General features: G+C 44.4%; 3 protein-coding genes across 4 annotated transcripts in view; 2 read left to right on the forward strand and 1 right to left on the reverse strand.

Annotated features, from left to right (window-relative positions):
• Nucleotides 1-1919: 1919 nt before the first annotated feature.
• On the reverse strand, nt 1920-10496 carry SOCS4 (suppressor of cytokine signaling 4). 2 transcript variants are annotated; one of them, XM_030452196.1, is made up of 3 exons: nt 10295-10496; nt 4220-4302; nt 1920-3775 (listed from the first exon to the last, which is right to left on the reverse strand). In XM_030452196.1, the coding sequence occupies exon 3, from the start codon at nt 3668-3670 to the stop codon at nt 2360-2362; it is 1311 nt and encodes a 436-aa protein (XP_030308056.1). In that variant the 5' UTR covers nt 3671-3775; nt 4220-4302; nt 10295-10496; the 3' UTR covers nt 1920-2359. The 2 variants fall into 2 exon arrangements, with proteins under 2 accessions (XP_030308056.1, XP_030308055.1); XM_030452195.1 differs by lacking the exon at nt 4220-4302.
• A 785-nt stretch (nt 10497-11281) lies between these two features.
• On the forward strand, nt 11282-50536 carry WDHD1 (WD repeat and HMG-box DNA binding protein 1). Its single transcript, XM_030452180.1, has 25 exons — nt 11282-11358; nt 14568-14679; nt 19674-19825; nt 22714-22825; nt 23979-24029; nt 26326-26421; nt 28264-28356; nt 29250-29356; nt 31482-31617; nt 31784-31979; nt 32165-32361; nt 33820-34004; nt 35075-35316; nt 35754-35891; nt 37456-37612; nt 39409-39523; nt 40948-41079; nt 41518-41735; nt 44472-44602; nt 46270-46326; nt 47183-47226; nt 47364-47519; nt 47910-48043; nt 49211-49346; nt 49932-50536. Exons 1-25 carry the CDS (start codon nt 11282-11284, stop codon nt 50139-50141), a joined length of 3384 nt encoding a protein of 1127 aa, XP_030308040.1. The 3' UTR covers nt 50142-50536.
• Nucleotides 50537-61381: 10845 nt separating this feature from the next.
• The window catches only part of GCH1 (GTP cyclohydrolase 1), a 22509-nt gene continuing 13688 nt past the window's right edge, over nt 61382-70202 (forward strand). Inside the window, exon 1 of the mRNA XM_008501074.2 lies at nt 61382-61790. Coding sequence (XP_008499296.2) covers nt 61481-61790 — 310 coding nt within the window. The 5' untranslated portion in view covers nt 61382-61480. The remainder of the gene's footprint in view (nt 61791-70202) is intronic.

Here is a 70202-nt window from a genome sequence, read left to right on the forward strand (position 1 = left end):
GGTGATCAGGCATTGGAATGGGCTGCCCAGGGAAGTAGTGGATTCTCCGTGTCTGGAGATCTTTCCAAAGAGCCTGGATGTGGCACTGAGTGCCATGGGCTGGGAACTGCAGTGGGAGTGGATCAAGGGTTGGACTTGATGATCTCTGAGGTCCCTTCCAACCCAGCCAATTCTATGATTCCATGAAAAAGACCTTTAAGAGTTTTTGAGTCCAACCATAACCAAACTCCACCAACCAAAGGCAGAAAGCAATGGTGATTGAACAGATGCAGCAGGAGGAAAAGAAGAGAGAGAAAAAAAGGGCAATTTTTCTGCCATCAGTCAGACAATTATCATTTGCATATGGAGGAGGGAGAATCTCAGCTGGTAGGAGCTCTTAGAAATGTATCAATAAAGCCAGGCTGATTTATAGCAGCTGAGAGCTTGTCCTGCAGTGTGTTCATCCACGGGCGATGCAATAGATTGATGCGTTCCCATTTTCTCCCTGGAGACTTTGGTTCAGAACCTATTTAAAACTCAGTGAAAACAAACAGCCTGGTCTCTAAGCAGATGTCCCTGGAAATCTGTTTACATCATCACAGTGACAGCAATTGAGTGGAAAGGGGATTCTCTGTAGGGGACAGGAGGCTAAGGGAAGGGCAGCAGGTCCCCAGTGGAGCTGCGTGGCAAAACTTCCTTGGTAACTCCTGGAGTACCCAGCTCAAAGATTGGACCTGATGTCCACAAATCCATAGGATTCTGTGCAAAGTGAAATGGAAAGATTCAAGTAGAAGTATTTCTTAGTCTCAGGCTGCAAGCTGGAAGCCAGACTCTATGGCACTGTACAGCCTCCACACCTAGAAAACCTCAGGCAGAGGGGTAACAGCTGATTTTTGATAAGATCTTTTGCATGCATGAAATTAAACACATTTGTAATTCTGCAGGCTGGCAGTTTCAGAAGATACAAAAGCTCCTTGTGATCAAAGGAGAGGAAGCAGCAGGGTGGTTGTAGCTACAATTACATCATCTCACACAGCTTGGGCAGAGCAGCTCTGAGCCCAGATTTGCCAGAGGAGAATAAAACACCAAGAGAAGACAACAGCACTGCAGGTCACACCTGGAGCTGCACCCCCAGGCCAGCCTGGAAAGCAAAAGAGTTTCTTGCCTGGACCCAGATCCACTGAATCTCACTGGGATTTCTCCACTAATTCAGATCTGCCTATCCATGTAATGTAAGTAATGCTTTTAGGAGCATTATCCATGCGTGGTTTTCCCGGACATGGAATTTGGCAGGAGGCCACTCCACCAAATGCTTCACATTGCAAGAAAAATCTTCAGGCTTCTTTTAACTATACTTATTAAAAAAACCCAAAACAAACCCTCCTGCTAAGAAAGCAAGAAAGTTATTATCAAGTCAGGATCAACTGTGCAAGATAAGAAAGTTTAATATGCAGATTTTAAAGGAAATCTCTTCCTTAATCTCTTCCCTCCCACCCCATGCTCTCTCATTTCAGCAGCAGTGGAGTGAAAACTGGGTTTATTTCTTATAATGAAACAGTAACATAGAAATTGATTTACCAAGTCCAAGCCCCATCTATCATTAGTAACTATATCATTAGCCCTTCCAGACACTGATCAAATCCCAGTTTATGAGCTGTTTGCTTTTTACTGCTATTATAGAAAATGAAAAGCTGCTCATGAACACCCTTCCTCTTTTCCAGCCAAAATCTTTTCACAACCAGTTTGGACACGTTTGTTCCTGTACTGAGTGTTGTCCTGAACTTGAATTGTTTTTCACCTCCCTGGTGTTTAGTCCCCTGCTGTATTTATAGCAAGATCATATCCTCTTTCAAGCTTCATTTTGCTAGGAATAGTGATGTTAGAAATAGATGGATTAATTTACTGTATTAGATAAGGATGGACATACATAAACACACAGAGAGAGGCCAGAGCACTTGTTTTAAAAGAAATGCAGAAAATACAGATGAGTCAACCTTTAGTTAACAGTGCATAATTTCAAAGATGTCAGCAACATATGCAAATTACAATACAAAAGACAGATCAAGTTCAAAACTGATTTTCAGGAGTTTTTAGAACTAAAGACTACCCACTTACAGAAATACCAGAAAGCCTACCTTAAATTCCCTAAAACTCTAAGTCTGGGAACAGTACCAAAAGCCCACAATGAATTTAACTTTTAAAAAAGAGAGCTGGGAAGACTCAGTACAATTTGGTAAAAAAGTCTTAGAAGTTAGTTTGGGTGGGAAATAACCTGCAGAATAATTTAAAAAAACAACAACAACAACAAACTAGACGGAAGGAAAAGACTGAATATTCTATTTGTCTCTTTAGAGGCTATTTCATTTCATAAAAATATTCCCTAGCTTTGCTGCTCTGGTACATCAATCCTGAGTACTCTAACTTTTGATTTGTAGTGATATTCCTTCAGATACAGCTTCACTGATGGAGGGATGGGAAGGGCATCGATGCCATCGTAAGTTGTGCAGTTGCAAATAACTGTTCTACAGATGTGCTGGAGAGAAAAAGGAAAAGTCCTGTTCAGTGGAGTGGATAAAAGTGGTTCAAAGAACATACAGGAACTTGGATCTTTGTAGTGCTCCAGGAGTCCAGTGATGTCAGGAGAATGGAAGACACAAGGATCGTGGGCATCAAAGCTGAAGTTGTGGTTCCACTGCTCTATCCGGGCGTGGAGGGAGCGACTGTAGCGCCTGAAGCTCACAGAAAACAAATAATCCTCCTGGGCAGAATCTCGTAATAAAAATGTTCCCTCTGGCTTTCCTTCTAGCAGTGCCTCAGCTGCATATTTATCCATGACTCCCCAGTAGCAGGGGTTGTTATTGATCTGTAGGAGGTCTGGGACCAGGCAGTGGACATAATCGATCTGCGTGTGGTATTTCGGAGGTGTTTCCATCCGTAGCAGCTCATCATCCGTTTCCCATTTGGGTTTATTCCTTTTCCTAGAACTTGTGCAGAGTGTTATAGCCTCGTCGTCAGAGTCCATATCGCTCTCATCTTTGCTGCTCCTTACCACCTTACCCGTGACCAACTCAGACCTCAGGTCACCCCTTGAGGAGCTGCTGTCAGTGAAGTCACTGGACTGGGAGGGAGAGTCCATTCCCCCGTTGGCAATCTCATCGTCTGGCAGCTGATCCTCCTTTTCCTCCTGCTGGGATAAGTCAGTAATCATCCACTCCTCTGCTTTGGGACTTAGAGGGGCTGTGTGGCGTTTGATCAAGTGCCACCGAAAAGCCAGCTCTGAGCGTGGGGGGAAAGGACACTTGTCCAGCATTAACTCACTGAGGTGAATTTTCCTTTTGGATGGCATTCCCGAGGCATGCCGGCTGCCACAGTTCTTGATGGGGAAGCACTGGCCCACAGCATCCTGCAGCTTCTGCTTCAGAGACCGCCCCAAAAACCTATGGCCACAGGAACGGTCGAGATCCAGCTCAATAGATGAGCAGCTGTACTTCCTCTCTTGGCTCCTTAAATGAGTCCCTGATCTTCCCACATCACTTGCTGGCTCAGTGTCAGAACAGTGCTCGCTCTTTTTAGACCAGGAGAGCTTCTTTCCACTCCAGACATACCCATCCTTTCTGTCTGCACTTCTGCTCCGGCTGCTTTTGGGTCTCACGTCACTGTTTTTTGTGTTGCCTTCCTTATTTTCTGCCATTTTTGACAGCTTGGCTTCCCAAGTTGCCAGAAAACAAACACACTGGCTTGCTTGTAGGGATTTTCTACAGTAGGGAAAGTTCCTCGAGGCACTTTCTGGAAATCTCTAAGGAAAAAGAGAACACAGCTGAGTTAACAGGTACACGTGCACACAAGACCAGGTGGACACAGGGCAACAGCAACAATTAGTTGCTAACCTAATCTAAAAATAATCCAAAAATAATATGATTGAGCTGAATTCACTAGGTCACCCCACAAATCTGAGCCCATGGAACATGCTCTTAACCTTTCATTGGGAAAAGCATCCTCCAGAATAAACCATTTTGAGGTGTTTTCAGTGTATCCCTTCTGACCAGGCAGCAGAGCAGAGAGTTTTAGGTGCTGGCAATCTATTTTGCCCAGGTCCACTCTAACCAGAAGCACTTCCCATGGCAGGTGATACTGCTTTAGCTGTTTACTGAGCAAATTCTGCATCTCTTCCAAATAACCTTTCAAGAAGGAACAAGCCAGAACAGAAACAACTAGGTCAGGGTACAAAGAGCTACTGTACCTAGATGATATGCCTGTTTGCTACTAATCCACAGGGTGGGATGCCAGAGATCTTGTTCTTAACTGACACTTTTGGGTCACTTTCTGGATAGGGAAAAAAAAAAATAAATTTAAATTATATCAGTCACAGATCCCATCAATTTCTGAAAGCTGTTTTCCTTTGCCTTTTCAAACAGAGCTTGAAAATATTGAGCCCCTAAGGGATTGAAATATCTGGGGCTTTACATACTGAAAAGGATTAAAACAAATCCAGTCCCTTACTAAAAGCAATTTTAAAAGGCTGTGAAAGATGGAACTGCTTATTACTCATTAGAGAAGAAAGTTTACATTATTAAAATCAGTGTTGCTCTGAGAACCACGGTTGCTGATTCCATTCTCTTTTGTTTCCAAGAGTGTATTGAACTCTCAGACAGATAAGAGGGTTCCTTTTGACTGCTGCACTTGGAAAAAGAAAGAAAGAACAAAAATCCTCTTTTGATTACTCGGTTGAAAGTAGAGCAGGATTTTTTTTTTCAAGGTAGACAGACAGCAATATGTTGTGGATGCTGTACACTCCCCAAGGCACAGCAGAACACAGGTATATCTCTCCCATCACAATCCATGATGCTCTTGCACCAAAGTGATGTGCAGCTCCTCTCTTCCATTGAGTTTTCCTGGCTGCTGTGCTGGTTTTTTTTTTGTTTTGGTTTAAAAAAAAACCAACCCAAAACACTAATTGACATGGTAAATACTAGGCAGGAAAAGAAAAGGGCATCCACTTCCTCTCTCCATTCAATCCATTCTCATCACCAGGATTAGCCAGCATGACACAACCTCTCTGCACTCCCCTGGGGCTGCACAGGCTGAGTTTTAGTCTCTGCTCTCAGTAAAAGAATAAGAGTGATGTGCCAAGAGGCTTAGATGCAATCTGTGGGCCAAATGCAGCCCAGATGTAACTTTCACCCAGGAATTTTTTGACATTACATTCCTTACTTACAGCTCACTAACCTGAGAGCTGCAGGGGAAAGGGGAAGGGAAGGGAAAGGAGGAGATACTAAATGTAGAATGAGGGTGAGAGAGGTTAAATATTGCAAAAAAGCTGAAAAAAAATGGCATTAGAGCAAGCTAGGTGAACAGTACCTCACTGGTACCAAGTGGAATCACAGAATTGGGTCCATGTTCCAGGGATTACAAATCAAGGTTGCAATAAAGATTTCTTTTTCTCCTCTCAGGAGTTTGCAAACTACTTTTCAGTGAAAACACTGCAGGTAGGACAAAGGCAACATTTGGATATAGCACCCAAACCACCTTTATTTAGACCAAAATACATAGATTACTTTTGTAACACTGTTATTTTTCACCCAGAAACTGTGGAGCACTGAATCTTCTTAGAATAGAGGTAAAAAAGCAATCTCATTTACCCTCCTGGTGATAATCTGAAATAACTGGAGAAAAAAAAGTTATTCTGGATTCAGCCAGTGATAAAATACACAGAATCTCTATATATGGGATTTTTAATTGGGCAGAGAGATACCACTGAGGTTGCAAAGTCAAGTACTTAAAAATTAGGATAGGACAGTTTGTAATTGCTTTTGAAGCCTTCAATTATCTCAGTCTGTGCATCCAGCCCATAAAAGGAACAAGAATAGGCAGGACGTGGGCTTTTAATTAAAAACTGCAAAACCTACAAAAGCCCAGAAATGCTGAAAAGGCCCATTATCTCCTGACTTCAGCCTTGCAACTGAAATAAGCTCAGAGGTTTGTGTCATTTCTGGGTCGTTTGTTGTATTTAACTGTAAAACCACCTTCTACTTTGTACCTTTTTTTTTTTTTCTTTTTCTCTTTTCCTTTTTTTTTTTTCTTTTTTCTTCTTCCTTTTTTTTCTTTCTTTCTTTTCTATGGCAATTCATTCGTGGTACCTGAACCCTGAAAACTTCCAAGAGGAGAAAGAGCACGTGATGCTGCAGGACATGGACCATTAGCCAGCAGCAGGGAAAGCTGTTTCCCTGGGGTTTGGAGGCTGCTGGAACCAAGGCACCAATTCTGCCACGTCAGAGCAGTAATTGCTAATCAGACAGAACACTGGACCTGTGAAAAGAACATGGGATAAATGAAGGAAAAAAAAAAAAAGAAAAAGAAAAGGGATGGCATCCTACCAAAGCCAGGTTTGAACTTGACCTTGCAAAGGAAGAGTAAAGGATGGTTCGGTGGTCAGGCTGAGACTCAGAAGACAAAACCTTGGTTCCTAAATCTGCTACAAAGGTCCAAAAGCTGGCAGGCAAGCTGCCTGCTGAGACAAGCACCTGTATGCAGATGCCCAAATCCCATTGCTTGGCATTAAAACATGAGGTGATGCCTTCATACCTTTCCAAATCCATGATTCACAGCCCCACCGGTACAAACGAGGACGGAAAATAATTTGGATGCTGGAAAAGGCAGTGAGGCACTCAGTGCACTTGGGGCTATCCACCTAAACCTGCTATTACTTTCTCTCCAGATGTCCAAGGGAAATGCTGTGTACATCCACTAATGGCTCCAGCACAAGGGAAAGAGCAGGAGAGGTGGGCAAGGATAAAAGAAAGAGACAACGGAGCCTGCTTTTCCCTACAGGGTAAGGTTCAAGGGAGGAGTGCAGCTCTGTGCAGCTTACACGCATCAGTTCCCAGATCTTTTTTGGGAAATAAAATTAGTCTCCTACCTCCAAAAGCCTTCTTCTTTCTATGTGGGGACACCCCAGGCATCTTGAAAGCAGGCAGACTTGACAAAACCCTTACACTTGAAACGCGTCCTCTGAAGCAAACAGCAAGAGAAAGCAACGTGCAGGGGGGAGCAGAGTTCACTTGGGGCCATGGGATCTGGCTTGTAGTTCAAGGTTATCCAACACTGCCACAGCTTCCAGTCCCTGAGGACAAGCAGAGTGCTGGGTGGGTTCTGTTGTTGTTTTTTGTTGCTCCCTCCTTCAGGGGCACCTCTCCTGCAGAGAGGGGTGAGGGGGACAAGCACAGCTGCATAAGATGCTTTTTTTTTTGTTGTTCAAGCACTGATGCCCCAACACAAAGACTTCAAGCCCAAACTAAAAGCAGTATCTAGCAGCTATTTGGAGGCAGGAAGAGTATTACCCCCTAGCAGAGGTAGGCTGCTATCAACAACTGTGATAAGACAGTCACAGCCTCACCCTATGTCTCATTAAATCAGCAGCAAATACCCAATACCTCCAACAGAACAACCAAAACCATAAGAATAGACTTTCTTTTTAATTTATTTAATAAATACTGAATTGCTTTACCTAGATATTTCTATTCTGAGACACCAGACCCTTCCCCATAGCCCACTACCTCCAAGTCCTCTTCATCAAGCTGCTTCCCTTTTGGTGTAATGAAGAAGCAAATGGGGGAGGTTTCCAGCCCACCCTCCTGCTCAGAGATGGTCTTTCCATGTCCTGAAAATTCCATAGATGGAGATCCCACCATCTCTTTGGTGCTTCTATGGTATATGACCCTTCTAGTGAAGGAAAAATATGGAAAGTTTTCTGTCCAAGTATCCAAAAGCCAAAGTGTGGCTGTACTGTGCCTCTGTTAAACAGGGAGACTCACACACAAAGGAAGAATAAATAATTTGGGGCTTCCTCTGGAAGCTGGTATTCTTCTAGAGCTGATGGAATTCTGAGAGAGAAAAGTGAGTAGTAATCAACTGGAATAGTTTCCTTTTTTTCTTTCAACATACATAGAAGTTATTGAAAAAAATTCTCACCACTCACATGCTGTTTTCATTAATTTTGCCCATTTAGTATTTGGCCACAAGACCACATCTCAAAACCTGAACTTCCCCTGAATTTGAGCTGTTATTGACTTATTCTGGAAAAAAGCCCAACCTATTAAGGATAACATTAAGTCTCAATTCCCCTGCCTTAACTTATTTTTCTTCAGTTTTGACTATGTTTCTTTTGAGTTATGATACCATCCAAAAATACCCCAGCTGGACTCCAGAGGCCTTCCCAAGCAAATCAAAGCAACAATCACATGCACAAGAAAGAAACTAAGGATACCAATGATAACCTACAACACCTTTAACTTGGAAACACCCTTGATTTCCAACACCCTTGATTCATCTTGGCTCTGCAGACCCCAGGACTGGAGGAGGAGTAAGCCCAGGACTGTTTTATCCACAGCAGGAAGGTTGATGAGATCTAGGAGGGCTGCTCACACCTCCAGCTTTAATGAAAAGCTGCTCAGGAGCTGAAGGAGAGGCAGGCAGTGCTTGGCAGCCCCACAGGAGCCTGGCTGGAGCACTAAATCAGGAAAAGCTTTATGGTCCATGACCCACACTTGGTGCTCCACCCAGAAACTGAATGGGAGAGCAGCAGCGATTCCAGGCTCCCCCCCTGAGGCCACTCACACCTACTCATCAAGTCAGCAGCAGGCTGAGCTCCTTGCCATGATTTAAAGAATTAAATTTGATGCCACACAACTTCGGATGTGAAAGCCACGGGGTCCCCCTGTGGCCAAGGGATTCCCCTGACCCCCCCAAAAAAAACCACCTTTTTCCCCATGATGTTCAAAGAGTTATCCCAGCTGGCTGCTCCTCCAGGCAATGAATGCATGGGATTGAACTTAAAATGGCATTTGGATGGGGAAATATTTTAGGTGTACGAGGGCTTCTGGAAATTAAAATAACCAAGGAAAATAAATACAGTTGACAAGCACTTGTCTCTAGCTCAGGCAGCAGCTTGCAGTAAGAATAGCTTGGTCTTCCCACTCATCTCAGAAGTGGTTCAGCTGGAATAATTTTTTTTGCTAGAACACATTCTTCTCCCCAGAAATCACGATTTACTGAAACGTGTCAGGATACACCCATGGAAAACATGTCTCTAGACAACTTCCACGAGGTTTAATAATGAAATCTGGGCATTTATTTATTTATTTACTTCCTAAAAAAGCAGCCTGCCTGCTCTGTAATCCTGTCACTTAGTCATTCATGAAAGTACCAACAATGTGACTGTTTCAGAGAGCCCAGCCACATTCCCAATACAAATAAATCACTCTGCTCACCCCAACCACCGATAACTCTGCTGCAGACCAAAACTGAAGATAAAAGGGCTTTGCCTGGAAGCAATTTTTCTTAGAAGCAGGAATAAACTGAGCCAGATCATTAAAGCAACATAAAGGGAAAACAGCACTCTGGTTTTTAATCCATATTTCAAGTCTGTCGAGCTCCAGAATATTTTTTTGTGCTTTGAGAACCAATCCAGGCTGCTTTCCTCATATTTTTCCACAATGATTTTTTTCTTTTTACATTGCAATCGTTACCTGCTTAACTACAACCACTCTCAGCTGTATCTAGCACAGGCATGGATGCTTTCCTCCTATTTTTCCACAATTATTTTCTTTTTTTTTTGCATTGCATTGCAATCGCTACCTGCCTAACTACAACCACTCTCAGCTGTATCTAGCACAGGCATGGGGATGGCTGTAATTAAAGTAATCCTATAATTACCATAACGATCTCCAACTGGGTTTGATCCCACATCCTTTGCTGGGCCAAGAGCCCTCCCCACTCTCCTCGAAACGCTTTGGGGGTTCGGGCTAAATGGGGAGCAAGGGGACCAGCCCCTCATTTGGGCTTTTCCTGCCATTCCTGTGCCTCCTGGGAGACGGGTGGATTATTTACACTGGGTACAAGGGAGAAATAGTTTGGTGTGAGGGTGCTGAGCCCCTGTGCCAGGTTTCCCAGAGAAGCTGTGGCTGCCCCATCCCTGGCAGTGTCTCAGCCCAGGTTGGATGGGGCTTGGAGCAACCTGGGCTGGTGGGAGGTGTCCCTGACCATGGCAGGGGGTGGCAATGGAGGAGCTTTAAGGTCCCTTCCAACTCACCCTCTTGGGTACGATTCCATGCGGGATTGCCACCAAACCAGAGGTAGATACAGAGATACACATACACACGCACCCCGTACATCGGGGGCCGCGCATCCACCCACCCACCCACTCGGGATTTTCGCAGGAAAAGCGAACACCCAGCCAGGGCCGAGCCCTCCCGGCTCCACGGGGGCACAGACCCCGCCTGACCCCTCCAGACCCGGCTCTTCCCGACCCCCAACTTACCGAAGGGAGCGGCCGATGGCTCCCGCTGCCCTCCCCGGGGAAGCCGCTCCCCGCCCCAGTCGCTCCCTCAGCCGGGCAGGGCGGCCTGACCCGCGGCTCCGGCAGCAGCAGGAAGGTCGCCGGTACCTCGGTGCGGGTTACCGGAGAGAGCGGCGACAGCTCCGGATCCTCTCAGCCTGCGGAGCGGAGCAGCTCTGAAGCATCCCCGGCCGCTCCTATCGCCGCCATCCCAGCTCCTTTCCTCCCTTCCTTCCTTCCTTCCCACCTCCTTTCCTCTCCCGCCCGGTACCGGAGCAGCCTCAGCTCCGCCTGCGCGCAGCCCCGCCCCGGGTTCTGACGGGACAAGCCCGGCCCCGGGGGCGGGCTGGGCGCTGGGGCCGAGCGCGGGAAAGGCTGGAAGGGTGGCGGGGCCGGTACGGTGAGCGGGAGGGAGGGAAGGAAGGTGGCGGGGAGCCCCGGTTCCCCTCATCCCGGCGGGCGAGGTGGGGGGAACCGCAGCCTCTGATGGGGCAGGGTCGGGGGGGGGGGGGATGTCCCGGTCCATTCCCGACTGGGCTGAGCCGGTCCCGTTGGGCCTGCCTGGGGTGTCTGTGGCTCCCCGGCAGCTGGGAGTTTATTTTTTCCCCATTTTTCTGTCGCATTCCGCTTCCCCAGCCAGGCCATATCCAGGTGGGGAGGTGGATCCCGCACCTGCCCGCCCATAACCCGCTGAGGTCCAGCGGGGCCCGGCCCTCTCCTGACGGTGGGGATTGTTCCAGCGGTTCTGGCCCTCCCCTGAGGCTCTTCCCAAAGCTTTTCCTTTTAATTTAACTTAACTTCATTACCCAACCTGGTTGGGTGGGATGTGTCTGTGTGTGTGTGTGTCATGGTAAAGGGGGGGGGGGGCTGGGGTTCGGTGGTCTTGAAGGCGCTTTCCAACCCATTCCGTGATTCCCTTGGTTTTATTGCTCCGCTTTTTGTTCTCCCTTAAATAGGTGAAGGAGGAAGATGCCCTCTGTGCAGAAGCCCATGCGGTACGGCCACACCGAGGGCCACACGGATGTCTGCTTCGATGACACCGGGAGGTAATGGCTTCATTCCTGGGGACCCCTCTGAGGTGTGGGCTGGGACAGGGGGGTTCTTCTTCTCATGATTTTCTGGACCAGCCACAGCTCCCTGAGGTACTGGGATGGGTTTATGTCCTGGTTTTGCCTGGCAAATCCTTTGGGTTTTTTTGCCTGTGTTGAGAACTGGCTGTATGACATGTGGTTTGAAGCCCAGAGTTCTGAAGTTACTGATTTACAACTTAAATGTAAACATATATATGTATATATAGCATCTATGTGTATATATAGTCTATGTGGGTATATATAAAACATCTTCATGCACTTTTTATAAGAGTGATTCACAGAATCCAGCAGAAATCTGGGTAGTGTGGGAGTAAGTATGTTCACATAAGCCCTAGAAAATGAAAGATCTAGTTAGATAGATTCAAAATTAGGCTTGTTATCTTTTCTTGTAATCCTTGTGATAGTTCCTGAATGTATAAACTAAATCTTTGCCCTTCCCATATTGGTTAAAAATAGATGCTAAACCAGAAAACAAGCCCTCTCAAAATGACCTTGAGGGCTAAGTTGTGTACTGAGTAGAGTTTAATTCCATTTTCTTAATGATTCCTTCCCTTAGTTTATTAGCCTTGGTACAAACAGGACTGCTAATAACAATTCCTTGTGGTCACAAAAAGTCTTATTTGCTATTAAACTGCAATTTTTTTTAAAAAAGAAATAGACATCTCTGCTGCAGACCACTGGTCCTCTGCTGCTGAATTCTCCATCATCAGAATATTCAATATTAACCCAGTGTTCTGCTGCTGTCAAAGCCCTTACAGAACTAAGAGCAATATCACAGCCTCACCACTGGCTTTGAAGCACTCTGCTGTTTAATTTGTTTTTTTTGAGGACTGCAGACAGATTTAGGAAAAAAAAAAAAAAAGAATTCAAAGCTTGATTGCAAATTTGTGATGTCTTTCATTAAAAATGTTACTAAAACTTCTGTATGTTTGCTCTGTGACTTCAGGTTGTTGTTTGCTTCATTAAAACTGTGAATTTCCAGCAAACATGATTCCTATATTAACTATTTTTTGAGGCTTCTTTAGGCCTGGAATGTGTTAAGCTTGTTAAACTTCAGTCAAGTATGCATTAACACTCTTAGTTTTGCCCTCAACTTTGTACTTGGATGAAAGGCAAGTTTTCAGAGTCTTAAGAAGCAATTAAATGCCCAGGCCTTTGAGAAACTGCTAATGAAGTCCTTTGAGAAATAAGTGCTAATGAAGTCCTTTGAAAAATTCACTTTAGGTCCTGGAAAAAAAAAAATAAATGGATTGACAGGTAACATCTACAGGTTAGTTCAGATGAGTGCCAGGTCTAGCTGGTTACCAGAGGCTTGAGGTACTGCTACAACCTGTGATTTCCCTCCCTCCCCATGTTTAATAAGCTACTGCCACATAATCAATGCAGGTAATCACTGTATCACATAATGTTTATTGTATTTCAATTAAAAAAAACCCCCATGAACCAAAACCTTCAGTTAGCCCCAGAAGTAGTCAAGATAGATGAGGAGTTTGACATGGTAGATGAGGATTGGGTTAGGGATCAGCTGAGTAATCTGGACATCCATAAGTCGATGGGTCCAGATGGAATGCATCCAAGGGTGCTGAGGGAGCTGGCATAGGTCATTGCTAGGCCACTCTCCATCATCTTCAGTAAGTCATGGGTAACAGGAGAGGTGCCTGAGGACTGGAGAATAGCAAATGTCACTCCAGTCTACAAGAAGGGCAAGAAGGAAGACCCGGGTAACTATAGACCGGTCAGCCTCACCTCCATCCCTGGAAAGGTGGTGGAACAACTTGTTCTTGTCACTATCTCCAGGCATATCAAGGACATGGGGGTCATCAAGAGCAGTCAGCATGGTTTTATCAAGGGTAAATCATGTTTGACTAACCTCATAGCCTTCTATGAGGAAATTACTAGGTGGATAGATGATGGAAGAGCGGTAGATGTGGTTTATCTTGATTTCAGTAAAGCATTTGACACCGTCTCTCACAGCATCCTTGTAGATAAGTTGATCAAGTATGGGTTTGGTGATCAGGTAGTGAGGTGGATCAGGAACTGGTTGAAAGGAAGGAGTCAGAGAGTTGTAGTCAATGGGGCAGAATCTGGTTGGAGGTGTGTGACTAGTGGAGTCCCTCAGGGGTCGGTACTGGGACCAGTGTTGTTCAATATCTTCATCAACGACTTGGATGAGGGTATAGAGTGTACCTTCAGCAAGTTTGCTGATGACACTAAGCTGGGAGGAGTGGCTGACACACCAGAAGGCTGTGCTGCCATTCAGAGAGACTTAGACAGGCTGGAGAGTTGGGCAGAGAGAAACATGATGAAATTCAACAAGGGGAAGTGTAGAGTTTTGCATTTGGGGAAGAACAACACGATGTCCCAGTATAGGTTGGGGGCTGACCTGCTGGAGAGCAGTGTAGGTGAAAGAGACCTGGGGATCCTGGTAGACAAGAGGATGACCATGAGCCAGCAATGTGCCCTTGTGGCCAAGAAGGCCAATGGCATCCTGGGGGTGCATTAGAAAGGGTGTGGTTAGTAGGTCAAGAGAGGTTCTCCTCCCCCTCTATTCTGCATTGGTGAGGCCGCACCTGGAGTATTGTGTCCAGTTCTGGGCCCCTCAGTTCAAGAAGGACAGGGAAGTGCTTGAAAGAGTCCAGCGCAGAGCTACTAAGATGATTAAGGGAGTGGAACATCTCCCTTATGAGGAAAGGCTGAGGGAGCTGGGTCTCTTTAGTTTGGAGAAAAGGAGACTGAGGGGTGACCTCATCAATGTTTTCAAATATGTAAGGGGTGAGTGTCAGGGAGATGGAGTTAGGCTCTTCTCAGTGGTGACCAGTGATAGGACAAGGGGTAATGGGTGTAAATTGGAGCACAGGAGGTTCAAGTTGAATATCCGGAAAAATGTTTTTCCTGTAAGGGTGACAGAGCCCTGGAACAGGCTGCCCAGGGGGGTCGTGGAGTCTCCTTCACTGGAGACATTCAAAACCCGCCTGGACACGTTCCTATGCGAAGTGCTCTAGGTGGCCCTGCTCTGGCAGGGGGGGTTGGACTAGATGATCTTTCGAGGTCCCTTCCAACCCCAAGGATTCTATGATTCTATGATTCTATGATTCTATGATCTTGGTATCCAAAGTCCTTTCTGTGTCCCAGTGTTCACAAGTCCCTTGTCTTTCTTTCCCCAGCTGCATCGTCACTTGTGGTGGTGATGGAGATGTGAGGATTTGGGCAAACCTGGATGATGATGATCCCAAATCCATCAATGTGGGAGAAAAGGCCTACTCATGTGCTCTGAAGGTATCTGTGTTAACAGGATTTCTCTAAGTTGTGTCACTCTGGTGTTCATCCCTGACTGTGCAGGTCCTGGGTTTTCAAGCTTGGAGATGCTGCTTGTGTGGGTAACATTAAATATGTGCTAGGGTAATGTACAGATAATGTTAGCAGGTTTCAGTTTGTATGTTAAATATGTAGATTTTCCATCTTTTTTCTTTTTTTTTCATCTTTTTTCTTTTTTTTTCGTCTTTTTTCTTTTTTTTTCCATCTTTTTTCTTTTTTTTTCCATCTTTTTTCTTTTTTTTTCATCTTTTTTTCTTTTTTTCCATCTTTTTTCTTTTTTTTTTCCATCTTTTTCTCTTTTCCATCTTTTTTCTTTCTTTTCCATATTTTTTCCTTTTCCATCGTTTTTTTTCCTTCTTTTTTCCTTCTTTTTTCCTTCTTTTTTCCTTCTTTTTTTCCTTCTTTTTTCCTTCTTTTTTCCTTCTTTTTTCCTTCTTTTTTCCTTCTTTTTTCCTTCTTTTTTCCTTCTTTTTCCTTCTTTTTTCCTTCTTTTTCCTTCTTTTTTCCTTCTTTTTTCCTTCTTTTTTTCCTTCTTTTTTCCTTCTTTTTTCCTTCTTTTTCCTTCTTTTTTCCTTCTTTTTTCCTTCTTTTTCCCCTTCTTTTTCCCTTCTTTTTCCCCTTCTTTTTCCCCTTCTTTTCCCCTTCTTTTTCCCCTTCTTTTTCCCTTCTTTTCCCCTTCTTTTTCCCCCTTTCCCCTTCTTTTCCCCTTCTTTTTCCCCTTCTTTTTCCCCTTCTTTTTCCCCTTCTTTTTCCCCTTCTTTTTCCCCTTCTTTTTCCCCTTCTTTTTCCCCTTCTTTTTCCCCTTCTTTTTCCCCTTCTTTTTCCCCTTCTTTTTCCCCTTCTTTTTCCCCTTCTTTTTCCCCTTCTTTTTCCCCTTCTTTTTCCCCTTCTTTTCCCCTTCTTTTTCCCCTTCTTTTTCCCCTTCTTTTTCCCCTTCTTTTTCCCCTTCTTTTTCCCCTTCTTTTTCCCCTTCTTTTTCCCCTTCTTTTTCCCCTTCTTTTTCCCCTTCTTTTTCCCCTTCTTTTTCCCCTTCTTTTTCCCCTTCTTTTTCCCCTTCTTTTCCCCTTCTTTTTCCCCTTCTTTTTCCCCTTCTTTTTCCCCTTCTTTTCCCCTTCTTTTTCCCCTTCTTTTTCCCCTTCTTTTTCCCCTTCTTTTTCCCCTCTTTTTCCTTCTTTTTTTCCTTCTTTTTTTCCTTCTTTTTTTCCTTCTTTTTTTCCTTCTTTTTTTCCTTCTTTTTTCCTTCTTTTTTTCCATCCTTTTTCCCCCCATCCTTTTTCCCCCCATCCTTTTTCCCCCCATCCTTTTTCCCCCCATCCTTTTTCCCCCATCCTTTTTCCCCCCATCCTTTTTCCCCCCATCCTTCTTTTCCCCCCATCCTTTTTCCCCCCATCTTTTTTCCCCCCATCTTTTTTTTTCCCATTTAGGTTTTCCATTTTTCTTTCCATCAGTGTATGGAAATCAATTGAATTCTGCCTAATGAGTGGCAGGTATTTAAGTTCAAGCCCATGAACATATTTTACCTTTGTGCCTAAATGAAAACGTTAAAGCAGTAGAGAAAGCAGAATTTTCTAATACCTCTGAGTGCAGATCTGTATTTTTGTACAAAGTTTGTACAAATAGAAACTTGTATTTTCTGAAAACAAAAATTTAATTAATTAAATGTGCCTATAAACTTGAATATTATCACCAAATCAAACATTTTATCTAAATGAAGAGTACTTCTGACAATTAATTTTACTTCATACAGGACTGTGGAGGAATTAATCCTTATACTAAACTTGTGTAGATTTTCTTTGCCTTCACATTGTTATACCCATTTTTGGCTTTGATCACATTCTAAGAAACAAACCCATCTGGTTAAACTGATGATGCAGTCAACTTTTGAAGTTGTTTCAAGTGTTATCATACATTGTGAGCTGCCAAGTTTCCCAGCACAAGATGTGGTCACTGAGTACTGGGGAAAAACACAACTGAGGTTGGGGGCCAGGGAATTATAATCTGTATTAATCAAAAATCACTTTCCCAAAGTCAGTGCCTGGTAATGCTTTGGTAACTTTTTTTTTTTTAATAACTGGTTGATATTTTGCTCCCAAATTGTCATTTAGCCCAGGGGTGCTGCTGACCCATCATCCCCAAAATCAGAACAGGATTCTTATGTGCTGAGTTGTAACAATTTGTGGAAATGCTGACCAGAGGCAGCTCTGCTGTCTGACTGGCAATAGAAACAGAACCTGCTCTGTGAGCTTTAATCTTAATGCCTTTATTATATCTTACAAGAGTCATTGCTTGTAAATAACAAGGCAGACTAATTACCTGTATCAATTTGTGTGATAGCAAAGAATGCATCTTCCTGTGTTTAGCTTGGAAATTCTCACAGTTTTTCCTTTGTGTAGTTATTCTTATCACAGAATCATAGAATTGGCTGGGTTGGAAGGGACCTCAGAGATCATCAAGTCCAACCCTTGATCCACTCCCACTGCAGTTCCCAGCCCATGGCACTCAGTGCCACATGCAGGCTCTTTGGAAAGATCTCCAGACACGGAGAATCCACTACTTCCCTGGGCAGCCCATTCCAATGTCTGATCACCCTCTCCAGAAAGAAATTCTTTCTCATCTCCAACCTAAACCTCTCCTGGCACAACTTGAGACCCTGCCCTCTTGTCTTGCTGAGAGTTGCCTGGGAAAAGAGCCCAACCCCCCCCTGGCTCCAACCTCCTTTCAGGGAGTTGGAGAGAGTGATGAGGTCTCCCCTGAGCCTCCTCTTCTCCAGCCTCAACACCCCCAGCTCCCTCAGCCCTTCCTCACAGGACTTGTGCTGGATCCCTTCACAGCCTCCTTGCTCTTCTCTGGACCTGCTCCAGCACCTCAATCTCCTTCCTGAGGGGCTGAGGGGCCCAGAACTGGACACAGGACTCAAGCTGTGGCCTCCCCAGGGCTGAGCACAGGGGCAGAATCCCTTCCCTGGACCTGCTGGCCACGCTGTTCCTGGGCCAGCCCAGGATGCCATTGGCCTTCTTGGCCACCTGGGCACACTGCTGGCTCCTCTTCAGCTTCCTGGCAATCCAGACTCCCAGGTCCCTTTCTGCCACTCTGTGCCTAGCCTGGAGCTCCCCATGGGGTTGTTGTGGCCAAAGTGCAGGACCCGGCACTTGGCCTTGTTGAACCTCATCCCATTGGAATCAGCCCAGCTCTCCAGTCTGTCCAGGTCCCTCTGCAGAACCCTCCTGCCTTCCAGCTGATCCACACTCCCTCCCAGCTTGGTGTCATCTGCAAATTTGCTGATGATGGACTCAATCCCCTCATCTAAATCATCAATAAAGATATTGAACAGAAGTGGGCCCAACACTGATCCCTGGGGGGATGTCTTGCATTAGTTGCTAACAGAAGGTCTGAAATGTTGGGTTTGTGGCAGTTGTAGAAGAGAGGAATTCCAGAAGTCTACACCAGGTCTTCAGATATTGTGTGGTTAACACTGTAGTGATAAAGGAACATTTTAAAATTGTTTTTTGACTATTGGCTGTTTTGGAGAGCAATAAGAAAGAGGAAATAAATTGAAATCAACATATCTGTGTGATATTTTAAGAAAATAATAATAATTTGAAACCTCACTGGGAACTCCTGCCTCATGTGAAGCTTCTTATATCTCTTTAAACATACTTCAGATATGTGTTCCTCAGTATCTCAATAATCTATTTTCATAATTGATTTTTAGGGTATTTTGTTACTGATTTTCATCCCATTACTTCTTGCAAAGCAAGTGAGGTGACTTGAATGAGTTCTCCTAGCAAATCAGTGGCAGAGCCAGAAATTGCTAAAGCTTTTAGTTCAACAGAGGAGGAAAAAATCCTGGTTTTAAGTTTTGACACTAGTAGGAAAAATTCTCTCCTACTGATTTCTTGTAAGGTGCTTTTAATTAGAGGGATTTTTTTGTTTGTTTTTAAACAGTCAGATTAATAACATTTTGTGTGACTTCAGGAAGTCTTATTTCAAAAATTATTCTTCAGTAATGAAAATATCATGAACTGATCTGAGATGTTGATGCAATGTAGGTAATAAATCTCAGCTCTTGTTTAGTACTGGCTTCTGCTTTATGTATCTTCAGGATTTCTACTGGAACTTCAGACAATTAAAAAAAAAAAAAAGGCAACACTTCCCAACCCCAAACAAAATGAGGAAATGAGGCATTTCTTTATATATTTTAGAAAACTCACTGTATATAACTAAGAAATAGTGTTGTTACTTGAAGAAAAGCTATTACCTTTCCAAATACAGGATAATTATTTCATTCATTGTGTTTCTTTTGATCTTGGTTCATTTTTGGTCATCACCTTCTTCCTCTTTTCTGCAAAGAGCTAAGCTACACTTCAGGAACTTCTCATCTTTCCCTGGTGGCATTTTACTGAGAAATTTGGTCCAAGGGTGCCCTCTCCTGATGCTCCTGCATACAAATCAAGGGGATGCTGGAGTCTTCCTTTTCCAAGAGCTTTCTTGCCCATGTAAAAGGAGTGAATTTTCCATCCACCAGAAAAAGATCAGACATTTCTGTTTGAAATTCATGAGTGACTTTAAGTACACCTTATTTTGGTAAAGATAAATGTATTTTTGGTAAAGATAAATATCTTGATGCACTAAATAAATTGCCATAGTGGATTTTAAAGTCAACTGAAGCAACTGGAGTTTCAATATTAAATCCAGGAACATGTTTCTACAAGTCTGAAATAAGAGCATAATTTTTCTAGTTTCCAATGGTAGTTTAAGTGATTCAGACTGTGCTTGTCTGTGGGTTTTTTGGAAGAAATGAAAGCTAAAGAATATTTCTCTTTTATTTATATTTTATATAGATGTATTTATATATTTTTCAGCTTATGTTTGGAACATCAGAATGATTTTTTTTTTGGCTCCATGGGCATAAATGTCTTTTAGCTAAACAATTCTGTTGTGGATTTTGTTTTTAGAATGGAAAGCTGATCACAGCAGTGTCAAACAATACTGTCCAGATCCATACATTCCCTGAAGGAGTTCCAGATGGCATCCTTACTCGTTTTACCACAAATGCAAACCATGTCATCTTCAACAGTGATGGCTCCAAAGTTGCTGCTGGATCAAGGTAATCTGTGCCCAGTAAGGAAAAGCACTCTTATCATTCAAAAAAAAAATCTGGCATCTCCCTTGTCTGCTGATTTTTACCAATGAAATCATGAATCCCAGGGTTTTAAAGTATTGGGAAATCCCTTCTGGGGCTGGAGGGCAGGAAAAGAATGCAAAGGACTTCAGGAAACAATTCAGAGAGATACTTGACCCACAGAATAGTTTGAACTGGAATTTTGGTGTTGTGAAATAATTCCTTTTCTTTGGGGAAACTTGAGTGCTTTCAGCTTGCTTTCTTATGATGAATAAACAGAATTGTTCACCCAGATGGATCTCGTTGCAGCATCAAGGATTTTAGTACTGTGTGCTGAAGATAATGCTCAGGATCATGGCCCTGCAGATGTGGCTGCACATGCAAAAGTTGGAGGGGTTTTGAGTTGCCTGAGTGCTTTGAGTTATTCTCTGGCATGAGCATCACCCCCATTCTGCCAAATGATAACAGAGGACAGTTGCAAGACTTGCCTGAAGGGATTTAAATGCATAGTTTAGTTAATTTTTTTAGGGCAGCATGTTTGCTTTTCCATAATATACATCAGTCCTTTAACATAGATGTAGCTGACAATTTATATTTTTTTCATTTATTTAAGGCCCAGGTGATTGGATTTGGTGAAGTCTTTGGGCAGCTGTAGCTAACCCAGGCTCTCTGCTGGAATTTTTCCTCCACAGCAGAGTGTTGGATCTGCTCCCTGGTTCCTCTTAAGTATTAATTGGACTAGAAAGCAATTTGGATAAATATGGTGGAGTGTCAGCTCTGGCAGGTGAGGAGCAGACACACCAGCTCCATCACAACTGGGAGGCTGGGGAGCTGGGGGCAGTAACCAGGGTAATCTGAATCTGACAGAGATTGAGAGTTTGGGCCCAATGCCAGTGCCTGTTCAACAGGATCTGATGAGGATTAGAGAGATCAGGCAGATGCTGAACTCCTGTTTCTAAAACTTCTGTAAAAACCCAGGACTTCTGCAGCCTGGTCAGGGAAAAAGATCTCATAAAAGAGTGAGGCAACCCCTCCAAGAGGTCTTTTATAACATACTGAAGGAGAAGGCAACAGCCATGAAATGGAGGAGCCTAGCAAAGAAAAATTACTTGAATAATCTGTTGACACAGATTTCTCCATTTTTTTAGATAAAGTCTGCAGACTTCAGTTTTATGTAAGTTTTAACATCCAGCTGGCTGGCAAAATTCACATGAGCTATTTGAAAAATAGGTGTGTGGCTTCTTAAATAAACTAATAAAAAAAAATCCTGTTGCCTGGTGGTTTTGTTTTGTTTTTTTTCTTTAAAGTTGTCTTGCATTGTTTAGGAGAGCTAATATAATAATAGAATCATAGAATCATAGAATAGGCTGGGTTGGAAGGGACCTCAGAGATCATCGAGTCCAACCCTTGATCAACTACCGCCACAGTCACTAGATCATGGCACTGAGTGCCATATCGAGTCGCTTTTTAAATGTCTCCAGGGACGAAGAGTCCACCACCTCCCCAGGCAGCCCGTTCCAATGTCTGATCACCCTTTCCGTGAAAAAATTCTTTCTAATATCCAATCTGAACTTCCCCAGGCACAATTTAAGACCCTGCCCTCTTGTCTTGCTGAGAGTTGCCTGGGAAAAGAGCCCAACCCCCGCCTGGCTCCATCCTCCTTTCAGGGAGTTGTAGAGAGCGATGAGGTCTCCCCTGAGCCTCCTCTTCCTCAGGCTGAACAGCCCCAGCTCCCTCAGCCTCTCCTCATAGGATCTGTGTTCGAGTCCCTTCACCAGCTTGGTTGCCTCCTTTGGACCTGTTCAAGGACCTCAATATCCTTCTTGAACTGAGGGGCCCAGAACTGAACACAGTACTCAAGGTGTGGCCTTACCAGGGCTGAGTATAGGGGCAGAATCACCTCCTTGGACCTGCTGGCCACGCTGTTCCTGATCCAGGCCAGGATGCCATTGGCCTTCTTGGCCACCTGGGCACACTGCTGGCTCATGTTCAGCTTCCTGGCAATCCAGACTCCCAGGTCCCTTTCTGCCTGGCTGCTCTCCAACCACTCTGTCCCCAGCTTGTAGCGCTGCATGGGGTTGTTGTGGCCAAAGTGGAGGACCCGGCACTTGGCCTTGTTGAAGCTCATCCCAATTTTAGTTGTTGCAGTGTAGCTTCACAGACTTCCTTTATGACTCAATATGGATAAACTAAATATGGATAAACTAATGCTTAACCCTGTTGAGTTAGGTCCTGAAATCCAATTTCTCTCTGTGGGTGTTGCAGTGAAGTATTGAGAGAGAGTGATACTGAAAAGCTGTCGCAGGAGCTCTTTGGTTAGGAAATGAGCCAATGTTTTGGGTCAAACTGCAGTAATATTTGTAATTTTGGAGGAGGGAATAAAGTTGTAAAAACCCTGTTAATTCATGTTACACTAAAATGGTCCTTAAAATCCTGTTACAAAATAACAAACTATTGGCTCTCTCTATTTTTTCTTAATTTTATTTTTAACTACATGGCCAAAGAATTACAGCCACGAGTATCAGTCCCATTCAGCAGATCTTTATCCAGCCCTTTGATATCTCAGCAGAGTTTTTTATTAGGTCATAGAGAGTATTATATTAAAGAGGTATAGGATCTGTGTGTACAAAATACCCTCTTCAAAGAGCAGCCACACTTCTGAGCTTTGCAATAAACAATAATAATTTTCTGATAAAAATAGCCTGGCCTTGCTCCTGCTGTATGTAGGGAACATCAAGATTCTCATTTTCCCCTAGTGGAAAGCCATGGCTTCCCCAAAAGATAGTGCCTGATTTTTCTTGCCATAAACCCATAACTTATTGTTAATAATATTGTTTTTAATACTGTTCTGTCTGTGCTGTTGTGATCTGCAGTGACTTCATGGTCAAGGTTGTGGAGGTGACTGACAGCAGCAAGCAGAAAACCTTCCGAGGACATGATGCTCCTGTTCTAAGCCTTTCTTTTGATCCCAAGGATGTTTACCTGGTAAAAACACTTCCTTGTTTACTTTCTGCTTTGGACATCTGGAACACTGTATTTAGTTTTGGGTTCCCCAGGTCAAGAGAGACAGGGATCTGCTGGGGAGAGTCCACTGGGGAGCTATGAGGATGAGGAAGGGACTTGAGCATCTCTGCTGGGAAGAAAGACTGAGAGCCCTGGGGCTGTTCAGCCTGAAGAAGAGAAGGCTGAGAGGAGATCTTATAATTATTAATATCTGATCTATCTATCAATATCTGTTCACTGCCAGAAATGAGGCAACAGCTGGCAGCAGGCCATGAAGGATGAAAATTTGGGACCTTAATTAAGATAAATATCTGAGGGGTGGGTGTCAAGAGGAAAGGGCCAGTTTCCTTTCAGTGGTGCTCAGTAATAGGACAAGGAATAATGGGGTGAAGCTAGAACAGGGAGTTCCAGTTCAAGATGAGGAGAAACTTCTTTCCTGTGAGGGTGAGGGAGCACAGGATGCCCAGAGAGGTTGTGGAGTCTCCTTCTCTGGAGCCTTTCCAACCCTCCCGGGATGTGTTCTGTGTGTCCTGCCCTGGGGGATCCTGCTGGGGCAGGGCTGGCACTGGGTGAGCTCCAGAGGTCCCTTCCAACCCTTCACATTCTATGATTCTATGATCTCCTTTTCCCTGGAAAAGAAATTTATACTTTTTTTTTTTAAAAAAAAGAACAAGCAGTGACTGTTGGTGTTGAGACTCTTCCATTTCAGCTGACTTGGCTGATGATGGAGTGTGTCACAGCACAACAACTTGTTACCTCCCAGGAGAACTCAGTCTTTGCTTTACTAACTCAGTTACTGTCTGTGCTCTTCTGGAATCTAATGGTCACCTAATTTTAGAGGGGAAAAATGGCTAAAGAAATATAATACTAATTTTCAGTCTTTTTTTGTGAATAGGCAGCTCACTTGAAGCATGAGGGTTTGTAATTTCAACAGCTTGGAGTCAAGTACAGTTATCAACATGAGAATATTAGAAAGTTTTAAGACTTAATATGGTTTAAACAGGGAAGTTTTTTTTTTTAAAAGCTGCTTATGTAGTGTATGTCTGTAGCAGTGGTTATAGTTTGTTTTTCTGAAATGTTGTAGCATTGATTTCTCTTTTAATTATTACTTTGTTTCCAAAAATCTTTTGCATAGGCATCAGCGAGCTGTGATGGTTCTGTCAGAGTCTGGAAAATTGCAGATCAGGTAAAATTCCTGTGTTCCAAGTACAGGATTTCCTAAAAAATCCAGCATTTCCCAGCCAGTGAGAAGAGCTACTTTGAAATATCCCTACTGGAAGAGGGTTTTCTTTTTGGGAAGTCATCTAACTATACTTTACAGAATACTTTTATCCTTTTCTGGGAAAAACTCCAAAGAGTGATTATGAAATATCTCCTGGGTAGCTGTGGGTTGTTCTTCCTCTCTGTGGAATCCCTGATTTCTTCTTTTCATCTTCATTGGGCAACACTGTGTGGTTTGTCCTTAAAAGATTCATAAGTAACATGATAAAAGATGGCACTTGACATCAGATTCCTTATTTCAGAATTTTATCTTAGTGCTTGGAGGGTTAAGGAAGGATTTTAATTCTAATTAATAAAAATACACCTAAATGGTTATTTTTTTTAATTATTAGTTTATTTTTACCAAGCTTTCTATGAAATAATAACTTTCAGGATAGTGGACTGACTAATGAGGGTGAAATAATGCTCTGAGATGCTGCACAGTGTTATCTTTTATAAATTTATATATCTATTTTTATATATTTTCTTCATTTTCTAAAGACTTGAGGTACAACTTGGTGTGTTTCAGCCTTCTAGATTTGAATGAGGGTTTTGACAAAGGGTTTGCTATTTCACTCTGTTTGTTCCAAGTGTCACAAGAGTTGACAGAAGGATATAAATTTTGGTTTGAAAGACACAGTTATTAGAAATACAGAATTAGTCTTTGGGCTCAGCTTGGCAATATTTGCTAAAAAAATAGTTCAGGACCTGTATGAACCCCATGCAGCACTACAGGCTGGGGACAGAGTGGCTGAGAGCAGCCAGGCAGAAAGGGACCTGGGAGTCTGGATTGACAGGAAGCTGAACAGGAGCCAGCAGTGTGCCCAGGTGGCCAAGAAGGCCAATGGCATCCTGGGCTGGCTCAGGAACAGCGTGGCCAGCAGGTCCAGGGAAGGGATTCTGCCCCTGTGCTCAGCCCTGGGGAGGCCACAGCTTGAGTCCTGTGTCCAGTTCTGGGCCCCTCAGCTCAGGAAGGAGCTTGAGGTGCTGGAGCAGGTCCAGAGAAGAGCAAGGAGGCTGTGAAGGGATCCAGCACAAGTGCTGTGAGGAAGGGCTGAGGGAGCTGGGGGTGTTGAGGCTGGAGAAGAGGAGGCTCAGGGGAGACCTCATCACTCCAACTCCCTGAAAGGAGGTTGGAGCCAGGGGGGGGTTGGGCTCTTTTCCCAGGCAACTCTCAGCAAGACAAGAGGGCAGGGTCTCAAGTTGTGCCAGGGGAGGTTTAGGTTGGAGATGAGAAAGAATTTCTTTCTGGAGAGGGTGATCAGGCATTGGAATGGGCTGCCCAGGGAAGTAGTGGATTCTCCGTGTCTGGAGATCTTTCCAAAGAGCCTGGATGTGGCACTGAGTGCCATGGGCTGGGAACTGCAGTGGGAGTGGATCAAGGGTTGGACTTGATGATCTCTGAGGTCCCTTCCAACCCAGCCAATTCCATGATTCTATGAAAATCAGCTTTAGTGAGAGAATCAGATTTAGCCTCTGCTCTTGGAACTCTAAAGATCTTCAGAATTTGAAGTGGATATTTTGATAAGGTAATTCTGCGTATCTCTGTGGGATTTTCTTTGGCTAAATGCCATTGACTGGAATAGAATCCACGTGGATTTATTCCTGGAAGTACCATTAAAAATATAGCCCTGCACTTGTGAATTGCTGCTTTTTTTAAACCAAAAGTTACTTTTAATATGAATTCCCATGTTCCAGGCTGTCAGCCTGTGCCTTTTGGGGCAAGAACACTTAGCAGTGTCCTGGGATTCTGACAGCATGATGTATGTATCTCTGCTGTAATTTGGGAATATAATAATTTATTCTTTACCCTGCTGTAGTGAGATTCAAGCTGATGTTTGTCACCTTGCTGCAGCTGATCTGGGTTTGACCAATGGATTTAGCCAGATGTCTCTATAACCTACGAATATGTGAGCTCATTTGTTCTGTACTTGGTTATAAATGCTTTTTCTGTGGTTTTATTTCTATTACAAGTAGCTGTATTGTCATTAAAATAGTTTTAGGTCTGTGTTGGCAAGGTATTCTTTTCAGTTTGGGTTGTTTGCTTTTTTTTTAAGGCCACATGTGCCATATTCATATGAAATTACCTCAGTTCCAAAAATGCCATCTCTTTTTTTCCCTTTTAATTTTTCCCCACACTTTTCCTTTAAGAATTTATATTACACAGGAGATTTTCACAGGAGCTAGAAACATCTTTTTTTTTTTTAATATTTTGTTTCCAGACATGCACAACAAGCTGGCCACTGCTGCAGAAATGTAATGATGTTATAAATGCCAAATCAATATGCAGGCTTGGCTGGCAACCTGGCAGTGGGGAGGTGAGTGACATTGTTTTACCACATCTTAATCCTTATTTTCTTTGAGAGTCCAGCAACAAAATTGATTTTGGGCAAGCCTAAGTGGTAGCTCCTGATACTAAGAAAAATATGTGGGGTGAAATTCACTTTTAGGAAAAATAAAAGCCTGGACTACATAGGAAAAAGCATTATCCAGGAGGAAAACAAACATATTGCTCACAAAAGAACATCCAAGGGGGTTCAGGCTTTCTCTTCTTGAGGTAAATATTGCCATATTGGTCATCTGGCTCTGTAAATATTTCCTGAGTAAGTTGTTCCCTTTCTTTTCACCTGGAGAAAATGTGTATTGCTGCAATTGTGCTGGGTGTGGAGCACTGATCCAAAGGGGTTGGGGAGTAAGTGTAGGGGGGTGGTGTCTGCAGCATCTGGTGATGCAAAGGGGAGAGGAAGGAGCAGATAAATGTAAAGGACTGGGAACTGAGAGCAAGTTGGCCATTTGGAAAAGTTATTTTATGTCTTCTGTCCTTGCCTGTGATAATAGTCTGGCAGAACCATTTCATTCCTTATGGACATTCCATTTCCTAGTGTTTTCTGCCAGTTCTTACCTGTGTGATCTTGTTTCCCCAACTTAGACTTGGTGTCTGTCTACCTGTGTTTACTCTTTAAAATCCCTGTGGTGGAAGAGAGAATGTCACCTGCAGTACAAATTGTTTAAGTATCCATAATGCATAAGAACAAAGTGGAAATACTTTTAATTTCTAGGTTAATTCTTCACACACACACACACACACACACACACTTGAACTGTAAGTAGCTGTCTGGCTTCTCTTACAAAGCAAATTGTTAGAAGTCTTTAAAAAACCCAAATACTAAAAAAAAAATTGTGACACTTATGCAGTTTTGTGAAAGGTTAAATGAGCTATTTCAGGAATTAGTTAATCATAAAAGATTATTGAGAAATTGTAACTTGATCAAAAGAGATTTGTAAAGGGACTAAAAAGGGGACTGTAAATCAGAGAAACAGATGACACCCCACCTGGAGTACTGGGAGCCCTCAGGTCTGGGGTCCCCAAGGCCAGAAGGAGATGGAGGTGTTGGAGTGAGTCCAGAGGAGGCCCTGGAGCTGCTGGGAGGGCTGGAGCAGCTCTGCTCTGGAGCCAGGCTGAGAGAGTTGGGGGTGTTGAGGCTGGAGAAGAGAAGGCTGCAATGGGGAGACCTTAGAGCACCTTCCAGTGCCTGAAGGGGCTCCAGGAAAGCTGGGGAGGGACTGGGGACAAGGGCAGGGAGGGATGGGACCAGGGGGAAGGGTTTCCAGATGGAAGACTGTGGATTTAGGTTAGACAGTAGGAAGGAATTCTTTGTTGTGAGGGTGCTGAGCCCCTGTGCCAGGTTTCCCAGAGAAGCTGTGGCTGCCCCATCCCTGGCAGTGTCTCAGCCCAGGTTGGATGGGGCTTGGAGCAACCTGGGCTGGTGGGAGGTGTCCCTGACCATGGCAGGGGGTGGCAATGGAGGAGCTTTAAGGTCCCACCCCAACCCAAACCAGCCTGGGATTCTATGAAAACTATTTATATGTGTGTTAGCTGTTTCCTAAATAAGATCTGCTAATCTTATGGTGCAGCTGTCATTATCTTCAGCTTTCTGCCAGAAAGAAATTAAGATTAAAATGAAACCAGACATGCTTTGCTGTTTTGCACGTGGAAAGCATTAAAGAACCTTGTGGGTCAAGTTGCTTCAACTTTCTTTACTTTCTCAGTTGGCATTGCTAGGATTCTAGGGAACTGTTAAATACTGAGGCAGTGTTGGAATGTTCTGTTTGAAAAATACCTTGTTTTAAACTTCCTGATTTTTGTTTCCTTTGAACAGTTGCTGGCAATTCCTGTAGATAAAATTGTTAAACTATACAAAAGAGAAACCTGGGAGAGTCAATTTGATCTATCAGACACATTCATCACACTGGTAGGTACATAAATCAGGTGCTTGCTGAGTCTTTCCTAATTCCTATGTTCTTGTGCTTGAAATGATGAAATCTTCTGGACATTCTTTTTTATTTGTTTGGTTTTTTCCTCCTCTTCTTGGTAACGATTGCTCACATTTTCTGTTTCATTTCTGACACTTTATGTTGGAAAACAAGGTGAGAGATACTAAATAGGTGTCAAGTGTGTCTTCATGTGCCTCTGGTTCTCCTCTTTCATTTATAGTAACCCACTAAATTTCTAAGGTCTGCTGGTGAGTCACCAACTGCAGCTCAAGAGCATCTGTTTCCACAAATTGCTCTAAATTTTTCAAGGAAAATGCCAAGATGGTTATTTCTGTACAGAGCAGGAATATCAGCTGGCCACTTTATATTTTATCAAGCTGAAATTAAGCTACACAGTAGCCCTAGCTGTCCCATCCTCTTTCTTTTGGCCTTATTATGTATTTGGAAACCTTTAGGTTGAGTAGGACCATTTTTCTCATGGTATGAAGGTACAGAACACACACTTCTGGATTTAAATTTATGGAACAGTATTAAGTTCAAAACAAATAGAGCTATGTCTAGTGCTGAGCCTGCAAAATACTGTGTTTCTATCTTGCCTGTCCAGAATCAGGTTTTCTTTGACCTTATGGCAGTGTTTAGTGACAGAAAATGGATATTCCCCCCCCAGAAATGTGAACTATCCATAAAGAATGTTTTTTGCAGGAATCTGCCTCAAGCCAGCTCTCATTCAGAAAGCTGGATGTGATTTGCTACAGATCATTATTATTTTTAATTTCTGGAATATCTGTCATTTTTAAGCTCCTGAATATAAATGCTGCGTGTGCACTGGTAATAAATTTGTTTTTTTTTAATTTTTCTTTTTTTTCCTTAGCCTTTGAATGTTGTGACCTGGTCTCCCTGTGGGCACTACCTGGCAGCTGGAAGTGTGGATGGGAGTATAGTGGTGTGGAATGTGGAAACCCAGGAGTGCATTGAGAGGTATTCAGTGCTGTTCCCTAAACACCTGTGTAGCTGGTTTTTTTCTTGACATAGGATTTTTGTTATCTTTTCTGTCAAACATATTTGTTCAACTGTAGAACTCTGCTTCTTGAAAAGCCTTAACAGGGCCATTCTTTAAGTTTCCTTTTGATGTTGCAGTTAAAAAAATCCACCCTAGGAGACACCATATGAGGGCTCAGATTGAAGAATACCTTTTACTTGGCCTCATGGATCATAGAATCATAGAATTGTCTGGGTTGGAAGGGACCTCAGAGATCATCAAGTCCAACCCTTGATCCACTCCCACTGCAGTTCCCAGCCCATGGCACTCAGTGCCACATCCAGGCTCTTTGGAAAGATCTCCAGACACGGAGAATCCAGTGGGATTCTGGAATCCCAGAATTCTGGAATTCCCAGTGGGAATCTGGGAGGGGCCCAGAACTGGACACAGGACTCAAGCTGTGGCCTCACCAGGGCTGAGTTCTCCCAGCTGGTGATGGGGCTGGGAGTGCATATGCCAGAGGGAGAGCAAAAGCCCAGGTCAAAGGAGTAGTGTCAGATCTTGGTGGTGTAGACAAAAAGGGAGCAAGAAGAGAGCTCATCTCTTGTGCAGTCTGAGGGAGGTGGATCCAAGGGCTGCTGTATCATTTCTGTGTTCTACAAGGAAGCACCTTCCACCAGAAGGTGCTTCCAGTCTTAAACTCACTACAAGTAGGACATGGAGGGGCTGGAGTGTGTCCAGAGAAGGGAATGGAGCTGGGGAAGAGTCTGGAGCAGAAGTCTGCCCAGGAGCAGCTGAGGGAGCTGGGGGTGTTGATCCTGGAGCAGAGGAGGCTGAGGGGAGACCTTCTGGCTCTCTGCAACCCCCTGAGAGGAGGTTGGAGCCAGGGGGGGTTGGGCTCTGCTCCCAAGGAACAAGGGATGGGACAAGAAGAAATGGTGTCAAGTTGCTCCAGGGGAAGTTTAGACTGGATATTAGCATAATGGATTTACTGAAAGACTGGGAAATGTTGGAATGGGCTGCCCAGGGCAGTGGTGGAGTTACCATCCCTGAAGGTTCCATGAAGACATGGAATTTTGGGATATGGTTTAGTTGGGCTTAACAGTTAGACTTGATGATCTTAGAGATCTTTTCCAGCCTGATTCCATGATTCTAGGTAGAAATGTGGCATTGTTTTGCCTTCCCTTCCCACACCCAATAGGCACAGAAGTGTGTTCTGATTCACCTGACACACTTGTCCTTCCTGCATTGTGAGAAGCCAATGGAAACTTCACATCCTTAGAAACAGAATAGGGAAGGGGAACCCTGAAGTGGATTTTGTTCAAATGCCATAATCTAGTTCTCTGTGTGCAAACATTTTTTTTACTTTCTAATCTAATAGTTGATGGGAACACATTTTCCACATCCCAATCCCCAAGGTCATTGGCAGGAAGATTTATTTTCCAAAGGGAGAGGGAAATGCAGATACATCAGTCAGCCATCCTCACCTGTAGGAAAAGAAGGACAAACTGATAAATTGCTCTTTGTCTTGGTTGGTTAAAGCATCTCTCAGGGAAAAAAAAAATTAAAAAAAGAGTATGATTAAGTGAGGTAGAGAAGAAGAGAAGGGGTAATTTATCTCTCAGTATATTTTGGGTAAGAAGCATGGTTGTTACTGTTAGTGCCTGTGGTAAGAATTAAAGACAGATTATGTAAATACTTGAAGGATTTTTTGTGAGAATAGGAGGTGGAAAAGATAGAGGATTAACTAGTTGGTTGGGTACAGGAGAAACAACTGAATGTTCTTTTTATAACTGGATGATTCTGGAACATAAGACTAATGGGGAATTACTTTGTCTTTTCTACATATATTAAGAAGCTGTTGTTTTAAGGGTATGATTCTGTTTGATCTTTAAAGCTTAAATGATTTCCTCCATAGAAAAGAAAGACCTGCTGTATTTTTTTATAGTAGCTGTTTATGCTAAAGGTAACCTATTAATTATTTTATTGGTGTAATATCACTGTAGCATCACTTCCTAATACAAGTAAATATTGCAACTTTCTACATTAACTCTTGTGAATCTTTATTCCCTGAGAAGCATGCTAAAAATCCCTTATTCTTATTTATTTTCAATTTTTTTTTAGAATGAAACATGAGAAAAATTACACTATTTGTGGACTGGCATGGCACCCCAAATATAAGCACATTGCTTATACAGATACTGAAGGAAATCTGGGCTTGTTGGAAAATATTGGTGATGGAAGGAAAGCAGATGACAAGGTGATGAGTATTGATGACAATTTTGATTTCCTTTAATGAACAGGATTGTTTAGGTTACCAAATGATACTGAACATTCTGTAATGTCAGTTCCCTCCTGTGTGTTGATTCATTTCTTGATTTCTGTACCCAGAAGAAGTTTTATGATGTTTATTGACTTGGTTTTAGGTTGCCAGTGAGGTGACAAAAGACTACGATGGTCTCTTTGATGGAGATGATGATGATGATGATTATTTGAATGGAGATATGATTGAACCACAGTCCTCCCCAAAAGCTGGAGCTAATGAAGATGATGATGATGACCTCATGCCAACTTCAGGCCCTCTGAGACGGGCAGTAATTGATGATGATGATAACTCATTAGGTACAGAATTAATTTTCCAGTGCTTTTTAATGCTGCTACTGGGGTAGTCTCTTAGCATCCTCTTCTCAGATATATTCTGCCTTATTTTTTCAAAGAAATCTTGACAGTTTAAAATTTTTAACCTATATTCTGTCACCATAATCTGGGTAAGATGTAATTCTTTCTTATTTTTTTAAAACTTCTAGACATTGGGGTGATAAAAGCTAGTTCCAGCCTTCTTGAAAAGGAAGATGATGATGACGATGATGATCAGACTGGTGGCTTTCCAGCTTTACCCCCATCCTCAACACAACAGCCTTTTTATGATGGGCCAATGCCAACCCCCAAGCAAAGGCCCTTCCAGTCTGGCTCCACTCCTGCACACCTCATGCATCGTTTCATGGTGAGCCTTGATGCTCTCTGTGTAGGTCCACTTGCTTTGTTAATATTGTCCAGTTCTTGCTGTGTCTTAATCTAATCTTTTCCAAGATTTTGATTTTGATTTCAGTAATTTTCCCTGCGAAGCCAAAGGGTGGAAACCAGCTTTGTGTTAATGCAAAAATTGATTGCATAATAGCATGATTTACACTTCAGGTTTGGGTTTTTTTGTTATAGAAATAAATACTTGGTTTTAAGACAAAAGGAAGCTATAGGATTTGTATCTAGAATCCCAGAATGGTTCAGGTTTAAGGAGGCCTTTGAAAGTCATCTAGTCTTTCTTATTTGACCAGAACTTGTTGGTGGTTTTGAGCTGTTGAGACTTGTGTGTGAATCATCCATTATTTCTCTCCAACTGCAAATTCCTCACAATTGATTTTGCAAGGAGAAGGATGGCTCAGCAATGGGAATGAAACTAATTTATGCCAAATTCAACTGTTTTAGCAACAAATCATAGAATCATAGAATTGGCAGGGTTGGAAGGGACCTCAGAGATCATCAAGTCCAACCCTTGATCCACTCCCACTGCAGTTCCCAGCCCATGGCACTCAGTGCCACATCCAGGCTCTTTGGAAATATCTCCAGACACGGAGAATCCACTACTTCCCTGGGCAGCCCATTCCAATGCCTGATCACCCTCTCCAGAAAGAAATTCTTTCTCATCTCCAACCTAAACCTCCCCTGGCACAACTTGAGACCCTGCCCTCTTGTCTTGCTGAGAGTTGCCTGGGAAAAGAGCCCAACCCCCCCCTGGCTCCAACCTCCTTTCAGGGAGTTGTAGAGAGTGATGAGGTCTCCCCTGAGCCTCCTCTTCTCCAGCCTCAACACCCCCAGCTCCCTCAGCCCTTCCTCACAGCACTTGTGCTGGATCCCTTCACAGCCTCCTTGCTCTTCTCTGGACCTGCTCCAGCACCTCAATCTCCTTCCTGAGCTGAGGGGCCCAGAACTGGACACAGGACTCAAGCTGTGGCCTCCCCAGGGCTGAGCACAGGGGCAGAATCCCTTCCCTGGACCTGCTGGCCACGCTGTTCCTGAGCCAGCCCAGGATGCCATTGGCCTTCTTGGCCACCTGGGCACACTGCTGGCTCCTGTTCAGCTTCCTGGCAATCCAGACTCTCAGGTCCCTTTCTGCCACTCTGTGCCCAGCCTGGAGCTCCCCATGGGGTTGTTGTGGCCAAAGTGCAGGTCCCGGCACTTGGCCGTGTTGAACCTCATCCCATTGGGATCATCCCAACTCTCCAGTCTGTCCAGGTCCCTCTGTAGAGCCCTCCAATCCTGATCACCTCCAAGTCCTGATCACACAAGTCTTCAGTCTTCCTCTAGCCTCCCATTTACTAGTGTTTCAGATGAGAAGGTTAGAGCAGGCTGGTTTAGTAGGTTTAATTTGGTTATTGGGTGTTTTTTGGGGTGTTCTTTTTAACAGGTGTGGAATTCTGTTGGTATCATTCGCTGCTACAATGATGAACAAGACAATGCTATAGATATTGAATTTCATGATACCTCCATACATCATGCAACACACCTCCCAAACTCTCTGAATCACACCATGGCTGATCTCTCTGCTGAAGCTGTTCTCCTGGCCTGTGAGAGTACACAGGAACTGGCAAGGTAAGACATGGCCTTGCTTTGCAAGACCTAGAGCTTGTCTCAGCCCTGCAGAACACTACACTGGGCTGGTTTTAAATATTTCAGCTTTTGATTTCAGCTTTAAATCACTTTTTTGGCTTTTGGTCATACTATAGGGGCCACTTTCAAGGAGAATTTTCACACCCACCTACTTGAAGACTCAAGAATATTGAAAAGTGTATTTTGTTTCCTGAATTTTGTTTTGTTTTGTTTTGTTTTTTTTAACCCCTTTCTCACATTGTATATACACTTCATACATTGCTAGCTCAAAGGAAATTGTAACCATGAAGAATAGTTTTTCAGTCTGCTCAGATCCAAGATAAATCCTAAGGGCTACACTATTTCTTTTCACATTGCTGCTAAGGAGAGATGTTTGGAGATACCCAAAAAATTAAAAAGTGTGAAGAACACAAGTTTATAAAACCTGCAGAAGGATTCAAGCAGCTGTGCCAGCTATACTCTATTCTCTCATTTAAGAACAATAATAACAACATTTTGTTGCTGTTTTCCGTGGAAGTACCTTGAAGGAAAAAACTTATTTTCACACATGGAGCAGTGTGAGAAACTGAGAAATACCCTTTACCTTGACTGTGGTGTCTGTGAATTGGTCACAGGTAGTTTTCAATTATTAAGGTGACAGAACTGAAGTTGATATTTGTTTTTTCCCTTTAAAAGGCAGTGTAATGTGAGAGACCTGTGATGAGGGCTGATATTCTCAGGGGTACTGAGCACCTTCAGTACTTGTTAATGTTAATTAAGCAGGACACTTACCTGTTTGCATGTAAAAATCTTCCCTCAGACCTCCATCAGTTGTTTACTTTGGGATATAGAGGCTCTAAATCTGCAGTACTGGAGTTCAAGCTGGTGAACTCATCAGCTGTTGAATAATGAAAGTAACACCTTTGCAAATGAACACTTTTAATTTCTAGTTTTAATTTGACCATTGCAGATTGCAGGCCTCTGATAAAAACATAATATATTGTTTTATTTTCAGATATTGTCTCTTCCTTTACAGTGAGATATTTGACTGTTGTTCTTTGTCTTTGCTTCAGCAAGCTCCACTGCATTCATTTTAGCTCCTGGGATACAAACAAGGAGTGGACAGTGGACATGCCAAAGGATGAAGACATTGAGGCCATCTGCCTGGGTCAGGGCTGGGCTGCTTGTGCCACCAGTGCCTTGCTGGTTCGTGTGTTTACAGTGGGAGGAGTTCAGAGAGAAATCTTCAGCTTCCCTGGGCCAGTGGTGTCCATGGCAGGACATGGAGAGCAATTAATGATTATTTATCACAGAGGTATTATTCTCCTTTGTCTTTTTTTTTTTTTTAACATCATGACCAGAATTAATTTAATTTTTTTTTCTTCTCAGTGATGCTTGTCCTTATCTGTCTCTCCTCAGTGGTGCTTTTACTATCACACCCCACAGATCTGTGACATTTTTACATTGGGATGCCTAGCTTAACCTGCAGGCAGGGGGAGAATTTTGTAACAGTGACATTAAAAGGTTGAACATGGGTTTCAGATATGCCAAGATGAATTACTGTAGGAAATTAAGGAAGTCATTGTTCTGCATGCTTTATATATCCAAAATGACAAATAGTTGCTTGCCTGACCGTGGTATTTATGAATAGCCTTACATTATAATTAGGTTTTGATTCTAAACTTAAATTTAGCTGAGAGACAAGACAATTAATTTGCTTTCTTACATAGTAATTGAACAATTTCTCCCTAGGTACTGGGTTTGATGGGGACCAGTGCCTTGGAGTACAACTGATGGAGCTAGGAAAAAAGAAAAAACAGATTTTGCATGGAGACCCTCTTTCTCTTACAAAGAAATCCTATTTGGTGTGGGTTGGATTCTCTGCAGAAGGTATGAAATGCCTGCATGAGTGACACTGAGAAATCTTGACACTATTGAGGAAATTTTGGAGGATGCTCCCCCAGGGATCAGTGTTGGGCCCACTTCTGTTCAATATCTTTATTGATGATTTAGATGAGGGGATTGAATCCATCATCAGCAAATTTGCAGATGACACCAAGCTGGGGGGGAGTGTGGATCAGCTGGAAGGCAGGAGGGCTCTGCAGAGGGACCTGGACAGACTGGAGAGTTGGGATGATCCCAACAGGATGAGGTTCAACATTCCAAGTGCCGGGTCCTGCACTTTGGCCACAACAACCCCATGGGGAGCTCCAGGCTGGGCACAGAGTGGCAGAAAGGGACCTGGGAGTCTGGATTGCCAGGAAGCTGAACATGAGCCAGCAGTGTGCCCAGGTGGCCAAGAAGGCCAAGGGCATCCTGGGCTGGCTCAGGAACAGCGTGGCCAGCAGGTCCAGGGAAGGGATTCTGCCCCTGTGCTCAGCCCTGGGGAGGCCACAGCTTGAGTCCTGTGTCCAGTTCTGGGCCCCTCAGCTCAGGAAGGAGATTGAGGTGCTGGAGCAGGTCCAGAGAAGAGCAAGGAGGCTGTGAAGGGATCCAGCAGAATTCCTGTGAGGAAGGGCTGAGGGAGCTGGGGGTGTTGAGGCTGGAGAAGAGGAGGCTCAGGGGAGACCTCATCACTCTCTCCAACTCCCTGAAAGGAGGTTGGAGCCAGGGGGGGGTTGGGCTCTTTTCCCAGGCAACTCTCAGCAAGACAAGAGGGCAGGGTCTCAAGTTGTGCCAGGGGAGGTTTAGGTTGGAGATGAGAAAGAATTTCTTTCTGGAGAGGGTGATCAGGCATTGGAATGGGCTGCCCAGGGAAGTAGTGGATTCTCCGTGTCTGAAGATATTTCCAAAGAGCCTGGATGTGGCACTGAGTGCCATGGGCTGGGAACTGCAGTGGGAGTGGATCAAGGGTTGGACTTGATGATCTCTGAGGTCCCTTCCAACCCAGCCAATTCTATGATTCTATGCTAATTAATACTTTTTTAGTAATGGTGGTCATAGCACCTAAATTTTTTTTTTCCATCACCTCAATGCTAAGCAAAATTCTGTTTTTTTCTTGTCTTGATATCACAAATCTTTAATATATCTCCACTACAAATAGAACACTTTCAGTGTTACCAGAACATTGGTTTCCCTACTCAGCAAAAAGAAATAATCTGCACTAGAACACCCTAAGGGGCTTCCTCAATCTCACCCCCAAATATTGGCAGCTTGGGAGGAATTTTTATGGTAACCAGACAAAGTAATTGTAAACCAGCTCATTTTCTTCAGGAATCTACCCAAGTAGAGTGAATTTGATTTCTTCAGAACATGTTTGAAATTGGAACTTGTCAGCTGAGCAGCAGTAGTGTTGGCTGTCAGAAGGTGGCGCGTTTTTCTAAGGAAAACTCCTTTTTTTTCCATCTAGTTTGTGCTGTTTGTGTGAGAAATATTTGTAAATAAATCATCAATTCAGTGTCTCAGTCTTTCTCCTGTTGTAATTAGTTACCTTGCATTTGTAACAAACAACCAGGTACCCCTTGTTACGTGGATTCTGAGGGAATTGTGCGGATGCTGAACCGAGGAGTTGGGAATACTTGGATTCCAGTCTGCAACACAAGGGAGCACTGCAAAGGAAAATCTGATCATTATTGGGTAGTTGGTGTCCATGAAAATCCCCAGCAGCTCAGGTCTGATATTTCTCAAGGAAATGCTTTGTTTGGCTTGGTTTTAATTTCTAGAGCACTTCTTCCTGTGAGGAACTGGAAGCAGCTCTTGGTAAAACAGGCAGCTAGTAAATATGCAGAGTAAATGAGCTAGTTCATAAACTGAATTCTACATGGATTTTTCCTTACTAAACTGGTTTTGAATAAACTTATTAGAATTTTATCATGTATAACTGACTAGTTGGGGCTATTTGCCTTTGCTGAAAGGCATGTGTGCTTTATGAAATCACACCTCTGATGCAAACACATCCATAAGACTGCATTTTGGTAAGGAAACCTACCAAAAAGTTATGGTTGCTCTTAGTAACCTTAGGTTGTGGGTGTTTGGTTTTGGTTTTTTGTTGTTTTTTTCCCCTTACCTATATTTTCTCATTTTTTCCCTTTGAGGAGAATCAAGTCGTGTAAGTCCTCTACATCAGGAGCCACAGATAAATCAGAACTGCCTGTTAGTATGTTAATATTTAAACTGTGGCCATGGAGAACAATTTTGTATGTGAAATTGCTCAAATATTAGCTGAGAGTTAGCCATTACTTTATAAAATGTGATAATGGTGATGTCTAAATAACTCTGTTTATTGTAACATGCATCCCCAGACATTTACTTGATAAGCTTTGTTTCTAGTCATCTTTATTCAGTGACCTGTGTCCTCTTCCTCATCTATTTTAATGAAATTCAGGCTCTTCATGCGCAGTTGTAGAAGTTGGTGTTTAAATTTATGTGACATTCTTTGTCATCCTTAGTTTTTTTGGTTTTTTTTTTTATAAAATTATTTATTTTTATTATTTACTCTTTTATTATTTTTTACAAATCATTTGCTCTGGCTGACAGATGTCAATTCATCTTGTTTCTTCCTCCAAATCATTAAGTAATGTTGACCTCCAGAAAATACACTAAAATTGTGGAGAACACATCACACTGAGATGGTCAACTCTGAGTCTGTCATAATGAGTTCTTTTTCTTTCTGCTCCAAGAGACTGCTGCTCCCTGAGTTGCAAAGAACATTTTATTCAAAGCCACCAGTGTATGAAAGATAAGATGAGGGAGGAGTTGTTGCAGAAACCCCTTAATTAACACAGATAGCCAGAACACTAATGCTTCCTGTTCTTTTTTTTTATTATTTCTTTTCCTAGTGTCTGAAACAGTAGCTTATAAAGCCAGATGTTTTTGTCAATGCTGCACTGGTGCTGCTGGAAATACAGTTCTTCCCTAATCAATCTTAAGTGATTGTTACCAGAAATAATTAGTTTAAATAAAATTATACTAAAAGCATAGGCTTATTGTTTATGTTTATCTGCTTCACCCTTATCTCATTTTTAATTATTTTTATTTTTTTCTTTTCCCCTCTGTGTGTGTCTGAACACAGCACCCTCCTCATGAAGCACCAAACCCCTCATCAAACTGAGTGGTAGATGTGCCTGCTCTTCTTCCAGTGTCCTTTAGTTTGTTAATAAATTGCATTTACATTTTGCAGTGGCTGTTAAATGGTGTTTTTTGTGAGATAGGGATCTGTGTCTGTTACATGCCACGTGTCTGGTGTGGAGAAGAGCAGCATGTGCTTTGTTGGCTTTCAGAATTTCTTGCCACGTAAAAATAACTCTTTATAAATTCAGTCTTCCATATTGCTATACTTGAGTCAGTAATTTAATTACTACTTTTGAAAGAACAAATCCTCTTAAAGTATCTTGCTTCTTAGGAGATGTGTTTTAGGTGTAGAACAACTGGTGAGGATTTTTATGTGGTTTTTGTTTCCCTTGCACAGGTGTATTCCCTGTAAAGGAGCCCGATTCCCTCCCACACTCCCAAGGCCTGCTGTAGCAATATTACCTTTTAAACTTCCTTACTGCCAAGTTACAACAGAAAAGGGACAGATGGAGGTATGGAATGGTGTTAGTTCTCAGCTGATAGTCTCAGATGTCCCTGTAGTAGGGATTAGAGAAGATGATTATTAATCATCTCTGCTCTGAGAGAGGGGAGAGCAAACTCTTGAGTAAGAGCTGTGGCTAAGGAGGTTATTTGGGTTCAGTGTTCTGTAGAGCTTTGCTGGGTTGGTTTGGTTCACAGCTGTTTCTAGAAGAATACAAAACAAAGCTGTTGGAGCTGATGCAAGGTTCTATTTACACATAATCTATTTCTGACCAATGAAGTCTTCCTATCCCTCATTTTTATAGATATATTTCATTTTTTTATTTGGTGGATAGTGATTAATGTTCTCAGAAGTGCCACATCTTGGGATCCAAACCAAGACCCTCTGGAAGGTGCCTGGGTTTTATATTTTAGGCATAACAAAATTTCTGGAAGGTCTTTTTTTGGAAGATGAACTAAGTACACTAATTCATACAAGCACAGGCATTCAGGCTTCACTTTCTTAAGGCAGAGACTGCTGGAAGCAAGATGTATGTGTTGAGAACTTTTAGAAGAGTGCCTGTATTTAGTATTAATTTTTTTATCTGTTAATTATTTCAGCCTTGTGGGGTTCAGCTGTAGTGCACAGAACAGACATAACCATGAAAGTCTGACCTCAACCTTTGGGAGAGTTTAAAGCTATTTGAAATTTATTCTCTTTCCTGGAAGCATAGATGAGAAAGTTTCAGTAACAAACACTTTGCCATTTTTAATTAAGTCTTCTTCATTTGGTTCAAGTCTTTTTGTTCTTTATTTGATGAGATGTCTTCCACACACCCCCCCAAAATAACAGAAGGAAGGAATGCCAGGAATGGTTAATTTAGTTTGAGGGAACATGTACTTCTGTGTAAGTAAAGCAGCAGATTATCCCAGTACATCTGATTTAAACCTTCTGGTTTTGGATAAGTTTATAATTATTTTGTAACAGAGGTAGCCTGGTCTAATATCCATACAAGTATTTCCCTGAACAGCAAGAGTTTAATTTTGTGTTTACCTGTCTCACTGACGGTGAATACTCCTACAGTTGTTCTGGAATACTTTGAATTTGCTGTGGGGCAGAAGTTATAAGAGAAAATAATCAAAATGTTCTAGAAGTGTCTGTCGTGGCAGCAAACTGAACATGTAGGTTTTGTCCTGATGAAAGTCTCTAATATGAATGGAATCTTCAACATCTACAGCAAGTGTTTGGATCAGTTTTTAGACAGATGGCTGTTGGTGTGCTCTGGTTTTTTCCTCAGTAGGCATTGGCTTTTAAAGAGAATTATCTACCCCTCACTATAAATGAAAGGAGAATGTAAGAATAAGTTGGTAAAACATATTATGAATTGTTAGATATGAAGTTCTGGGCTGTCTTTTCCCCTCTGACCTCCAGTATGCATTTTTCTCCCTTTTTCAGGAGCAGTACTGGAGGTCTGTTGTGCTTCACAACCACGTGGATTACTTATCAAAAAATGGCTATGAGCTTGATGAAAATGTTAAAAGCCAGTCAGTGAAAGAACAGCAAGAACTTTTGATGAAGCTGTTTGCTGTAAGTACAAACAAATAAAAAATAGAAAGAATCCCTGATATCTTTTTAGTAGATGGCATTTAACATAAATGTAATTTACATTGTTAAAAATGTCTTACATTTAATATTACATTTGATATTTTACATTTATTATCACATCATTACAAATATAAATTTGGGTCTGATTCCTTTTACTAGAAGTCTAGAATCCAGCCATTTAATGGGCTAAAATAAGAGGTGGACATGCAGTTAATATTACTGCTTATGTGCATGAAGGGTGGGAGGAAGGAGTTTAAAAAAAAAAAAGCTTTACCTTTCCATGCAGCACATGCTTGTTAGTGGTTTCTCTTTATTCATCCTCTCCACCAAGACAATAATATTTTGGTTCTAGAGCCTTGAGGGAGCTGTGTGACTGTGAAGTGTAACTCTCAAGGCTTTTTTTTTTTTATTTTCTTTCAGCTTTCTTGTAAACTGGAGCGTGAATATCGTTGTGTGGAACTTGCTGACCTCATGACCCAAAACGTTGTGAATTTAGCTATCAAGTATGCCTCTCGCTCCAGGAGACTAAATTTAGCTCAGAGACTCAGTGAAATGGCTGTAGAAAAAGCAAGTGAGTTGGCAACAGCTCCGGAAGATGAAGAGGAGGAAGAGGATTTCCGAAAGCACTTGAATGCTGGGTAAGACAAATTTCTGTGATTAAAAAAACTGGGAGCATTGTTACTGAGCTTTTAACACTTTGATGCAGGCACTGCACTCTTCTGGACCAGGTGTTTCTTAGGAAGAAACAGTTTGTGTTGCTGGGCTGTGAAATTGTACTTAGAAAATGGTACATTCTCGTTGGTGTCTTGTGAGGACTGGTTACTACCAGGATACTAACCCAGAAGGAAGTATCTCCACTCTTTCCTTACACCATGTCAGTGTTCAACATCTTCAGAGGCAAAACAAGCTCAATTTGAAGTTGCTCTGACCAGAAGTTTGTTTTGTCATCCTCTTCTCCAGCTTGAGCTACTTGGGTTATTTGACAACTTTTTTTTTTCCTCCTTGTCTCAGAGTCTCTGCCTCACTTCATTCCACACCTATCTTAAAATGCTTCTCTCTGCAGCCATCTCCTGTTTCAGTATCCCATCTCAGTGTGTCCCATTTAGACTTTTTTCCTCCTAATTAATCCCAGCTCTATGAAAAAAAAAGGAGAGCTTTCTTTGGGAGCTATGAAAATACTACAGATTTGCTAAGTGCTTTTCCCCCCTCTGTATCTTTTCCATTTTACTTTTCCTCTCCTAGCTCTATCTGCTTTGTAAAGCATGATGAGGCACAAGATGTGTGTTTGGGTTCTTTGGTTTTTTTTTTAAATATAGACTACACAGAAGAGCTGTTTTCTTGCTTGGCCTCAGGATGGTGCAACTATAATCTAACCAGATGTGAACCACCAGTCTGATAACACAAAAAAATGTCATAACACTTTCTCCCAGGCAAAGTCTTCATAAAGCAATTTTATGTGTGAAGTTTGGAACTTAATTAAGCAAGAGGAAGTGATAAGTCACTGAATTTACCTGTAGCCTTACCCTTGCAACTGCCCACTTTAAAACTCCTTTATAAATGCTCCACCTTTTTCTTCTGGATCATGCGTGGAAGTTGTAATCCCATGTCTGTGATTCCAGCCAGTCTGAAGGTTAAAATTTGTCACAAACACTATGTTGTTCTTACAGCCAGATGGGTTAAGAACTGGCTGGAGGGCAGGGCCCAGAGAGTGGTGCTGAACGGGGCTGATCCGGTTGGCAGCCGGTCACTAGTGGTGTCCCCCAGGGATCAGTGTTGGGCCCAGTTCTGTTCAATATCTTTATTGATGATTTAGGTGAGGGGATTGAGTCCATAATCAGCAAATTTGCAGATGACACCAAGCTGGAGGGGAGTGTGGATCAGCTGGAAGGCAGGAGGGCTCTGCAGAGGGACCTGGACAGACTGGAGAGTTGGGCTGATTCCAATGGGATGAGGTTCAACACGGCCAAGTGCTGGGTCCTGCACTTTGGCCACAACAACCCCATGGGGAGCTCCAGGCTGGGCACAGAGTGGCAGAAAGGGACCTGGGAGTCTGGATTGCCAGGAAGCTGAACAGGAGCCAGCAGTGTGCCCAGGTGGCCAAGAAGGCCAATGGCATCCTGGCCTGGATCAGGAACAGCGTGGCCAGCAGGTCCAGGGAAGGGATTCTGCCCCTGTGCTCAGCCCTGGGGAGGCCACAGCTTGAGTCCTGTGTCCAGTTCTGGGCCCCTCAGCTCAGGAAGGAGATTGAGGTGCTGGAGCAGGTCCAGAGAAGAGCAAGGAGGCTGTGAAGGGATCCAGCACAAGTGCTGTGAGGAAGGGCTGAGGGAGCTGGGGGTGTTGAGGCTGGAGAAGAGGAGGCTCAGGGGAGACCTCATCACTCTCTCCAACTCCCTGAAAGGAGGTTGGAGCCAGGGGGGGTTGGGCTCTTTTCCCAGGCAACTCTCAGCAAGACAAGAGGGCAGGGTCTCAAGTTGTGCCAGGGGAGGTTTAGGTTGGAGATGAGAAAGAATTTCTTTCTGGAGAGGGTGATCAGGCATTGGAATGGGCTGCCCAGGGAAGTAGTGGATTCTCCGTGTCTGGAGATCTTTCCAAAGAGCCTGGATGTGGCACTGAGTGCCATGGGCTGGGAACTGCAGTGGGAGTGGATCAAGGGTTGGAGGTGATGATCTCTGAGGTCCCTTCCAACCCAGCCAATTCCATGATTCTATGATTCTATGATTCTTTGATTTTGGTGGAAAGAAATAAACCTTTAGTTTATATAAACACAGATTTTATTAGTCAGCAAAGGTTAGGGGGGAAATGCAAGTATTTACATACTACTGTACTAGAAATTTAGAGAATAATCCAATTAAACATTAAAACTTGCTTCCTAAGCTTCAAACTGAAAATATGCATCTGTGTTCTCACCTGTGTATTTATTCATGTGTGCAGAAAAGTACTCTGGTATTATTTGTGAGAGTGGAGGAGATTTCAGAAGGGTTTTTTATGTTAGAATTTCTATTTGTGACAGAGTCTTCTGGCAGCAGTTGTGATGCACCCTGAAGGTGTCCAGACCTTCGGTTCTGACTGGGTGGATGCAAAGCTGTTTGAAGGCCAATGCATGTTCTTTTAGCTGAGTCTGCATTTGGGGCAGTTTCCCAGCTGTCTGTGGCCTTCCTTAAAACCACTTCAGGCAACTGCATGTGGGATTTCAGTGTGAGCTGAAGTACATAATTAACTTTTTATTTTAATTTTAGTAAGCACCACAGTTTAATCAGAGCAAGAATGCAAATAATGCCATTGTTCCTATTGCTTAAATTAGGTAAACTAACCTTCTTTTGCTCCAATTTTCCTTCTGCATGTGGTGATCCCTTCCTTTCTGATGAATTCTTTAGTTACAGCCACCCTGCCACGGTGTGGAGTCGGCTGCCAGTGAGAAATGTTCAGCAGAACCAAGAAGTGGAAGATGCTGAGGAAGCTGATGCCTGTGAGGAAGCAGAGGAAACACCAGAAGTGCACAAACAGAGTAAGAAAAATGTATTCTCTGAACAGGCTGGGAGTTAGCTGGATGTGTGTCTTTCACAGACTTCATAAGGAATTCTGGAAAATTCCCAGATAATTTGTAGGTTGGATAACTGAACGGTCTATAGGACTGTGCAAACATTGTAGTTTTCTGTCTGTGGCTCAGATTTGTTCTTTTGACATGAATTTTTTGAAAGACAGGCACAGCTCCTGTCATGGAGCACCACAAGAGAGGTATGGGAGGCTTCATTTAGAAGCCATTCACATAAAAAGAAAATAATTCCATTTTTTTCACCGAGTTTCAAAGCTCTGCAGCTGTAGCAGGGGGTAGGTTTTCTGCTACCTAGATAAAACAGGTCTGGTAGTTACTGATCTCTCTTCTGTGGCTGTTGTGGGAAAAATGCACAGGAAGAATGGGCTGGCATGCAATAACTCCTGCCTGTGGGCTCCCTGTTACCTGGAATTCCCTGTGGGAGATGAGTGGTAGTGCCTGGCTGAGTGAGCAGGTGTGTGTCCCAGCCTGTGCCTGCAGTTGCTGCAGAGAAACAAGCTGAGTGTCTGTCACCTGCTCTGTCACAGCTTCTACATTGTACCTGCTAACTGAGGGACCTCTGGGGAGTTCAGCTGCTGGAGCTAAAACTACCTGAGAGGAGGTTGGGGTGAGAGGGGATCAGTTTCAGGGAATGGAGCTGGGGAAGGGTCTGGAGCAGAAGTCTGCCCAGGAGCAGCTGAGGGAGCTGGGGGTGTTGATCCTGGAGCAGAGGAGGCTGAGGGGAGACCTTCTGGCTCTCTGCAACCCCCTGAGAGGAGGTTGGAGCCAGGGGGGGTCGGGCTCTGCTCCCAAGGAACAAGGGATGGGAGAAGAGGAACTTTGTGCCAGGGGAGGTTTAGGTTGGAGCTGGGGAACAATTTCTCCCTGGAAAGGGTTGTCAAGGCCTGGACATCCCATCCCATCCCCATCTCTTTCTCATTCCAATCCCTTTTCCCTTTCCCCATCCCCTTAGCGGTGGTCTTGGCAGTGCTGGGTGAACAGTTGGCCCTGATGATCTTGAAAGGTTTTTCTCCAACCAAAATGATTCCATTATTTCAGTCCAGGAATGGAAACTCCAGGGGAGGTTTGGGTTGGAGCTTGGGAACAATTTCCTCCAGGCTGCCCAGGGCAGGGCTGGAGTCCCCATCATCCCTGGAAGGGTTTCAGAGCCCTGGAGATGTGGGGATGAGGGACATGGGGCAGGGGTGGCCTTGGCACTGTTGGGTGAATGGTTGGACTGGATGATCTTAAAAGTGTTTCCCAACCAGAATGATTCCATGGTTCTGTTTTGGTTGTCAGTTGCTATTTATAATGGATTGGGTCACCTTGTGAAACTATGACTTTGTTTACAACTGAAATCTTGTAGGAGTTATATTGATAGACAAGTAGTTTGCTGGGCACATTTTAAGGAATAAGCTAAAGGTTTAGGGAATAAAGTGTACAACTCCAAGTTAAATCTAGGTAAAGGTAACAGATGGTCTTGTAAAAGTGTATCTGCACTTCAAAAATCAGAATCATGCCTTAAAATAGAGATAATTTTACTAAAATTTGCTTGTCTGTTTGGGGGTTTATTTTTTAACAAGTTATCACATTTTGTTACACTTACATATTTAACTCCTTTTTTTTTTTTTTTTCTGAAGGGCCAAATCCTTTCTCCAAAAGTGTCACTTCAGCAGAGGTGACTACTCCAAAGTCTGGTGAGTCTCTGTTTATTGCAGGGTGAGAACTTTGTCAGGCTTCCCAACATCTGCTCCTGTTTTCATCTTCCAGTCTCCTGTTGCTTCTAAAATTCAGTGCATAACAATTCAGTCAAAAGGGCAACTTGCACCAATTGCTGCTCTTGTTTTTTTAAGAGGTTCCCTATTCCTGTTGATGTCTTCATTGCTTAATGATATTCCATAACATGCTGCTTGCCTTAGCTGTGCCAGCTCCTGAATCAGCTGTCTGCCTGGCTGTGTCATGAAGGCATTTTTTGGGATGGGAAAGATAAGAATGATCAGTTTACTAAACACTGGCACATTTATTTAGTGGTTGCACTGCCAAGGCAGAATTAGTGACCCTGCTGTGGAACTGGGAGTCTGAGCAGGCAGGGGTATAGAATGTGACCCCTTGTTGCTCCTTGCTTCTTCCCTCCTGCCAGCCCTCCAGCAAGAATAATAGGAGTGGAAACGGATTTGGGAGTGGAGGAAGTACTGAGTCTTCCTGTGGATTTGTATTTTAAGCTGTTGGTCCTGTGTTTCTGATGACTAATAATAGCTGAGCATCTAGACTGGGACCTCTGTGGCTATTAAAGCCTACTTCTCTTTATCCAGCCACTTTCTTTTCTTTGGTGTGGAATTGTTGATAGCTTTGATTCAGTTCTCTTCAGTTTGCAGTGAGAGAGAGACTGAAATACCCAAAAGGAGTGTTAGCTTTGTTCCCTGGAAATGAGGCTAATGCTGCTTCATCCACTTACCTAAAAGGTGCACATTGCTTCATAGGCTTTTATAGATACATATGAGTGCACATCCACACACACATTTTTACATCCTTTTTTTCTTTCCTGTTCAACAGCTGTAATTGCATCAAGCAGCCAAGGGAGAGTTAATCCCTTTAAGGTAAGAATTTTGCTGGGTTGTGGTGTTTTGAAAATCACAACAGATTATTATACCTGAAGTTTACAGTATGCCTATGACAGGGACACAAAGGAGGGGAATATGACTGAAAATAAATGTCTATTTATTTGTTTTTCTAGGTGACATCTAACAAAAAGGACCCAGTGGTCCCCTCAGCTAATGTTCTAGACACCATGACCAAATACTCAAAGAAAACTTTGTCTGGCAGTCGAGCTGTAAACAAGCAGAGCACTCCAGTTATAAAGCCTCTAATTCCCAAACCCAAGTCCAAGCAGGTAATGTTTGTAGTCTTTTTACACTGAGCAAAGAGCAGTAAATTGAGCAGCAAATTGAATTTTACCAGCTTTTATCAAGTATGAAACCTTGTTGAGGAGAACATCTTAGATGGCAAAGTTCATGTTAAGCATACTGCAGAAATTATAAAACAGAAAAAAAAATCACTTGTAGAAAGTTCATACTGCACTGAATCTTGTGCTTTGATTTCAAATAGTGTTAAGTAAACATCTGTTGTGCTGAAACTGACTGGATTAATTGCTCTATTCATGTATCAATGCACCTGATTATTTTTTCTTTAGGAAAGGCCTGGTTTTTGTTAGGCTCTCTGGTAGGTGTTGTCTGAGTGTGCAGTGTTCTTACCTTTTGTTTTTTAACTCTCATTTCTAAAGGCTTCAGCAGCCTCCTTCTTCCAGGTTCGTACACCTAACTCAAGTGAAAAAACAGTGGAAGAAAGAGAGGAAAAAGCAGGAAATGAGCCCCATGAAGTCCAGATTGCTCCACAGGAGAACACTGAAAACAGAAGGTGAGTAACCACTTCCACCTCAGTGCCATATTCCAGTTTTGATAGAACAGCAAGGCCAAAACCTTTTTTGCTTCTGCAAAAGTTGGGCTGGCTTGAAGCAGCATAACATCAAGATGGAAGAGTTAGTTCACAAGTTGTCACTTTTGTGAAGCTGCTTCAGAAACTGAGGGAACTGCTCCTTATATTGTGCCTGTTATCAAACAAACCTGGATAAAACACCTGAGGTTTCCAAATTGCCATGTTACAGTCACAGTGTGCATGGCAGTGTTACCCAAAGGAGAAGTTTTGCATCACCCTGAGGTAAATTCATGTGTGAGTGAATAATAAATGAATAACCCAAATTTGGGGGCTCTCAGCAGTGATTTTTGCCTTGCTGCTACTCCTGCATCTTACACTGACCTTTGAATGATAAATGAAACCATGCTGCTGTGCCAGTCCCAAGTATAGGAAATATTTAAAGTTTAAACATCTCTAGCAAACCTCAGAGGAGGTCTGGGAGCCAAGGCATTTATCTGAAAGTGTAAAAGCTTTGTCTTGAAAGTGTTTTTTAAAAAAGAAAGCAAACAAAAAAACTTGTATCACCAAAGGAGCACATCTCTTCCTAGCTAAGACTCTAATCTGTCTTGTTCCTCAGGAGCAGATGGATTTTCTAGCAATCCCAACCCTCATGAAACTTGCATTATTATAATCATGTTTCATTTAGACTTCATTCAACTGAGGAAGATGAAGGCAATTATTATTCATTTGGGCCAGCATTCTTTTCATTAACCTCTACAGATAATGTTCTGAAACAAGTGGCAGGGAGAAGTGTGGAAAGGATTAGCTGAAACCTGCTAATAATGCCTGTGCTCTATTTTTAGGTTGATGGGACCCTGTCAGAAAGGAAGGGAACCATTATGCTTTGTCATTCTAAACCTGAAAGGTTGATTTCCATATATATCACAGTCCTAATAAGGATGCTTGACTTGGTCTTGCCTTGTCAGCTTGTTCTTTAAGCACACTGCAACAGGAGAAAGCAAACTGCTGACTATATATATATATATATATATAGTTTTTTACTTCAAGAATAAAAAAGCCCAGTTAGGTGTTTGTTGTGTAAAAACAGTTTAGGGGATACAGTTTTCCTAAAGCCTCTTAAACAGACAGTTTTTATAATGCTTGTTTTAGACCAAAGACAGGATTCCAGATGTGGCTAGAAGAGCACAGAGCAAACATTTTGACAGATAATCCTGGCCTGAATGAAGCAGAAGTAATAAAAGAAGGCATGAGTAGATTTAGGCTGCTGTCGTCAGAAGAAAGAATGGTAAGAAAACCTCCATTTTATTTTTTTTTTTGAGAATTTTTCCCCCCCAATGAATCCCTTGGTTATTTTTGGTTAGGAATTTTTTAATTCTCCTGTTCTCCATCTTCACTGACTTCAGTTTCGAGTTGGGCCATGATACACAACACAACATACAGGATATGAAAGTATGGAAATATGGAAATAGAAATCATCTGAATAATAATTAAAAGCAGAAAACAGCTTTTTCCTAAATGAGAGAAATCGATGGAGAAATAACAAAAGAAAAGGAGAAGAGTTAAAAGTACTATAGTGAGGCTTCATTCACTGGAGCTTAATTTTGTTCTAAGGCCTTTTGGGTTTCTTATTTGTCCAGAAAGACAATTAAGAGCTTCAGTTTTATCCACAGCCTCAAATGAAGAACAGTTTTGAAGGAGAATGTTGTTAGAAAAAAGGAAAGTGAGGAAATCATTCCTAAATCAATCCTATTAAGTCTTAATAGGAATTACCCTCCTGTTTCCTTATAATCAGGCAAAGAGGGTGTATAAAATGATGAATTTTGTGGCCTGATGTGTGGTTTTCTGTTTAATGGTGTTCTTCTCTTCAAAGGTGTGGACTGAGAAAGCCAAAGGAGGCACAGGAGGAGCAGTTAATGGTTTAGCTGAAGACAAAAAGCGAAAGCGTCCTGCAGCTGATGAGGAGGAAGTGAAAAAGAACCAGGAGGAAAAATTGGAGGCCTCAAATCTATCCAAAAAACCCAAACCTTCTGATCAATCTGCAAATGCCAGGCTGTCAGCTTTTGCATTCAAGCCAAGCTAAGCAGTGTGGCACCTCCTCAGCATCTGTCCTCTGAAAGTGTTGGGTAGCTCTGTACTGAGAAATCTGCTCAGAGAGCTCTAGCAAAAAGAGTTCCTTGCTCCAAGTAGTGTTTTAGGAAATATTTTATGATGAGCTCTTGAGGATAGTGTTTCCCCATCTTTTGCAAGCTCCCAGTTTAAAGCTTGACTACAAAACTTACAACTAACAGACCCATCACCTAGAAGCACAGTTCCACACAGTGTTGTGGAGCTGTGTGCCTCAATTCTTGTAATACTTGGTGCTAAGTACAGATCAGTCATTCTGGGGAATGCCCAAAAGCTGTCTTAGGGTTTTAGAGAGGCAAAGGAATGGCTTTTGGACCATTCTTGTACCATTTTGTACCATTCTTTGTGGCTGCTGCAAACACTGGTGAGAGAAAGATGCTCAAGGGGAGGAGGAGTGAGAGGAAGAAGATAACTCAACCTGGTGCTGATGTTCAGCTGCATCTTCAGCAGCTCTGGCTGTGACAGAGGCAGGGAGGAGAGAAAACCTGGGCAAAAGCTGAATTAGGAAGGTCAGTGGTGTAAAAATGAGCCATTCCAGACTGGGAAAGTACATTTGTACAATCTCTGTCTCAGCAGGGTCCACAAAGTGCTCAGAACTTGAAAATCTTTGGTTTACAGAGTGTTTGTCTTTTTTTAAATAAAAAATGAATCTTGCTTTGTGTAAGGTAGTGATCTCCTTGGCAATTTTTAATGGTTAAGCACACTTCCAGCTCCAAGCAGTTGTCTTTACCTCCTCTGGAGAAAAAGCAGTATTTCTAATAAATGGATTTGAAACAAACTCAAGTTTTGAATTTTTTTTAACATAAGGTAAAATAATCAAACACTTCAGCATAATGACTGAAACTGAAGAATTCTAATTTAGGTATTTTTTCCCCTGTGTTTGCACATTTTTCATTGTTTTTTTCATTCTTCATTTCCCTTCACAGTATTACTGCAGAGGCACATGCCTCTCTTTAGACCACGTTTTAAACAGTGAAAGCTAAAGACTGAAAAATTCTGTGAGATTTCTGTAAAAGCCCCTAAACCTTAGCACAGGTGTTCTGCAAGACTCTTTGAACAATTGTGACTGGTGCTTTTGGTGGAAAACAGCTCCTTTTTTCCCTGTGTGCAGAAAATGGGGGTGGTGATGTCACCCAGGGATGGTAAATACAACTACAGACATGATGACCTGTCAATCTAAATGCTTTTTTTCACCCCTCCTTTCTTCCATGTTGTTCCACAGTTTGTTTGTTTGATGCTGACAGGAGCCAGCAAGTAGTAATTAACATAAGTACTAATTTTCTGTCTTGACACAATGGAGGAAATTCAGCAGAGTGGTGGCATGGGATGATTTTCTCCTTTCTCTGGAAGGAAATGATCGTATCAAAGACTGGGATTTATTTTTAGGCAGTGGATACCCACATTTGGGGGTGCTGGGAGAAAAATAGGATTGCAGGGTGAGGAAAAACAACAGCCTCAGAGAAAAATCACCATGGGCTTGGTGAACTGGGTAAGGTTTTCCTTCTGCTTGTTCTGGTGATGAGTTGAGCATCTTTTGAGTGTGGTGTGGGGAGCTGGGCTGGGTGTGACTGGATGGTTCTTTTTTATTTACAAACATAAAACAGGAGTCAAGCTGAGCTGACAGCTGCCCTAATAAGAACTCTTCAGGCTCAGTCACCCTGCCAAAGAGTTAAATTATTTTATTTCAACCAAGGGCAGTTTCTCTCCCACACAAGAGGTGGGTGGGTATCCACTGCTGCAAACAGCTGGGCCCACCGAGCATCCAAAGTCCTTTTGGCTCCTGTAGGAGCCAGGAAAAAACATCCCAAGTAAACCTAGAGCAGAGCTTTTGCAGAGTTGGTTGTTTGGAATCAGCCAGCTCATGTGGACAAACATGCCAAAGGTCTGTTTGAGGGCAGGTTCCTGGATGGTTTCGTGGAAATCACAGGGCAGCATCCTGCAGGTTGGAGGCTTCATCTGACCCAGTGGCCCCAGCCTTGGGGTCATAGACTGGACCTCACTGCTGTCCCCATGACTGATTCCAACATCAGAGCTGAAATGATGCATCCAACCTGCGTGGCTGGGGTGGTGATTGCAGCAGTGATTTTTATTTATGACAATAAAATAAAGAGCCAACAGCAGCTGGCAAGATCATGGAAGGGAGGGAGTACCTGGCTGCTTTTATGCTGAGAGAATTATCTCCCACTGGGCTGCTCTTAGATTTCTTTCATCAAAGCTCCAGGCAGAGCTCCAGGTCATAGAATCACAGAATCATAGAATTGGCTGGGTTGGAAGGAACCTCAGAGATCATCAAGTCCAACCCTTGATCCACTCCCACTGCAGTTCCCAGCCCATGGCACTCAGTGCCACATCCAGGCTCTTTGGAAAGATCTCCAGACACGGAGAATCCACTACTTCCCTGGGCAGCCCATTCCAATGCCTGATCACCCTCTCCAGAAAGAAATTCTTTCTCATCTCCAACCTAAACCTCCCCTGGCACAACTTGAGACCCTGCCCTCTTGTCTTGCTGAGAGTTGCCTGGGAAAAGAGCCCAACCCCCCCTGGCTCCAACCTCCTTTCAGGGAGTTGGAGAGAGTGATGAGGTCTCCCCTGAGCCTCCTCTTCTCCAGCCTCAACACCCCCAGCTCCCTCAGCCCTTCCTCACAGGAATTCTGCTGGATCCCTTCACAGCCTCCTTGCTCTTCTCTGGACCTGCTCCAGCACCTCAATCTCCTTCCTGAGCTGAGGGGCCCAGAACTGGACACAGGACTCAAGCTGTGGCCTCCCCAGGGCTGAGCACAGGGGCAGAATCCCTTCCCTGGACCTGCTGGCCACGCTGTTCCTGAGCCAGCCCAGGATGCCATTGGCCTTCTTGGCCACCTGGGCACACTGCTGGCTCCTCTTCAGCTTCAGATATTCCCTTGATTCACCTGGAGCCTCCCAGGGAGCTGAGCTGAGCCAGCCAGGACAGGGAGCACCCACCCAGCACCCCCACGGGCAGGTCAGGGCTAAGAATAATTTCCAGGTGGGGTGGAAATGAAATGTCAAGCTTTAAATGAGCAGAAATCATGGAATGGGTTTATAAGTGAAAGCGGTTAAATCTCTAGGAGCTGTTTGTTGGGGTTTTTTTCTTCCCTCTAAAGAATTCCAATAGAACTGCACTGAAGTCTTCAGAAATACTTTTTTTTTTTTCTTTCACCTTTTTTTTCTTTTGGCCTTGGATTTGCCATCCTGCTGCTGGGAAACCTGTATTTTAGAAAAGCCTTGACACAGGAAACCATGTCAAGGAACCTGCCTGAAGTTGGTTCTTCCTGTGGTGCTCAGAAAACCAGGGAGGAGGATTGTGCTACAGAAATATCCAATCTTTGGGATGGATTGGAAAGGCTCCAGCCATGGATTCACCACTGGGGCTCTGCTGAAAAGCTTTGGTGCATCCAAACCCAATGATTGCCATTCCCCTTCAAATCCCAGGAACCCAAAACCCCTTCTCCTCCTTCCTGTGTCAGTCTGTTGTCCCCTTCTGTTTCATCCCCTTATTTCACCTTCTAATTCATCCTTTTCTCCTGCCCTTTTTCCAAAGAAGGAAGCTGGGTGGATAGAAGTGTAGTGTGTGAAAGCAGAGGGTAGGTGGTGGAGTCTGCAAAAGAGAATATTGCTGAATATTTGTGTGTGTCACTTGTGTCCCTTGCTGCTGTGACTCAGTATCTAACCCAGAGATGCTCCTTGCTGGAAAAATGCACCTGCAAAAAAACAACCAAAAACCAAAACCAACCAAACAAACCCCCCCCAAAAAAAAAAACCCAACCAGTCCCAAAACTTTTTCATGGAGGATATGGACAGGACTTGAGGGTGTTGGTTGGTGAGAAGCTCAACATGAGCCAGCAATGTGCCCTGGCAGCCCAGAAACCCCCCCTGTCCTGGGCTGCATCCCCAGCAGTGTGGCCACCAGGGACAGGAAGGGGATTGTCCCCTCTGCTCTGCTGAGACCCCCCTGCAGTGGTGGATCTGGTTCTGGGATGGGTCCCCAAGGCCAGAAGGAGATGGAGGTGTTGGAGTGAGTCCAGAGGAGGACCTGGAGCTGCTGGGAGGGCTGGAGCAGCTCTGCTCTGGAGCCAGGCTGAGAGAGTTGGGGGTGTTGAGGCTGGAGAAGAGAAGGCTGCAATGGGGAGACCTTAGAGCACCTTCCAGTGCCTGAAGGGGCTCCAGGAAAGCTGGGGAGGGACTGGGGACAAGGGCAGGGAGGGATGGGATGAGGGGGAAGGGTTTCCAGCTGCATGGAGATGGAGATGAGATGGGAAGAAGGTTTTTTTCTGCCCAAGTTCCCAGCATTTTAAACTTTAATCTTGAACAACCAACTCCATGAAAGTACTGAAAACATCTTCAGGGCAACAACCTTCCAGGGCTTAAAGGGGCTCCAGGAAAGCTGGGGAGGGACTTTGGATCCGAGCCATGGATTGACAGGATGAGGGTGGAAGAAGGGAGACTGCGATGAGACTTCAGGATGAAATAGTTTGTTGTGAGGGTGCTGAGCCCCTGTGCCAGGTTTCCCAGAGAAGCTGTGGCTGCCCCATCCCTGGCAGTGTCTCAGCCCAGGCTGGATGGGGCTTAGAGCAACCTGGGCTGGTGGGAGGTGTCCCTGACCATGCTGGGAGGTTGGAACTGGAGGAGCTTTAGGGTTTCTTCCAACCCAAACCACTCAGTGATTCTATGATCTACTCAAAAGCAGAAAACCTCTCACTTCCCTTGTTCTGTTGCTAACAGAGCATTCCAAGCCCTTTTATAAAAACACCCACAAATGACCTACCAGGTGCCTGGTACACAAATAACCTACCAGGACTTCAGGGGCAGTGCCAGCTCCACAGAATCTCAGCATTTACTCAGAGGAAGAACATTTAAACTACAGATAAACTATCTGCTCACCTCTTTAGGAACATTTCCTTTGCCTTTCCCAGCACATGCCCCATAAGATAATTTTACTATGGACAGCAGGATGAGAAGCTCAGGGGTGTCATGCAGGAGAGCTCTTTAGAACAGCAAACCTGGCTGCTGCTTTGTCCCCCAGGTTAATGCTCTGGGATTGCTGAATGCTGCTCTATGCACTCATTAGTGATTCATTTACTTAAAGGCTGAGCAACCACAGACACCACCCCCGGGCTATGGGAAGAGCCACTTGATGCAGGACTCAATTGGACATGAAGGGCAGAGGAAAATTGCAGAAAGAGTTTCAAGCCTCATGTTGCCAGGGAACACTCCATCTGCAAATGACATTATTGATCCTGGGGTGGTGATGATGGGGAGCAGGAACCAGAGGGGAGTGGTGTGGGGAGATGGCTGCTGTTCCCATCTGCCTGGGGTGGGAATCAAAAGCTGGGCTTGGGGTAGGAATGGGCTGAGGGGACACAGAGACCATAGAAAAAGAGAATAATTGGGGTTGTCAGGGCCCTCTGCAGGTCCCAACCCCCCTGCAGTATCAGGGACACCCTCACCTAGATCAGGTTGCTCAGAGCCTCCTCAAGCCTCACCTTGAATATCTCCAGGAATGAGACCTCAACCTGGGCACCCCGTGCCATTGTGCCACTGCCCTCAGGGGACACAACTTGTTCCTCACATCCAATTTAAACCTATTCTACACTAATTTAAACCCATTGTCCCTTCATCCTATCCCTCCAGGCCCCTGCACACAGTCCCTCTCCATCCTCCCTGTAGCCCCTCAGATACTGGAAGGTCACTGTGAGGTCTCCATGGAGCCTCCTCCTCTTCTCCAGGCAGAACACCCCCAATTCCCTCAGCCTGGCTCCACAGCAGAGCTGTTCCAGTTCCCCCATCATTTTCACAGCCCTCCTCTGGACCCTCTCCATCAGATCCATGTCCTTCCTGTGTTGGTGGCCCCAGAGCTGGACACAGGACTGGATGTTGGATCATCCCATCAGAAATGGGGGGCAGGTCCATGGGAGATTTGTGTTACACAGCTGTTTGCATGTTCCCAAAAGCAGAAATGTGAATTGACTTCCTAGAGCCTGCCTGGACCATCCTTCTGATGTTTCTTTTCCAAATTTTGGGGGAGCAAAGGCTGGAGGAGTCCATGGGTGTGGGATTCTGTGTCCTCCCCTCTGGGAAGGCACAAAGGGAATACCAGGGCAGGGCAAAACTCCCTCCATGCCTCTTTCAGCACTGAGCCCTCACCAGGGAAGTTAAAATGCATTTCAAAAGACCCCTCAAACACTGGAAATCCTCTGCCCTTACAGAGCAACAACCTCCCCAAGAGGAGGTTGAGCAAGAGAGTACAAGTTTAGCAGCCTGTAATAATTTTTTTTTTCTTCTTTATTCCTGGGTTAACAGAATTAAATCACTCATGATTCACTCTCCAACCTGATGCACTGTGATTCCAGGGCTGCTAATTCCCAAGCTGCATTCCCAGGGCATGGGATGGATGTCAGGAGGCTGAGATTTCACCATCCATTGGTTCCGAGGCCTCAGCTGTAATTTCAGGATCAGGTTCAGGTCACGTTCTGGCTTGATGTTAAGAGCAGGATCGATCTGAGTTGCTCTTTTCTTGCTTGAGCTGTTAATGATGCTCTGGGATGACACAGATGGTTTCAGAAGGGGGAATTCATCATCTCCAGCTTGAAACTCTCAGCTCAGCCTGAAGCACTCCTGACTTTATAGTCAATGGAGGGAAAATCAGTGTCCTCTGTGAGAGATTTATCCCAGTTACATCTGAGCTGCTGGAGGTTGGCCAAGGTCTCTTCATCCTGAGCCTGAAGAGTTTCTCTTAAAGCTCCACTCTTCAAACCCTTAATCTCAGGCAGGGGATGATTCTGAAGGCATTCCCACCACATCCCATCTTCCAGCCATGGAAACCTCTGGGAGGCTCAACCAGCTGGACCAACTGGTCCCTGGGGAAGGGTCTGGAGCAGAAGTCTGCCCAGGAGCAGCTGAGGGAGCTGGGGGTGTTGATCCTGGAGCAGAGGAGGCTGAGGGGAGACCTTCTGGCTCTCTGCAACCCCCTGAGAGGAGGTTGGAGCCAGGGCGGGTCGGGCTCTGCTCCCAAGGAACAAGGGATGGGACAAGAGGAACTTTGGGCCTCAAGTTGTGGCAGGGGAGGTTTAGGTTGGAGCTGGGGAACAGTTTCTCCCTGGAAAGGGTTGTCAAGGCCTGGACATCCCCATCCCATCCCCATTTCTTTCTCATCCCAGTCCCTTTTCCCTTTCCCCATCCCCTTAGCGGTGGCCTTGGCAGTGCTGGGTGAACAGTTGGCCCTGATGATCTTGAAAGGTTTTTTCCACCCAAAATGATTCCATTATTTCAGTCCAGGAATGGAAACTCCAGGGGAGGTTTGGGTTGGAGCTTGGGAACAATTTCTTCAAGGCTGCCCAGGGCAGGGCTGGAGTCCCCATCATCCCTGGAGGGGTTTCAGAGCCCTGGAGATGTGGGGATGAGGGACATGGGGCAGGGGTGGCCTTGGCAGGGCTGGTTGAATGGTTGGACTGGATGATCTTAAAAGTCTTTTCCAACCAGAATGATTCCATGATTCTATTCTATATTTTCCCTATTTTTGAGGACAAGGGCTCTGCCATGGACCATGCACCCAGGTGCTCCCAGCCCTGGCACCCAGCAGCATCCCCCAGTTCTCCCAGGCACCCCCAAGGACCCTCCAGCAGACACCCTGGGCTTTCACCTTCTCTACACCTTATTCTAGATTGACAAATAATTCAAGTTACAGCCTTGGGGCTTTTTGTGCTCCCTGTTTTGTTGCTTTTTTTAAGAACCTGTGTTCAGTCATCGTGCAGTGAAAATAATCCCTACTCTGAGTGAGCACAGGAAAGAGAAACAGGGCAGATTCCCTCAAGGAAACTCTTGAGCATTTTTAAAAATTTTGCAAGGTCCCATCTGCTGCTCTGCTGTTTCTAACTTGTGATTCAGGGTGTTTTTTTTTTAATATAATCAGAAACAACAACAAAAAAGTTATTTGGGAAGGCTTCATAGGGTGTAATTAATAGGTAACTACCCATAATATCTTATTATAAGACACTTTTTTTTTTTTTAAGAAAATAGGCAAGCATCAGTGCTTCTTGCCTACCCGGCTGGGGTGGATTTGTGCTTTACAGGGAGAGGAGGGCTTTGCCATGGCTGGAAATCAGTCTGTGTCATAGCACATCCTGACACCCAGCTCAGTTCCTTCAGCCTAATAATGCCACATTCGCAAAGGCATTGCCAGACCCAGCAGCAGTGGCACCCATGTGTGCAACCTCTGCTCAAACAAGCCCCTAAAAATGTGCTTTTCTGCCAACCCACACAGTGCTCGAGCTGGCAAATCAGCTGGGAACTGCCCTTCTCCCCCATAAACAGGAGAAAAATCCCACAGCAGCAAAGTTCAGGCTGTTATAAAGTCCAGGCTGACTGTAGCTTATCTTCTGCTTTTCCAAGAAAATAAAGGTAGCAAAGCCCAAGGGCTGCCAAGGCACTGAAATGCCCTTTCCTACCCCTTTTTCATAGGGATGAGCAGGTCTCAGTGGTTTGTAGCTCCTAAGAAACCTTACCCAACCCTTTGGACCCTGACAGAATGGTCTGGACCCCAAGACAAGTGGCAATCACTCCCCACAAACATTTTTTACCTTTTTCCAGCAAGGGAACCCACTAAGTTCAGGCAGAGGATTTGGAAATGATGTGAGGCACCCAACTGCATCTCACCAGGTGTCTGGGGATGGAGCTCAGGGCCCTAAATCCTCCAGTCCATCAGTTTCTGTTCCAGCTTGGAGCCTGGGGCAATAAAACCCCAATCCAGGCTGGCTGGAGGCCAGCACTGATTCCTTGATTTCACCTGAGTCATCCTGGCTCTCTGATGGTAAAACCTGGGATAGGGAACTGAATGATGAATGTGTGACTGCTGCTGGGGTTTGTTGGGGCTTTTTGGTGTTTGTTTTAATTATTATTTATTTATTTATTGTTTTGGGGTGTTTTTTTCCTAATTTTCCTTTAAAAATTGTATTTTTCCCTTGCCTCAGTTAAATGCAGTTCTGGTGCCAGGAGGAGATGGAAAGCCAGTGACTCATTCCCCACACCCCATCCCTCTGATAGCTCCTTCCCTTCCTTATCTCCCCAGCAATTTCCCATTTCCTAAGCACAAGGCAAGGAAAATTTGTCCCTGCTGCCTTACAGAGAGATCAGGTGTGAAAAGAGTGGCCTTGGCTCTGCACCTGAGCATCTCAACCAATTATTTTAATGGCAATCCAGAAAATATTGGTTACCTTCCTCCTGGTGGGGGATGGAGCATGAACCCTGTGCTCAGCTGAACCTTAAAACTCAGTTTCTAGCTCATAAAATCCCAGAACAGCTTCAGCCAGAGGGAATCTCCCTTCCAAACCACCCACCCCAGCATTTATTGATTCATCAACATCTGAACCACTGAACATTCGTAGGGCTGACAGCTGCTGTTGTTGTGGTGCTCTGCCTCCTACCCCTGCCCCAAAAGTGTTTGGAGGGCTGATACCCCAGCTAGATCCCCAAATATTTGCTCTCAGACATCATTTACAGAGCCACAGGTGGGAACAGACTAAGGGCAATGAGTATGTGTCACTTCTGTGCTGATCCAGAAGGAAAATTTTCACTGTGAGAAGAACTAGACACTGGAATAACCTCCTGAGGGAAGTGGTGGATTCCCCTACACTGCACAGTTTTAAGATTCAGCTTGACAGGGTGCTGGGCCATCTCATTTAAAGTATTTTTTTTACCTAGAAAGGTTGGACTAAATGATCCTTGATGTCCCTTCCAACCTGGCATTCTAGGATTCTATTAATATGAAAACGTTGGGGCACCTGAGTTCAGAAGGAAGGTGCCTGCAGAGCTCCCAGATTTGAAGGCACCAAATCCCAGCTGGCACTAAGGGGTAGGGAATGCCACAAAGGAGGATAAATCCTGAAACAGGATCTTTTAGGATCAAAGCACCTCAGAATGGATATGAAGGATTTTCAGCAGCATGAACAGGAGGCACCAGCATCACCCTGGTGGAAAAAGGACCAGCTCTGGAAGTTTGAGAGGATGTGCAGCAGTGTGTGCATCCCCAGCATCAGGGCCAGGGGGCCAAGGAGGGGATTGTCCCCTCTGCTCTGCTCTGCTGAGACCCCCCTGCAGTGGTGGATCTGGTTCTGGGATGGGTCCCCAAGGCCAGAAAGAGATGGAGGTGTTGGAGCGAGTCCAGAGGAGGCCCTGGAGCTGCTGGGAGGGCTGGAGCAGCTCTGCTCTGGAGCCAGGCTGAGAGAGTTGGGGGTGTTGAGGCTGGAGAAGAGAAGGGAGCAATGGGGAGACCTTAGAGCACCTTCCAGTGCCTGAAGGGGCTCCAGGAAAGCTGGGGAGGGACTGGGGACAAGGGCAGGGAGGGATGGGATGAGGGGGAAGGGTTTCCAGCTGCATGGAGATGGAGATGAGATGGGAAGAAGGTTTTTTTCTGCCCAAGTTCCCACCATTTTAAACTTTAATCTTGAACAACCAACTCCATGAAAATACCGAAAACATCTTCAGGGCAACAGCCTCCCAGGGCTTAAAGGGGCTCCAGGAAAGCTGGGGAGGGACTTTGGATCCGAGCCATGGATTGACAGGGTGAGGGTGGAAGAAGGGAGACTGCAATGAGACTTTAGGAAGGAATAGTTTGTTGTGAGGGTGCTGAGCCCCTGTGCCAGGTTTCCCAGAGAAGCTGTGGCTGCCCCATCCCTGGCAGTGTCTCAGCCCAGGTTGGATGGGGCTTGGAGCAACCTGGGCTGGTGGGAGGTGTACCTGGGCATGGCAGGGGGGTGGCAATGGAGGAGCTTTAGGGTTTCTCCCAACCCAAACCCCTCTGTGCCTCTGCTGAAGAGGACACGAAGAACGACGGTGCACGGACGCTCTCCCGCTGCTGCCCCACCGCTCCTCCCGGGCTCCCCGGCAGAAACTCCCCGTGGGTTGGGAGCGATCGCCATCCCGATCCCGATCCCGATCCCGATCCCGATCCCGATCCCGGTCCCGGTCCCGGTCCCGGTCCCGGTCCCGGTCCCCCCAGGGTTCCGGATCGGAACCTCCCCACCCAGTGCCGGGCTGAGACCGGGCGGCTCGTGACACACGGCGTGACGTCACGGCGGCGGCGGCCAATGGCAGCGGCGCGGGCGGTATAAAGAGGGCAGCTGAAGCGTCAGGCGGCAATGCTGAGGCGGGCGGCGGGCTCGGGGGAGAGGGGTCCGCGCTGCAAGGGGCTGAGGCGGGCGGGCGGTAGCGCTGAGGGCGAGGGGCTCCTCCACAGCGCGCTGCCCGCTCGGCTTCGAGCCGTCCGGTCCCTGGCGGGGGCCGATGGAGGCGGCGCGGAGCTGTAACGGGTACGCGCGGCAGGAGCGGCCGCCGGCTCCTTCCGCCTCCCCCTCGGCGGGCGCCGAGAAGTCCCGCGTCGTCCCCTCCGGCGGTGGCGGCGACGGCTGGAGGAGCGAGCGTCCCCGCAGCGAGGAGGACAACGAGCTGAGCCTGCCCAGCCTGGCTGCAGCCTACACCACCATCCTGCGCTCCCTGGGCGAGGACCCGCAGCGCCAGGGGCTGCGGAAGACGCCCTGGAGAGCGGCCACCGCCATGCAGTTCTTCACCAAGGGCTACCAGGAGACCATCTCGGGTAGGCAGAGCTACACCCAGGGCGGGCTGGGGGCTGTCCCCGTGGGCTTGCATTTCCTACCTTATTTCTTCCCGTGGGCTTTTGTCACCCCCCTGTCCCATGCCCCTGGTGTGTAAAGAGATCAGCAAGATGCCAAGAAGCACCCGCACCTCGGGGTCTGGGTGTTCCCTCTTTCCCCTGATTTCCTCCTTTAACCTCCATGCTGGTAAAGCTCAGGTTCTCCTCATAAACTTCTGTGCTTCTGATTTGGGTGAGAGGAACAAGTGGGTTTGCTTTCCTTCTTTCCCTTTTTCCAGCGTAGGAACTTTTCAAGCTCCAGCGTTAGGAACTTGTCTTCCTCCATCCCCATCTGAGCTAGGTGCTGGTCAGAAGGTTTAGGGACATTTCTCATAGCCTTAGGTGGTCTGGATTTTCTCAGAAACTGTCTCACTCTGCTGTTGCTTTTATCAGGTGAGGTTTTTCCAAAGGTAGGAATGAAACTTGGGGAGGTTGAGGAGATCTCAGCCCCATCTCAGGGTCCCAGCAGCTAATGCAGATGTAGAGGGGTACCCCAGGTTCCCAGCTGGCCCCATGTGAGTGTCTTATCTGCTTGCTGGCTCTGGGCCCTCCCTGAAGTCAGGAAGAGAGGAACTGGGTAGAATTTGTTCTCCTCATCACCGCCAACCCCGAAGTTGTCTCTTGGTCCCAGTGCAGGGATAATCCTGCTTGACACTTTGGGTTTTTACATCACTTTTCCTCTTTTCAGCTTTTCTACTAATGACTCTAGCCAGTAGAAACAGTAAAAAAAAAAAAGGGGCTTGGGAAGCTGGGGGATTCCCCCTCTTGAAATGAAAGGCAAGTTCCTGGTAGTGTACAAGTGTCAGCATGAACCTTTTGGCTGTGGATCAGGAAGGAGCTGCTCCTGTTCTGCTCTCTGGAGTACAGCACTGTTTGGAGTGCCCCAGAACTGCATCCAACAAAAATAATGAACCAAGCTGGGGGCTGGCATCTGGGAGCTTCCTGACAACTCCTCAGGTTCTGTTTTATAAGTGTGCTGTGCCTCAGTGTAAAGGTTGGCTTTTGTGCTTAGTTTCTTTTTTCACTTCCCAAGAGTTGGCTCTTGTGAAATCAGATTGTGTGTAACTTCCAGCATTAACTTACTCATGATCATTCTACACTCACATGCCAGTGCTGTGTCCTGGTTTCCCCCAGGAACACCATTTCTGCTGTGATCTTTGTTTTGCTTTTCTGCCCAAACCAGCTTCACATCTGGAAATAAGCTCCAGGCTCCAGTGGCCACCTTGCTCCCCTCATCCTTCAGTCCTCTGTTGTGTGGTGTGTTTGATATGAAGTTGCATCCTAGAATAAACCTTTCTTGGTAACAACTTCCCTCATTTGATGCTGATTGCATGTGTCTTTTTACTGTGGTCAAACCCAGGTGGTTTCACAGTAATCCCATCAGTCTGTGAAAGAATTTTTTCAGTGATAACTTCTCATCATGAATTTCTGTCATGAATGTTGAGATTGCTGCTCCTCTTAAGTCCTCTCATACCTGTGCAGTCACCCATTTCCTTCAGTTTTCTTTATAGTTGTTTTCTGCTCCATTATGGGTTCTCTGGGACCCAAATAGTCTGTCCCAGTCTCTCACATACATTTCATTAAGCAGAATACTTATGAATAATCCCCCCTGAATATCCTGGGAGAGAGCTGTATTAGATCCAAGAGTATAAAGCATCACTGCTGGGTGCTGTACTCTTGGTCTGCTTTTTGTTGTTGTTTCTTTCTAGGAAATAAACTGAAGTTGTACTCTTAACATCCCTTCCTGGGTCAGGTGTGGAATCCCTTCACTTCCAGCTACTCACCTCTTCTTGCTTCCAGGGCTTCCACTCTTAGCAGCCCAAAAAGAGTGAGCTGCAGCAGAAAGACCAAACCACAGCAGCAAGCAAAACAAGTAGAGGATGAGGAGTTGGCTGGGAGAGCTGCTAACTAAGTTACTGCCACTCAGCAGAGTTTTTAAAATGCTTTTTAAATGCCAGTGATCATGAAGTCTGTGGGGGCAAGGCCAGCTGTGTGAGACTCTGCTGTAGAATCCTCATGTGCTGTTGACTTCAGTGTGTTAACTGTCTGCCTAGCCAGGCTGTAAAAGCAAAAAAAAAAAAACCCTGCAAAACCCCAGCAAACAGCCCTGACCTCTTGTTTTCTCAGGCTTATTTTGCAACTTAGCTCCTTAGGTGGAAGTGGCTGGATAGACAGAGGTTAAAGCAGTGCTTGACAGAATGTGTTTTGAGGAACCAGGTCAAGTTTTCCTCCCAACAAGACAGAAGATAACCAACAGTTATCATAGCTGTAAGTCTTAACCTTCTCATAAAAGGTGTCTTGAGTAAAAGCTCTGTGCTTGTGGCTGTACAAAAGCAAGGCTGGATGTGAGGGGTCTTGCAACAGCCACCTGCCCCCAGCTGAGTTCATGGCCCTTCCAATATGTGGAAATGTTGCCAGACTAAAGCTGGAAAAGAATGACAAGACAAACCAAGGCAGTGACTTTTAAAGGCTTTATAATCAGCCTTCTGAGTTTGCCTGCTTGAGTACCTGCCTGAGGCAGGAGAAGAGCAATTAATTTCTGATGATATTTTAATTTTCCATACAGGAGCACAGAAAAATGTCATAAATACATCCCCAAGGTCTGAAATACAATGAAGGATGGGGACTGTACAATTGCAGGTACACTGCAGGAAGTCTTTCCTCTTTCATGTGCTTGACTGTGAGACTCTGGTAGTTCCATGGTTGGTCACAAAATGAAGCTACCTGAGGTTAGTGGTTTTGTGCCTTGCTCAATGAACATTTTTGAGTACAGCCAGGTGTCTGGAAGCTTTGTGGTGAAGGATGATGGCCATCCCTGTCCTGCAGCAGTCTGTCCTCTGTGCTGGCCCTGGGGGAGAAGGTGACTAAGTGGCATGAGTAGGGAGCTTTCTTTAAGGAACCCTGGTTCCTTTGGTTTTTAGGGAATGCTTTTTGGAAGCTTTTCAAATGGGTATTGTTTTTCTTTTGGAGCCTTGATTGATAATTCATCCTTAGGAAAAAAAAAACTTTTTCATTCTTTTTGGTTGCTGTGTGTCTGAGAACATCATACACTTGGGGCATGGTTTAGTAGGCTGGATGTTTGGTCTCCTTTCCTAGGCCTTGCCACTTTGCATGACAGCTGATGATATTTGTATTTTTGTGCTTCCCAAAGCTTCATTTTGGAGTGTTTTAGGGAAGGTTACATCTAAATTTTGTCTCTTCTCTTTGTTCAGATTTATGGGGATCAGAATCCAGAGAAGCTGATTCTGCTTTTCAGCTTCCACTCTGTGTAGTTCCTAGTTTGCTTTCAGCAGTGCAGAGAAGCAGTTTTCCTGCTTTCCCCCTATCCATCTTTGCTATCTGTGTCCTGCAGCTGCTCAGTGTTGTATTTCAGAGCCATTAGGAGAGTTTACTTACCAAAGGTCTAAATCTTGCTCTTTCTGTTCTTCCTGGGTTGTGCCTTTTCTCCTATTAATTAATCCTGGCTCTACCAACAGCCTCATTCTTTCTTTGACAAAATGTATTCAAATGTATTGGTCTCACTTCTGTGTTAGTAGTTGTCAGACTTCTGTTGGAATAGCAGGAATGCCTCCAGTGATTTCAAATAAAATCCACCTGGGGACCAGATTAAAAAATGCCAGCAGTTCACACTTGGGCATTTGTGCAGACACAGAAACCTCTGAATCTGCTGGGGAGGATGTCAGAACAGAGGATACCAAAAGTTTTAATTTTTTCAACTTTATACAGTGGTTGTGCACCAGCATCCATGAAAATATTTTTTTGTGTCCTGAGCCAGGGTCAGATCTATCTGCTTCACACTTCTGGGTGCAAATTGTGTAACAAAATAGTAACTTTTAAATAAAAGTGGGCTGGTCTGTTGAGAGCTGGTTGCCTTTAGCTTTCTCACAAGTGGTTCAGGATATTGCCCACCACGCAGACTGAACCTTGAGACATCTCTTCCCTCCTTTGCTAAAGGCTTAATGTCCCACTTGGAGGTGCTGGCTGTCAGCCTGTATAAATACTGCAAAGCACAAGTGTTTGCAAGTGGAAATACAAGACTGCAGACAGTGTTTAACTCAAGCTGAGGACCTCAGCTCAGTCTTGGTAAGCAGAGCCAAGAGGTGAGTTACAGAAATGGTGTGAGTTAACAATGCTCTTTCCCAAAGACAAACCAGAAAGGAGTTGGTTCTCATTGTGTAATCCTGTAGGAAACATCAGGTACAGGGCTGAACAAGCTGCCTGAATCTGCAGGAGGAAGTCAGCTTGTGTTCCTCATCTCTCAGCATGCTGAGCAAATAAACAGTGTAGTTTCTGGTGAGGAGGGTGATGGTTGTTCCAGGGACAAAAGCTGGAAGGCACGTTGACTTCTGAGGCTGTCAGCAGGTTCTGCTGTCCTGTCAGCATGGAAATCAGAAAAAGCAGGGAAGTGGAAATCAGAAATACTAGGAGAGGATTACTTTCTAGACCTCTGTGGTTTGAAAGGCTGTATATATACTTTATTTGTCTAGAAGATAAGTTGTTTATTAAAGGATATAAACCAGTTAGTTTTCATTGATTGGATTAACACCCGCTGAGCTCTGTGTGTGTGTTGCTTTCCCCCTCCCATGAGTTTATGCATTTTTCTTGTGGTGGAAGGGTGAAAAAGTGCAAGGTGCATACTCCTCTGTGTGGATCTGGTATTTTGACAGATGACAACAATGGTGCAAGCTCATAAATTTTTCCCAGCCCCCTCAGTTTGCTGAGGATGAGAGGTGCTGAGCGTCGCCACGCAAAAAGGGAGCCTTGAACAAACAGGGCTGTTTGATCAGCAGCATTGCCCTTTGCCAAGGGCTGGGGAGTTACCTCACTCTTTCCTGTTACTGGAAACAAGGTACTGCTAATTCTCTTGCTTCTCATAGATGCAGAAATATAACTTATAAATAACTAAAATATCAGTAGTATTTGGTACAGTCGTGTGCTGGATGGAATATTTTTCCCCTCATCACCAACAACCCCGAAGTTGTCTCTTGGTTCCACTACAGGGTAAATCCTTCTTGACAGTTTTTACACCAGTTTTCCTCTTTTCAGCCTTTCTACTAAGGATTCTACCCAGCAGAAATGTATGTATTTTCTCATAAACTGAGAGGTGAGAGATGCAGGGTTGTTCAGAGAAGGGTTAGGGTTTTTTTCCTCAGACTCTACTATGCTGAACAGGCACTTGGTGCTGTAAAACTTGTGCTGAGGTCTAGGGCTTCAGGATCTAGGACTGTAGGACTTTAGGATTTCCCAGGATGACCTCTATTGCCCACTGATGCTCAGGGAACACCAAATTTCCAAAGTTGGTTTGGGGTTTTGGTGGGACCTGGGAGTCCGGATCGACAAGAAGCTGAACATGAGCCAGCAGTGTGCCCAGGTGGCTAAGAAAGCCAATGGCATCCTGGCCTGTATCCGGAACAGCATTGCCAGCAGGTCCAAGGAAGTGATTCTGCCCCTGTACTCAGCCCTCGTGAGGCCACACCTTGAGTACTGTGTCCAGTTCTGGGCCCCCCAGTTCAGGAAGGATATCGAGGTTCTGGAGCAGGTCCAAAGAAGGGCAACCAGGCTGGTGAAGGGACTCGAGCATAGACCCTACGAGGAGAGGCTGAGAGAACTGGGGTTGTTCAGCCTAAAGAAGAGGCGGCTCAGGGGAGACCTTATCGCTCTCTACAACTACCTGAAAGGAGGGTGTAGCCAGGTGGGGGTTGGGCTCTTTTACCAAACAACTTTCAACAAGACAAGAGGGCATGGACTTAAGTTGTGCCAGGGGAAGTTTAGGTTAGATATTAGAAAGAATTTCTTTACGGAAAGAGTGATCCGTCATTAGAATGGGCTGCCCAGGGAAGTGGTGGATTCTCCGTCCCTGGAGATATTTAAAAAAAGACTGGATGTGGTACTCAGTGCCATGGTCTAGCAACCGCAACGGTGGTTCAAGGGTTGGACTCGATGATCTCTGAGGTCCCTTCCAACCCAGCCAATTCTATGATTCTATGATTCTATGATTCTATGAATTTGTGACATGCCTTAACCTCTCGAATCTTACCTATTAAAGGCTTCTAATCTCTTCATGTTGCTTTTCCCAAAGTGTTGTTTCATTTTCTTTGATTTTTCCCTTGTTTCAATTTCAGAAAAGTGTGGATGGGGGGGGGTGGGTGGCTCTCAGCACCTCCAGTGATGTGAGACATTGAAAAATAGTTATTGAAATCCTGATACATTTTAATGAGCATCTCCATAGCCCTGCCTCACATTAATAAAATCTCCTGGCAGAAGACAACTTCTAGAACCTAATCTTAGCTTCATCTGAGTGTCTGCAATAACTGATCTCTTGTGAATAGAGTCTCTCACTGCAACTTGGGAAGTGTCCTAGAGGAAAATAAACAGATCTGTCCAAATGATGGCCAGAATGAGTTGAATAGCAGTAGTGCTTTTCCTCCATCTTTGATGAAATGTGTCTTACATTGCACATCTGATTCACCTCTTCTGCTAACTGAGGAATTAAGCTTTGCTTCTGAGGTAAATGTTCCTGCCTGAAGTTGAGTTTCTGGTCCTGTGGTGTGGCAGTGATGAAATCTGTGAAATATTAGGCATGAACCTATAAATTCTTTTGGCTGGGGTTTCTCTTACCTTCTGTTAGGAAGGTCTGTTATGGCACAGAAGGCACATAATACTTATTTAATTTTCCTTACAGCTTTGGAACTCTATTGCCTATTTAAATAGTAATATGGCACCTTAGGCCATGTCCCTTTCTAGAGCTCTTCAAGACAACTTGAAGCAATTTCTGCTGTGAATTAACATACCCAGGCTGCTCCTGGGTACCTGAAGTCATAAACTTTCTGCTGCAGTACAAACTCTTTATATGGATGTTTTTCTAGCCTGCTTCTCTCTGTATGCCTAGTAAATTCCTGCTACCTCTTTAACACTGTAAACATTTTCTTGTTTCTTATCTGGAATATTTTCTCAAAGGGCAGCTACCCAGTGGTGTCATTACATCAATAAACACAAATTCAGTTTTGTCTCCATTTTACTGCTTACCCAGCAGCAACTGAAAGGTGTTTTGTAGCAATTTTTTGTAGCAATTTTCCTTCCAGATTTAATTCTGCCCCTGTGCTTGGTTGGTTTTCCTACCACACTGCTGCTGGCTCATGGCTCCTGCCCTGTTGGTTACATCTGTCTTTAGATGAAGAGGAACTTCTTCCTGAAGAGGACAGTCAAAGGTATCTGCCAGCATCCCCCAGCTGGCTTGTGGCACTTGGATCCCCTTGGCCACAACCCTATTTTTCTGGTGGCTTTGGTTGCCTGGACAATTTGGAGCTGTGGAATGGATGCCAGGAGCAAACTTCAGCCTCTGCCAGGATGGATTTAGCTCAGGAAGAAGTACTGGGGACTCTGAGGCAGCCTTCATCTGGGGATGCTGAGCAATCCTCAGGCTCTCTATTCCAAAGAGGAGCAGTGAGGCAACTTAAACACCACAGGGAAGTATTTCAGCTCAGAGTGAGAACAAACTGCATCACTTCAGTCTCCTGTCTCACAGGCAGAGTGAAAATGGGACATCTGAAGCACTGTGAAGCTCTGCAGAGTGCTCCCATCCTTCCTCCACTGACTGAGCCAGCTGCTGGGTGGGCTCTGAGTGTCTGTGGTTGCCAGAGGTGCTTTTGCTTCCCTGTGTCACATTAAAGACATGCAAATAGTTTCTATAGCAACAGGTCTTTTTGCTTGCCTCTGACGCAGAATTCTGAAAGGTCTTTCTCGATCTGTCTTCATCCACTTTGGATTTTTTGCTTTTATCAACTTTTTGAAGATAAAGGGAGGGGGAAAAAATTTTTTTCTGCCCTGTTTCAGGAGTTAAATTGTAGCAGAGGTGACTGTTTGCTTTTTAAGAGCCCACTAAAGTTTCTACAACACAACTTGGAGTCTGGGCTGAAGGGAAAATCAGCTGGAGTAATTTTGAGAGAGTGCCCAAAATGTACTTAATGTTTGTTCTTGTTCCCCTCCTCCCAGCCCTATATTTTAATGTGAATCATTAACATGATGTGTCTGGACTTAAGCAGTAGATACTCTTAGCTTTTTCTGGGGTTAGAGAGAATGAAAATTAAATTATCTGCACTTGTCTTTGGCTTGTTGGCAGCACATGAGCACAGCTGTATAAAAGCAGAGTAGGGAGGTAAAATTCTGAGCAACCAAGGGGGTGGTTTATGAAGATGCCCAGCTTCTTGCTAGCAAAGGAGGCACTAATCCTGACCTACCAATCTGGAGGATTGTGTGTGGTGCTTGGAAGCAATAAAAGTATTCCTTCATTTGAGAGGAAAAATTTCCTTTTTTATATTAAAAAAAAAAAGTATCCTGTTGAGGAGGAGTCCATCT

The sequence above is a fragment of the Calypte anna genome, chromosome 5A, assembly GCF_003957555.1.
Source record: "Calypte anna isolate BGI_N300 chromosome 5A, bCalAnn1_v1.p, whole genome shotgun sequence".
In the NCBI taxonomy this organism is placed as follows: Eukaryota; Metazoa; Chordata; class Aves; order Apodiformes; family Trochilidae; genus Calypte; species Calypte anna.

Coding starts and splice junctions, on each gene's coding strand:
- SOCS4 (XM_030452195.1), bottom strand. CDS start 3,670: ATGGCAGAAAATAAGGAAGGCAACACAAAAAACAGTGACGTGAGACCC.
- WDHD1 (XM_030452180.1), top strand. CDS start 11,282: ATGCCCTCTGTGCAGAAGCCCATGCGGTACGGCCACACCGAGGGCCAC. Junction 46,327..47,182: donor GGTGACTACTCCAAAGTCTG/GTGAGTCTCTGT, acceptor CCTGTTCAACAG/CTGTAATTGCATCAAGCAGC. Junction 48,044..49,210: donor GAGAACACTGAAAACAGAAG/GTGAGTAACCAC, acceptor TGCTTGTTTTAG/ACCAAAGACAGGATTCCAGA.